This window comes from Miniopterus natalensis, chromosome 11, assembly GCF_054644295.1.
Source record: "Miniopterus natalensis isolate mMinNat1 chromosome 11, mMinNat1.hap1, whole genome shotgun sequence".
Taxonomy (NCBI): Eukaryota; Metazoa; Chordata; class Mammalia; order Chiroptera; family Miniopteridae; genus Miniopterus; species Miniopterus natalensis.
In genome coordinates this window covers 65,927,925-65,998,492 of record NC_142091.1, presented here as the reverse complement: position 1 = coordinate 65,998,492, position 70,568 = coordinate 65,927,925, and the positions used below count along the sequence as shown (strand labels likewise).

Genomic DNA, 70,568 nt, shown 5'->3' with positions numbered 1-70,568 from the left:
GGCTTTGTCTCCCAGGCGTTAGCTCCAAGTTTCTTGATGAGAGTGACACGCTTCTGTGACCTCCTTCTCAGGGAGGGCAGCAAGGAGTCAGGAACCCCCAGCTTAACCAACTTCATGTGCCCAGGGCCCGCTCAGGGTGGGCACGAGAGAGTATTGCCATCCCTGTCTGTCTGCGTGAGAGTGGGGAGGAGAAAGAAGAGAGCCCGGCTTTTAAGTTTCTCCTGGGGACCCAGAAACTTGACCTGAACAGGAAATGCCATCCTGCCTCTCCTATTTCACAGCCTCCAAGCAGTTTTCTACCCTGTGGGTCTTACAGCCTCTGGCAGGTGCAAAAAAAACAAAACAAGGCTGGCTGGAGAGGAGGCCGGCTTCCTTCCTATGGAGCCTCCGCCCACTTGGGCCTGGGGTAAGAGAAAGGCAAGGTCAGCAGTATCCACCCAGCCCTGCAGCCCCCCTCCCTTCACCCCAGGGGCTGCATACAGCCATGGTCCTGGGAAAACAGTGTCCGGGAGGCCACCTGCTGGGGGCAGGGAAGCCCAGCTCCCAGGCCAGGCCCACCATGGGGATTTCCAAAACTGCCCCTCACCCGCCTCTCAGCTGGGGTGGGGGGGGGGAGCACAAAAGGGAAGTAAAGTTCAGCAAACCTCTTATGTAATCAGCCCTTTATGTCTTGCTGATCTTCACAGCAACTCTGGGCAGGAGGCACTACCTCCCTTTTACAGATGGAAAAACTGAGGCTCAGTGAGAGTACACAGCTGGGGAGTGAGGTGCTTGGGATCTGAGCTTCAACACGTGTTGCTTCAGAGCCTGCTCACCCGGTGGGGGAGGGTGTAAGTTACTGTCTGTCATGAACCTCTTAAGTGACCCTGCTGCTTGTTTTGGGCCCAGGAGGGTCTGAGTGAATCTGTTGGACCATCTCCGAAGTTCCCTGGAGAGTGTCATGTCATGTCATGTCATGTCATGTCATGTCATGTCATGTCATGTCATGTCATTTGAGGTCTGTCACCGAAAGCTACTCTGGTCCCTGCAGGAGATGCTCCGAGTGAGGGTTTTGTGTGGGCAACATGGGTGACCTGAACAAAACTTCCTGGGATCAGCGCCTCCCGGGCCTTGTCACACGGGAGAGGACTCAGGGGGAATGTTCACTGGCATGTTCATCACCCATGGGGATGCCCGGTCCTCAGGACACACTCTGAAGGACGAGCAGGATGACTGGCACTGTCTGAAGAAATGTGTCAGGACTCAGAGGCTGAATTCAGATGTGGCTGGTAAAAGGCCGTTCAGCCATGCAGGGGATTCAGGCTGGCGTTTCTGGGAGATCTAATTGGAGTTTGGGGCTGGGGGCTCCCCACATGCTCCAGGCCCGAGTGCCACCCTCCCTGGCCTGTCTCCTTGAGGAAACACGGTATCCCATGTCCTTTGCTCAGAAGTTATTTTTTGCAGGAACCCAAGTTAGCCGTGACTTCTGATGATATCGTACCATGTGTTTGGGGAGGGCTGCGGCTCCAGCGGAGGCCTCTGTGGACCCCATGGCTCAGTCCTACCTGTGTGCCTGCACATGCTACCCACACGCCCACTCGGGAACACACAAAACACCTTCCCTCAACCATCTGTCTGTTTGAGGGCAGAAAGCACCCTCCAGCCACCGAGCTCCAGTAACCGATGGTTCCGCAGGCAGACCCCCAGGTAGGAAGGGGTACCCAGCCTGAGCCCGGAAGCAGGGGAGGGGAGAGGTGAACAGGGAAGGCAGCTCCAGATCCAGCCCAGCTGTTCAAACATCCAGGCCCCCTTCCCTCTTCCTTCCAAAGTCCCCGCTCAGCACTCAGGCCTGGCTCGTGGCCACCTGAGTCCCTGTAGTAAACACCATGCAGAGATTTCCTCCCACAGACAGGAGACCTCTCTCTAAACCTCAGAGGCCAGAGGGCCACCAGCTCTGGGGGAGCCACCAGGGCTGGATGGAGCAGGGAACTGAATGGAGGACCCTGCTGAACTTAGAGGAAAGCACAGGAGAGAGCATGGGAGGAGGAGAGACCACAGCCAACACCAACTCCTGTCCCTCTCCCACATTCCCACCTCTAGCCATTGTCCACGTTGGCCTCTCCTTCTGTGCCTTCTCTCTGAGTATCTAAATTCTGCCCACTTTCAAGGCCCCCAGTAAAGTGTTTCCAGATGGCAAGCATCTCTCTCCATCCTCAAGCCCCATGGTCCCTTGTCCCTCATGGCACTGGTCATTCCTGCCTTCTATAATAGACATTTGGGTGAGGGTCATGGCTGCCTTTCTGCCACTCTTGAGGCCAAGATGTGAGCTGAGTCCTGCCCTGTGGTCCCCAGAGGGTGCCTAACCCAGGGCCTTGGGGAAGAGCAAGAGGAACTCACCTGTACTAAGTTAGTAAGTTTGCCCTTGCTAGTACTTACCTACCTCATTAATCCTCACACAAACCTGGGGAGGCAGGCACTGCCCTGCATACTTTACAGATGAGGCAACTACTATAAACACTATCATTTTTATTATTTACATTTTCTAATCATTTGTACCGGGATGCAGAAATCTAATGGATTTTTCTGTCAATTTTGTATCCAGCAACCTTGCTAAATTCTTTTGTTAATCCCAATACTATATCTGTGAATTCCTTTAGGTTGTTCATCATTTGCAAGTAGTTATTTTTTCTTTCTTTTCAATATTTATATCCTTTAAGCTTTTAAAAATTTTATTTTACCTGATTTTCTGTCTTACTGTGCTGGCTAGGACCTCTAATACAATATTGACTGGAAGTGGCATGTTTATCTTAGGCCCAATTTTTAAATTTTCAATAATTTCTCAGGCTTTATAATGTGTGCTCAAAAAAGGTGCTACCCATAAGGCTAAAAACATGTCCTCTCCCCCCTGTTCTAAGGCATTTTCATGAGTGGATGTGGAAATGTACTGAACTCTTTTTCTGCGCCTGTTGACATTAACCGATACCTGCTGTCCTTCGACTTGTCCGATGTGGTGAATTACACTGATGTAGTTTCCGAAGTCACACTGACTGCATTCCTGGGATAAACTGAACAGGCCATGACGTGAGGTCATTTTAATTCATTAGAAGATCCTGCTCGCTAACATGTTGTCCGGAGTTTTGTCTCTACGTCCACGAGTGGAATAGTTTCCCTCTGGCTTGGCCATGAAGGTTTTACTTGTCTCATAAAAATGAGCTGGGGATTAGCCTCTCTGTTCTGATCTCTGGAGTATTTTGGGTAAGATTGGAATGATCTGAAACGACTGTTTGGTGGAACTTGCTTGTAAAGATGTCTGAGCCTGATGTTTTCAACGGTGGGAAGTCTGAAACTTTGGGTTCAGCTTCCTTTGTGGAACTGTTCAGATCAGGGGCTCCACAGGCGCGAATTTAGAGGACATGGCTTCGCTTCATATTCTGGTGCCAATTTTTAAGTTTCATTTTTCTAAGAATTTATTATGTCCTGTAATTTTTAATATGTATTTGGAGAAAGCTCATAATATCTTCTGATTATTTTAACAGCTTAATTGATGTGTAATCGACATAAAATTAATTTTACATACACAAAGCGTATGATTTGACGGATTTGATGATTTTGACATATGTATACTGTGAAACCATGACTGCTTTCACGATAGAACTTACCTATCATCCTTCAAAAGTTTTCTCATGCCCCATCCTTCGCCTTCCCGCCAGGTAACCACTGACCCTCTGTATGTCTCCATACATTTGTTTGCATTTTCTAGAATTTTATAAAATGAAATCATACAATACATACACTGTTTTGTCTGGCTTCTTTCACTCAGTATGATTATTTCGAAGTTCATTTAAGTTGCTGCATGTATCAATTAACCATGTATACGTGGGTCTAGTTACAGACTCTTTATTTTCCCCATTGATCTATTTGTCTGTTTTGATGCTAGTATCACACTGCTTTGATTACTGTAGCTTTATACTAAGGGTAGTGTAAGTCCTCCAATTTTGTTGTTGTTCTTCAAAATTGTTCTAGCTATTCTAGGTTCTATGCATGTCCAAATAAATTTTAGAATTAGCCTGTCAATTTCTACGAAAAGTAGCTTGCCAGGATTTTGATTGGGATTGAGTTGAATATGCAGATCCATCTGGGGAGAACTGACATCTTAACAACATTGAGCCTTCCAGTCCATGAACACAGTGTATCTCTTCATTTATATGGGCCTTTTTAATTTCTCTCAGCAAGGTTTTATAGTTTTCAGCATATAGGCTTTTCACATATTTTCTCAGATTTATCCTTAAGTATTTCATATTTTTTATATGATTGTAAATGCTAATTTTTAAAAATATGGTTTTTTAAAATTGATTTTAGAGAGAGAGGAAGGGAGAGGGATAGAGAGGTAGAAGCATCGATCGGCTGCCTCCTGCACGCCCCCTACTGGGGATCGAGCCTGCAACCCGGGCATGTGCCCTGCCCGGGAATCGAACTGGTGACCTCTTGGTTCATGGGCTGACACTCAACCACTGAGTCACACTGGCTTAGAGCTGGAATTTAATTTTAAATTTTGTCTGAAAATTTTGTCTTCTCACCAGAACATTTAATCCGTTTATATTGATTGTAATATTTGGGTTTATTTCCACCATCTTACTTTGTGTTTTCCATTTGTACAGCTCTTTCTGTTTCTGTTCCTTCGTGCATGCCTCACTTTGAATGAAATGAATGTGATCCTCACTGAGAAAACATATTAACAGAAGAAAAACAAACAGTGGGAACGATAAGTAGTGTCACCCACGGGCGCCCCCAAATCCAGCTCTGGAAAGGCCGTGCTCTGAGGTGGGCCCTGCCTTCTCGGTGGAGCTCTGCCGCGACCTGCCTGCCTGGGCTGCAATGAGACAAGGTCCAGATTCCTCCACGGATTGAATTTCATTTCCCCCTTGGCTAGGTAAGCAGTTTTATTTTCTTTCTTTATTCTTCCGATTGTTACCCTTAATATTTTCATAGTCTCTCTTAGCATAACAAAGCGAAGTGAGTTCTCTTTTGTTGTATTAGACTCCCCCACAGTTAGTGGCTGCCAGGGCATTATTACCGCTGTGTTCCAGTCCCTGTGTTTTGAATTCAAGCACATATTTACCATCATCTTTGCTCCCCATTCTTTCTTGCATCTCAGGCCTTCCAACTCAGAGATATTTTCCATTCTACCTAGAGTACTTTTTTTTTAAGCAGCTTTATTGAGCTGTAATTCTTATACCACGTAATTCATCATTTAAATAGTACAATTCAATGGTTTTTAGTATAGTCACAGAGTTACGCAGCCATCACCATGACCGGCTTTCCAACATTTTCATCACACCAATAAGAAATCCCCTAATCATTAGTAGTCACCTCATATTTCCCCCGAAGCCCCCCAGCCCCAGGCAACCACTAACTGATTTTATGTCTTTAGAGATTTGCCTATTTTGGACACTTCGCATAAGTTGAATCCTGCAATATGTGTTTTTTTGTGACTGGTTTCTTTCACTTAGCGTATTTCAGGTTCCTCACGATTGTACATGTATTAGTACTTCATTCCTTCTTTTTGTCAAATAAAGTTCCATTGTGTGAATATATCACTTTTTACTTATTCATCAGCCAAAGGACATCTGGGTGTGTTTTTTCACTTTTTAAATGAATAACGCTGCTATGAACATTTGTATATGATTTTTTATATGGACATGTGCTTTTATTTCTCTTGGGTATATACGTAGGAGCAGAACTGCTGGGTCGTACGGAAACCCCAGGTTTAATATTTTGAGGAACTGCCAAACTGTTTTCCAAAGCACTACACCATTTTACACTATCAGCAATGTGTGACTTCCCCATGTCCTTGCCAATAGATGACATATATATATTTTTAATCTTTTCTTCTTTTAAAAAAAGAAGTATTATAACCACCTTCGTGGGTGTGAAGTGATATTTTACTATAGTTTTGATTTTTATTTCCTTGATAGATAATTCTGTGGAGCATATACTTATGTGTTCATGTACTTATTGGCCATTTGCATGTATTCTTTAGAGAAATGTCTGTGTAAGTCCTTTGCCTATTTTTTAATTCTGCTATTTGTCTATTTAATATTGAATTGTAATAGTTTTTTATATATTCTGGACACTAGTTCTTTATCAGATAAATGATTTGCAAATATATTCTCCCATTCTGCATTTGTTTTTTACTTCCTTGCTGGTACCCTTTGAAGTAAAAAAGTTTTAAATGTTGATGAATTCTAACAACAATTTTTTCTTTTGCTGCTTATGATTTTGGTGTTGTATCTAAGAAGGTTCTGCCTAACCCAAGGTCACTAAGATTTACACATATATTTTCTTCTAAGGGTTTTATAGTTTTAGCTCTTACATTTAGGTTTATGGTCCATTTTAGGTAAATTTTCATGTGTGGTATAAGGAAGGGGTTCCATCTTCTTTATATGCATGTGGATATCCAGTTGTTCTAGCACCTTTTGTTGAAAAGACTATTTCCCCCCATTGAATTGTCTTGGCATCCTTTAGCATTAATGTACTAGTTTATTTCTGGATTCTCAATTGTGATCCATTGACTGTATGTCTATCTTTATGCCAGTACTATATTGTCTTTTAGTAAGTTTGTAGTAAGTTTTGAAATTAGGAAGTGTGAGCCCTTCAACTTTGTTCTTCTTCAAGTTTGTTTTAGCTATTCTTAGTCCCTTATATTTCCATCTGAATTTTAGGATCAATTCAATTTGAAGATCAGGGCGATTTCTGTAAAACAACCAGCTAGAATCTTAAGAGTTTGCACTGAATTTGTAAATACATTTGGGGATATCTGCCTATTTAGCTCTTCCTTAATTTAGTTAGTTAGTAATTCCTAGAGTACAATTTTTGCCTTTTTTTTGTTAAAGGTATTTTGAAGTATTTTATTCATTTTGATGTTGTTATAAATGGAATTATTTTCTTAAATCCATTTTTTATTATTCATTGCTAATATATAGAAATACAATTAATTTTTGTAATTGATCTTGCATCTGCAACCTTGCTGAATTTGTTTATTGATTCTAATAGTTTTTTAGTTGATTCCTTAGGATTTTCTCTATACAAGAGCATGTTCATCTGCAAATAAAGAGAGTTTTACTTCTTCCTTGCTGACCTGGATGCCTTTATTTTCTTTTTCTTTTTTTTTCTTTTTTTCCTGCAAAAAGCTTTCCTGCTTCCATTTGGTCCAATGCAGGGGAGAGGGCTCCAGAGTGGTTAAAAGGATGTCTGGTGGTTTTGGGGAGAGGCTCAGGCAAAAGCCAGACACCAGGAGGATGCACAGGGGCCCCTGGGAGGCCTCTGGGCTCCAAGGGCTCCTAGTCTGCTGGAGGGGGAGCCTTTCGAAGAGGTACCCGCCCCGCCCAGCCCGGGGGCGGGCCAGCTGCAGGGTGACCAGGTGTCGCCCATTTCCTGATGAGGTCCACCTGCTCGCCCAGGACGCCACAGAGCTGAGGGCCTGTGCTGGAAGAGCCAGGGCCTGCAGCTCCAAAGGGCCTGGTTCAGGTTCCTCTCCAGGGCCATGGCAGCTTCCATGGCGTCCTGAGTGTCACCCCACTCATCTTGGGGAGGCTTCAGCACGGCCTGGAAGGGAATGTGGCCTCCGCGCTGGTTTCAAGATGCTCAGCGCCCTCGCCTTCTCCGCCAGCTCACAGTGGAAGTGGCCCGGCCCTCCAGAGCCGTGTCGTCCCTGTGGAAACAGAAGCCCAGAGAGGTAGGTGTGGGAGGCCCGGGGTTGACCGCAGCCTCCACCTCTGTGGAGTCATTCTGGTGAATTGAGAGCTCATGGTTGTTCGGCAATAAGAAGTTAAGGTCGAAAAATGGTGTTGGCTCGTCTCGGAGACTGAGGATGGCTGAGATGGTTCGAGGGTGGTGACCCGAAAAGAGGCTGGAGGGTGGTTGGAGGCTGGAAGAAAGAGCGTTCCTGGGTCTGTCCCATCCAGACATGGTTGAAGCAAGGGACAGATCCAGGACCGCCGAGGGCACTGCCTATTTTCTTTTTCTTACCTAATTGCTCTGGCACAATGTTAAATAGAAGTGGTGAGAGGAGACATGTTGCTCCTGACTTTCGGGAGAATGTCCTTCAGTGAGGTCTGTTGGTGGCAAACCCGATCAGTTTTACTACATCTTTGTTCTTGAAAAATAGATTCACTCCATAGAGAATTCTAGGTTTACAGCTATTTTATTTCAGCTATATAAATTTCAAATATACCAAAAATATCCTTCTACTGTCTTCTGGATTGAATCACTGCTACTGAGAAGTCAGCCATCTGCCTAAATGCTGTTCCATTAGAGGTGACTTTTGTCTCTGGCTGCTTTCGTGATCTCTCTCCCCCCCTCTCTCACTTGGCTCTGCTGGTGTACTGTAATGGGCATAGGTGTGGATTTCTTCTCACATTTAGCGCTTAAGAATTATTGGGTTTTCTGGTGTAAGGTTTGCTGTCCTTCTACAAATTTGATAATGTCCAGTTATGATCTCTTCAAATATCTCCTCTCCCCTACACTTTGTCTCCCTTTTGTCCAGTGTTCTAATTAAACCTGTTAGATGATCATACATCTTTTTACTTGTTCTTTATACTCTCCAACTCTTTTTCTCTTTGAGCTGCATTCAGGATCATTTCTGCAGCTCTATCTCATGTTTTACTAATTATGTCTTCAGCTTTATATAATCTGTTCGGCTTTGAATTCTGCAATTTCAAGGATTATAGTTTTCATTTCTAGAAGTTGTATTTGATCAGTTTCCAGATCTATCCAATTTGTTGGGCTCTTGTTACTTGTTCATATTTTTAAGTGAGCTGAGGAGCTTCATCTCCAGCTTTATATTTGTCTCCATGGTGGCATTTTGCAGTAACCTTGTGTTAGTTTTACGATAAGAACACCTATGAAAACTCGAAGTGTTCACTGTGAAAAGCTGAGGTGGAGACGGGGATTTGGGGAAGAAGTGGGGAGGTTGTTTGCATTAGTCCCCAAATTTAGTGGACCATGCACCCTCCCTACTTGTATTTTATTTTTGGTGGTAGTGGTGCTTGTAGTTGTGTCCCTTAGGAATGAACGTTCCACAGGCCATCATGCTGGACCCAAGTTCCCCTCCCTGTCCCAGGCATGATCTTGTTTAAGCCTCATGCCGGCCCCCGAGGCAGGTCTGATTATCGCCCTCATTTTAGAGAGGAGGCCCAAGGAGATAAAGGCCCTTGCTCGGGGTACCCCGCAGGTGAGTGGAGGAGCCCCGTGTGCATTTGGATGGGTCCGGCTTGGTCTCTGGGAGCAGGACCGCTGCAGCAAGGCAGTCTGAGTGTGCTAAGCCTGGGGCTGAGGACCTTCAGCGTTTGTCCCAGGGGATGGCCCCTCCCCCACCCAGGATGTGTCATATTCTCAGGGGCAGCCAAGGGTGAAGGGTAAGCAGGGCCTGGGGCAGGGTGGGACGAGGGAGGGTGACGTCACCCCCACTCTTAGTAATGCTTTGGCAGAGCCCGAAGCTCCCACCTTGGGAGGGAGAGGAAGGAGGAGGGGCAGTGCTGAGCCCGAAGCTAGGAGGCTGCCAAGTCGGTGATCAGGAACAGGCACTGTGCCAGGAGCACCCCGGACCAGGCCTCCTGGGGAGGGGGCCTCCAGAAGAGGAGAGACATTTCAGAGGCCTGGGAGGGGACTCTAGAAAGCCGTGTCCATATCAGATTTAGTGCAGAGTGATTGTGGTCTCTCAGTCTGTCTATCTGTCTGTCTGTGTAACTGGCAAGGCTAGTGGCCAGCTGTCCCTTGATTGATGCCTGACTGTCTGATGGTTTATTTTCTTTGCTGGTTGGTGGACTGTCTTTCTTACATGACTGACACTTGGAGATGTCAGCAGGGATGGCCCCGATCTCTGTCCACTTCTATGAGACCTTCCACTGGCCTTCACAGGCGCCTGCCCGATGCTACCCCGTCTGAACAGCCAGGGTCAGGTGGAAGGAAGGGAGGAATTAACAGCTACAGGTGGCCAGGTGCCCGAGGGACAAAGCTGCATCTGACACGGGCCTGCCTTTAGGGAGCTCGAATCCTCGGAGGCGAGATAGATTCATACCCGTGGTGATTGAAACCGGTGCCTTGGACGAGCTGGACTTACTGGCTGGAAGAGGAAAGCAACTGTGTTCTTGTCCCCTGTTTTCTGTTTCTGATTCATTCACAAGAGGACGTTCTTCCCATTCCTGGAGGGAAACTATGCAGCCCCACAAGTGTTCTGATCTCAGTTAAGTGACAAAAATTCTCTGAGCTTTGCTCTAAGCCAGCATTTCTCAAGCTGCCCATGTATGGAATCAACAAAGGTGCTTGTTGAAATCCGGATTCCCAGAGCCCCTCACCGTCAAGGAGCCAGATTCTCCAGGGTGGGCCCAGGAATCTAGATTCTAAGAAGAGGCTCGGATGATTGTTAAATACAACATGGGGCACTCCTAGAAGGACCGTGGCCTAAGTTCTTTTCTGCATCACCTTATTTCATTCTGGCACTGAGAAAGAGATAATTTATATCCATGCATCCATCCATCCATCCATCCATCCATCCATCCATCCATCCATCCCTCCATCCCTCTGTTCATTCATTCAACAAATATGCCTTTAACGTGTCAGGCATTGTGTTCCAAGCTGAGGGCAGGGCAAGGAACAAGCCAGAAGCCCTCCCTGCATCCAAGCAACTTAGAGTTCAGCAGAGAAAACACAAACCCTTACCAGCAATTACAACTTACTGTCTGGAGAGCCCCGATGGGGAGACCAGTGCCTGGAATTAGGCATCGAGAGCTTGCTCTGTATCAGGCAGGGGTATTAAGCCTGCCCAGGTGCTAACTCACTTTGTCCTGTGAGGTTGGGACTATCATTGTGCCCATTTTTGAGAGGAGGAACTAAAAGGTTAACTTACTTCCTGATGGTCACATAGCCCAGGAGGGCAGAGCCTGGGTTTGAACCCATGGCCCCTGTGTGCCCACAGGAGGCAGTGCTGGAGGAGGGAGCCATGGGAGGGCATAGCAAAGCCACTGATAGTGCATGACCATGGGGGGTGTGGTCAGGGAAGCTGCCTGGAGGCTGATCTGAAGGGGGAGCAACGTCAGGCAGGAAAAGAGCAGAGGGAGATTTTTCTGGGGGCTGGAGAAACAGCACTCATTTCATTTTTTTTTTTTTAGAATATCTTTTTATTGATTACAGAGAGGAAGGAAGAAGGAGAGAAAGAAACATCAGTGATGAGAGAGTCATTGGTGGGCTGCCTCCTGCACACCCCCTGCTGGGGATCAAACCTAAACCCCCTGGCATGTGCCCTGACCAGGAATCGAACCTTGATCTCCTGGATCCTAGGTCAGTGCTCAACCACTGAGCCATGCCAACTGGGCAGCAGGACTCATTTCTGAGCGGGATATCCTGGCAGAGGAGGTCAAGGCACTAAGGGAGTTCTGGGCTGGCAACCTACTCTAAGACACCAGGCAAGCAGGTGTGGGAGAGCCACCTGGCCAGCAGCTGACGAACCCGGCAGGGTGTCGTCCAGGCATTAGAAAGTGTTGCCTCCCCCCAAGGAGGCCAGCAGCCCTGAGGCTGAGCCCCAGGGCTGGGAATCGGGGTGGCTAGATTCACAAGCCCTGTGGCCACCCACTCGCCAGCTGTGTGATCCTGGGCAGGCTGTTTAACCTCTCTAAGCCTCATCAGTTAGAAAGAGGGTGATGCTAAGAATTCTTAGATCTTTGCGTCGTTTGGGGGAATAATTGAGATAATGTGTGCAAAGTGCAGACGTGAATTGTTATTTTTTAGTGTCTGTGGTATGTGGCTCTGAGCATTCGCTCTGATTTAAAGATGAGGAAATGGAGGACCAGGGATGCAGAGTGACTTGTCTAAGATTTCTCAGCCCCAGTGCAGGGGTTTTGGCAGGTTGTCCCAGAGGATGGCAGCCATGTGTGGCTGTGGAATACAAGGTCTCCCTTTGCCGAAAAGACCCTTGGGCCTCCCAGCCTCTCACCTGGGCCCCTCTCCTGCACTCAGACACACCTGCTGCAGCTCCTGGGCCACACAAAGGCTCCTTGCAGCTGGGTTCTGATGGACCAGGGACCTGGATGGGGCCTGCTGCCAGCCTGGAGGAGGCAAGCTGGGCAGGGGCTGGGCTCTGAGAACTTTTGGGAGGCCTGTGGCTATTGCCCTACCCCAGGGGAATGACTGCCCTGGGAGAAAGAGAGAGCTCAGACTGACCCTGAATTCCCGTTTGCAAACAGTTCAGCCAGGAGGCGAGGGGCACCATGCCCAGTGCCTGGTGGTGGAAGATGGCTGTGGTCCAGCAGCTAAGCAGAGGGGTGGGGAGGGTTCATGGGGATGGAGAGTGGCTGTGACTTGTCAGCTGTGGACACTGGGGAGCAGGATGGAGCCTGTGGTTATCTCTCTGCCCCTCCAGCACATGCCACCTAATCCTTCACTGGCTGCCGCTCACAGCGTAACTCAGGGCCTGAGCATCACTGAGGCAGGGAGTGAGCCAGCTCTTCGAGTTGGGAACACTTTCCAACACCCCCACCCCTTTCTCCTCTCAGCCTCCCAGCCCCTTACCTGTCAAGCACAGAACCCAGAGGAAATTTCAAAATCTCTTTTAGAAAAGCCACTGCTGTGGTGATAGAGCAAGAAGAGGCCCTGCCTGAATTCGGCCCAACCTGGAACGGAATTCTTCCCAAGCACTAACTAGTTAGGTGGCCTCAGGGGGTCGCTTTACCTCTCTGGAGCCTCAGTTTTCCCATCTGGAAAGAGGGGATGATCCTAACTACCCCAGTGTTGCTGTAAGGATCCAGGAAATGTCACAAAAGAAAGAACACTGTGGAAATGGGCACAGGACAGGCTCCCAATAAATATTTGCTGATTAAATAGGAGGTGGAATAAAAAAGAAATAAATGATCCCAACATCTGTGCCTTTGCCTTTCTCTCTGAAAGCACATGGGAATTAGAGGCAGGGGGCTGGGGTGAGAACAGCAGGGTGAGCTGCAGCATAATTCCTGGGGCAGGGAAGGCTGAGAACACTCAATGACGTCAGCTCCTGTGTGCAGAATACATTACGCTCGCTCGAGCTCTCTCTGACATTGAGGCCTGCCCGGGAAGGAGATTCAGAACTGAGTCCATAAAGACAGACTTTAGGTTCTAATCTTGTCTCTGTCTCTTATTGTCAGGCAGCCTTAGACGAGGCCCATGTCTCCTCTAAGCCTCAATTTTTTGGTCTATAAAGTGAGGACCTGCATACCAATTCTCAGAGCTGCTCGGTGGAGGAAATGAGGTCATCTATGTTGAGAGCTTGGACCTGGGCCTGGAGCACAGTAGGCCCTCTGCAAATGGTAGCTATCATTATTACTATCTCAGGTCATCATTGTATCAGTTAGCTATTGCTGTGTAATAACTACCCCCAAATTTAGGGGCCTAAAACAACCATCATTTATTTAGCTCACAATTCTGCATGTCCAAGAGAACCAAGAGGATTGGCTGCTGGGATCACAGGGTCGTTGTCACCCTGGAAGCCACAAGCTGCGCTCACCCAGGTGTGTGATGCAGGGGCAGAGGCTAGACCCCTTCACTACTGTCAGATGACACCAGCTCCCCTTCCTGCCCCCACAGCTTCCCAGAAGGCTATTCCCACCTTCCACCCTCCTCACCCCTCCCCTCTGTGCTTTCAGCTGTTCCTGCCACCCCCCACCCCACCCCTGCATCCTGCAGGAAGCCCATTTCTATCCCCAGAGGGTACTGCTTGAAGCATCTGAGTTAACATTAGGGGGAAGGGTGAGGGGCTTGGCTCTGGGCCTGACATGCCCTAGCTCAGAAGGCAGGTGCTGGGGAAATGACTTCAGAGGGGTCCGCTGGGTGTGGGGGGACTCTCACAGGTCTGATGTCCTACAGTGTGCCACCCTACCTGGCTGCACCTTACACAGAAGCTGGGAGGCTTTGCCACACTGGGCAGGGGCTGGGCACCAATTCCTTCCTGCCCCAGCCCTAGCCTCTGGACCAGCCAGCAGGTCCTGCCCTGGAGGCACCAAAGTCCTCAGGCCTGCCTCTTCCTGTCCAGGAGAGGCCAGTGCTGAGGGAGGGGGATCCCCGCTGGAGCAGGGGAGCTGTCCTGGGACAGTCTGCGTTGGGAAGCAGTGTGTGAAGTACATCACCTCATTTAGTTCCCATAGTAACACTGGGGGGTAGGAATTATAGTCCCCATTTCACAGATGAGACTAAGAGAGGTGATGTCACTCTGCCAATCCCTGTTTTGATTTTATTTGATTTCGGCTGGGAAGGGGTTTGCCAGGAGAATGGCTGATTATGTGGAGTGGGACGAGGGGGGAAGGAGGCTGAGTGATGAGCACTTCCACCCTCTATCCTGTTTGTTCCACTCAACGTTCATTATTCTACTTCCTTCCACAGGATGCCAGAGGCCTTGGATGGGCCCCAGGGGTCCCACAGCAGCATTCAGCATGGACTGTGCTGTCAGGAGTTGGAGGGTGTGTGTATGCATGTGCTGTGTGTGCACACGTGTCTGTTGTATAGGTGTGTACAATGAGTGTGCAAGACTCCCTGCACTCACTAGAATACAGGTGAAATACAGAGTCTTCACCACTGTGCTCTCAAGAGCCCAGGACACTGGTGGCACATAGTAGTAGGTGTCCATTAAGTATTCATGGAATGAATGAGTGAGTGAATGAATGAATAAACTTTAACCCACAGGTTCCAAAGGCCCCAGGGGGTAGCTAGATGTTTGTCCTGAGGCAGCTTGGTGTCTTAGTTCTCTGTCCCTCTCCAGGGGAAGGAGGTGGTGGTAGTTCTTGCCCGTGAGATGCCCTGGTGGCTGGATACTCCAGTGTCATGAGTGACCCCCTTCACCCTGCCGCTTCTCAGCCTGGGGGATTTCTCACCTGGAAGACCCCAGAGCAGAGGCTGGAGGGGGCTCTGCTAGGAAACAGGCAGGATTGAGATGAGTGGCTGGGGTGCTCTGCCAGAGCAGGCCTAGAACATTCTAGGCTAGCAGACATTCGGCCTTTCCTCCCTACCACTCACCAGAGCAGCTTAATCTAAGAGGAGAAGAGCTGGGACCCCTCACAGCTGGAAATGGACTGAGCTCTCAGAGGGGCTCAGGGCCTGCGTGTATGTGTGCATGTGAGCGCGCTCAAGCCCATGAACAGACACACACACATACTGGACTGACACTCAGTGGTACTCACCCATAAAGCCATGCCAATTATTAAAATACTGAAGTATTTCTTTACTGATTGACTGACAGTCCCCCCAGGCCAACCCCTAGGTGACCCTGCATCTCCCACCAATCCACACAGAAGGCCCCTATTCCAGCTCAGATCTGGCTTTCATTCCCATTGGTCAGTGTCCATGCCAGATAGCACCCCTCTACACACTTCCTGGCCACTGACATCGGCTCCCCAAAGGACCAGAGAGCTCCTCAAAGGACCTATGATTCCTGCCTGGTCCCAGTGAGCTGCCTCCTCCTGCCTGCTGGTTCAGCAGCCAGGCCACCATGGGGCTCATGTGCCAGTCCTCTGAACAGCATGTCCCTTGGCCTGGATGTTGGGGGAGAGAGAGCAGCCTGGGGGTGGCCTCTACCCCCACAGGCCTGGTAGCAGCTCAGTTGACCCAGCAGCTCAGAGAGGGAGGCAAGAAGATTGGAAGCCCCAGGCAGGCTCCAGACATATGAGGAGCTCTAGGGGCCAGTTCAGGATTTAGAGAAGCTGGACTATGCTCCCTCCATATGGAACTTCAATCTGAAGTGGGGTCCTCCCCAGGAGGAAGGACTAAGGGGCCCCACAGACCAGTGCTTGGTGGCCAGGTTTCACAAGTTAGGGCCATGGTCTGATGACACAGCACAACCTTGGGGTTGTCTGAGGACACCTGGGCAGTGGGAAGCACGAGGATGCCTTGAGGCAGGTCTGTGTGGTCCTAGTCCTGGTGGCTGGGAGGCCCTAGCCCGCCCCCTTAGTAACTGTTGCATTTTCTCAGTCTTCTCTGACGTATTTGGCAAACAGTTCTGAGCCCACCCCGCTTTATGTGGCTGGTGAGGCGCCTGGAGTAACCAGAACAACTCTGGGCTCCTAGGCTGGGGCAGCACCGCCACCTGGTGGATTCTTCTGGAACACCTCCATCCATTGCCCTTCCTGCCCTACTATAGGGAGGCAAGTCCCCCCCACCTCATCCCTTCCTCCTCCTCCAGGGCCCCAAGAAGTCTCGGAGAGGGGGAGGTGGTGGGGCAAGTGCCCTCCTATGCCCCCCAGCTTCCCCTGATATGCCTTAGAGCAGCTGTGCAGGCAGAGCCTCTGCCTCCTCTGGGCTCATGAGGCTGGGTGCGGGCTGTGCTGGGCTCACCCTCTGTGCACAAGTAAGAGCTTCCTTTAGTCTCACATCGCATCGTTAAAGCTCCTGAATTCTGCACGTCTTACTCCATCACATTTCTTTAATATGAAAATGTTTCCTTCCTTTGTCAAATACAGATGCTCTAGAAAGAGGCCAGGCTTGTCCTGCAGCTTCATTGACCCCTCCCTCATAGCCCACTTGTGTGTACCATCTGGGGGCACCTGTAACCTGGTCTCAGAGGCAGGAACCTAGAGATACAATCTACACCTGTTTCAATCTACAAATCAAACTGCAGCCACGTTGGTGGCCAGGCAGATGGACCAGAGCCAGGTGCCACACTCCTCGGTAGCAGGCTGAAAAGGGGGCCAGAGATGCTGAGAAAGGGTCCCTGCCCTGGGGACAGTGGTGAAGTGCCCACCATGCTTCCCTGCAAATGCAGCCATTCCACACACACCCTCCTCCCCCCTCTGGTCCTCCCGCGGCCCAGGATGCAGCACCCCCAAGTCAGGCTAGATTCTTACAAATCTTCTTTAATAGTCAGTCTTCAAATCATAGTTATGCTTTACATAACTGTGCACAGAGCCCCTCCCTACCCCCTTACAAAGCACAGCCTCACCCACCCACTCCCCGGGAGGCAGAGGCCAAGGGACAGCATCCTTCCTGCTTCCCTGAACAGCTCAGGGTCCTGGTGAATGCAGGGCCAGCTCTGTGCCACGCCACAAGGATGTGCCCCTCTGGTCCCCTAAGCAGCCAGGGCCAGGCCAGACTGCCTTCAGCCTAGCTCATCCAGGCCTTGCTCCCATAATACGGCCCAGGCAGATCTGAGCTATCTGGGTCAGGCCTGGGAAGGGGTCCTGCCCCCAACATCAGGTAAAACCCACCCTTTCCCACAACCTTTAATGAAAATATGAAAGCCAAAGGTATAAGCATCATAGTGGAAAAATGTTGACCCACGCAGTGGGCAGTCCCCTGACAGCCCAGGGTGCCTTATCTACACCTCCCCCCCCATTTTTAATATACTTTCCCCCACACAATATATACATCCCCAAAGGCAGGCAGAAACCCAGCCCACCTGTGCAGAGATGCTGCAGGGAGTGTTTTCTTCGAGTTGCTCAGAGAACCCCGGTGGGCAGTGAGTGGAGGAGCCACAGCAGCAGGGCTCAAGGCCAGAGGCAGAAAGACAGGGAGGGGGTCCAGGCCTCAGACAGCCCCTCACTCCCAGCAGCACAGGACAGACAAGGCGCCTTGGCAGTGAGGTGGGAGGCGGGCCTGGAGGAGGGAGCCAGGGAGACCCCTAGGAGCCCTGAGGTTAGGGGACAGGCAGGGAGGTGGGGACAGCAGCTGCCTCAGTACTTGGGGACCTTGCTGTAGTCTTCGGAATGGACATGTCGGCACAAGCAGATGGACAGGAGCATCCCCAGGAGCTGTTGAGGGAAAGGGCAAGAGTCAGAGGAGGCCCCAGAGTAGCATCCTGCCGTCCAGGTCCATACATGGGGACTAAGAGGATCCTCAGCCACAGTCTCATGACCAGCCTGTGACTTGGGCAGTAGAGGGCCAGGGAGGGCCAGTTCTCAGGCCAGGCTTGCCACAGGGCCTCCCCCAGGACATGGGCAGAGCAAGGACAATCCAGGAGGACAGAGCATGGGGAGGGCTGCAGGGGAGGGAACCCAGACCTCAATGACAGCGACGCCCACACACACGCCCAGGATGATGCCCAGGTTTTCCTGCAGCCACTCCTGTACCTTCTCCATGCAGCCCTGCAAGGGGAGAACAGCCATGTCAACCCACGCCACGCTGCCTCACCCCGCCACGCAGAACCACCAAGCGGGCCAGCCCCTGCCCAGAGAGGTCTGTGGGTTTCTTGAATAGACATATTAATGACTATTGTAATGAAGGTAAAAACGACAGGGGAACAAGTAGATCAAAGGGGACAGCTAAGTGAAGGAAGGGGGTAAGGATGGAGCAGGAACCCAGGTGAGCCTGGGTGCCCCCGAGCCCAGCCCCGACCCCACAGCCCTCCACATACCTTCTTATACACGGGCCAGTTCTCGGGGATGTTGTCACTCTGGGTACTGTTGCTGGAAGCCTCGCAGAAGCCCTTCTTCAAGGGGGGGGTGTCATCCTCCCCCTTGAGCTCACAGGAACAGGGGTAGGTGAGGGTGGTGCGATTCATGAGCTCAGCGTTTTCTGTCCAGTTATAGAAGCTGACCCAGCCGCAGCACTTGCCCTGGACAAGGAGGGGACAGGCTGCTCATGCCCACTGCCCATCAGGCCATCTGACATTCTGGCAGAGGTGGGGCCTCCCCAGAAAGAGGCTCAGATCTGCCTCATCCAGGCCTCCCTGGGCCCAGCCACACCACCAGGACTCGAGTTTAGACTTTGACTTCTGTGAGCCACAAAGGATTTAAAGGGACTTTCAGGAAACATAGACCATAAACTACTCAACAGTAGGAAGGGAAAATCAGGACCAGCAAAAATATAAAGCAGAACAGAAGGGAGTTTCAAGTTGAAGGACAGAACACAGGTGTGGGGGACAAAAAGCAGGGCAGACAGCATTCGGTTAAGAGCGTGGGGCTTGGAGTCCGGCCACTGGGTTGAAATCCCAGCTCTGCTACCACCAGCTACTCAACTCTGGTCAAAGTACTGACCTCAGTTTCACCTGAAAAGTAGGGCAATGTGGTTTCTAACTCCCAAGGCTGTTAGGAGGACTAAGTGGGACGAGGCCAGCCAAGCACCCAGCGCAGGTCTGGGGAGCACGGTAATTGCATAGGAAAGGCCAGTCCCGCTTCTCGGTGCTAAGTGTGCTGGAGTTGCAATTTGCCTCTGAGCTTCCTGGTGGCCAAAGTGAAAAAGGAGACATGCCCCGTACTGTAGAGGATCACTTTGTACAGGAAAAAATGCTCCAGTTCCAGAAGGGAAGAAAACCTTTCTGGGCTCCATGTGCCAAAAGGGCCCCCATGGAGCTCATGAATGGGACCCCAAGAGGCTTTGGATCACATCTGGGCTTGAGTTCCCAACAGGACGGGGATCTCAGGGGCTGGGCCTGTGCTGGAAATGCCCCAAGAAGACAGAGCAGAGTGGCAGCAGGGGTCCTTTCAAAGCCTGGCCCTGCCCCCTGCATGGGCAAGCCGTTGCCTTTCTCTGGCCTCGTTTCCTCATTGGGGGAATGGGATGGCAATAAGCACCATGCCAGCATCCCCAGGAGGAGTACTGAGCTGCATGCCACCGTGCCCAACGCAGTCAGTTCCCCACCCGCTCCCTTCCCCTCTCAGTGACCAGTACCTGACAAGCAGCCCGGGGCCAGCAGGGGGCGCGCCAAGCATGCGCAGGAGTTCTTGGGCTCCCGGTTGTATTTTTTTATGTTGCAGTTGCCTGGCCGCCTCCCCTCTGGCAGAAAGTTTGGTACCTTGGAGGGGCACCCACAGGTCCTCCCACACCCAAGGCAAATGAGGCAGCTTTCCTTGACCTTTCTACTGCACCAGACAGAGCCCTTCTCTCCAGGGCCTCCTGCCCTGACCCGTGCCAAGGTCTGTCCCCAGCCGCCACTCACCCAGTGTCTCAGTGGTTGTGCACGGGGAATAAAACATCACCACACGGTAAGTGCTACCTAAGTGCCACAGGCTTTAAAAGTTCATCCTGCATGAGTATGGATCAGTAGCCCCATTTTATAGATGAGGAAACTGAGGCTCTGAGAAGGTCTGGCAGGAAGTGGCAGAGTTAGTATCCCAGCCCTCAGGAGCCTGACTTACAGTCTGTGTTCTTAACCACCATCCCAAGCAGCATCTGACAGACATCAGAATCCTCTAGAGGCCCTGATAGCTGCAGGGATCCCCCAGCCAGCCAACTACCTCCCATGGCGGGATGTTCTTCATCTCCCAAGGGACCCACTTCTCCCCCAGGCTCCTTGAAAGGTGGCACTTGTTCATCCTGGGATTGACTCCCTCTAATCTTAGCAAAGCATCTCAAGAATTATGGGTCAGACTAAAGGTGTGACGAAAACATCTTCCTGTGTGCGTCCAGCCCTCCTGCGACACGGGCCCTCCTACCTGGCCTCATCTGCTTCTCACCAAAAAATCTGTGAGGCAGGTAGGCCAGAAAACATCACCCTCTCCTTTTCACAGCTTGGAAAATGGATGCGCCCATACCTCCTGGACAAAGTCCCTCTTCAGTCTCTAAACTCTCCTGTCAGTCGGTGCTAGCAGGTCCTACATGATTGCTGTACCCAGCGTCCTCACAGGCGAGAGGAGGCGGCTGCAGCCCAGAGGATGGGGTCCTGGCCAAGGGCACACAGCACCTGGGACCATGAGAGAGAGGGCAGCCGGGCCCTGATCACTGATGTCTATTTGTGTGTGTGATGATTGGTTCACCTTCAAGGCAGGCTGGGAACCCAGTCAGATGGCCATTCATTCATTCATTCATTCAGCCAGTCATTCTGTCAGTTTGTGGTCTCTGGCTCTCCCATTTTAATTGAGATGGAACACACATACACTAAAGTGCACAAATTTAGCTTGTGAATTTTTACATATATAGTGCATAACCTCTTAGACTAATGAATAGAGCTTTCCTTTCACCCCAGAACTTTTCCAAGGGCTCCTCCCTAAAGGTAGCCTCCACTCAGACTTGGCACCGCATTTCTTAACCTCCAGGGTAGAGCTCCCAACACTTTCCAACCTGGCTTGAGATGAGAGGGTCGAGAGCTGACCCCCACTCTCTGGCCACAGGTTGGAGCACTGCGAGCCATGGGACATCTTCCAAGGCCTGGGGCCCCCTGAGCAAGGAGCTGTGGTGGTGGCTGAGGTGCCAGGTAGGAGGACTCCCCCCACATCACACTCACATACACACTCGATAACATTCTCTGTCAGGTGCACACAGGCACACAGACACACATAAGCCAAGAACCTCGCGCGGCCCTGCGCCCTACCCCGTCTTACCTGAGCCTGCACGTAGTCCCAGCCCTGCTGCAGGCTGTCCTCCTGACCATGCTTGTAGTCCTGAATGAGCTTGGTCACGATGTTGCCCATCTCCTGCTTCACCTGCAGAGAGGAGAGCAAGGATCGAGGTCAGATTTCTTAAAACCCATGCCCCACCTCTGGTCACATCTACTTAAACTGCCTCTCCCCACCCTAATCCCTGAGCCTGGGGACATGCTCACGGTGGGAAAGCATTTCATTGTCCATTCCAACCACTTCCCTGGCACTTCCTGTTGGTCACCATGCTAAGCCCAGTGCAGTCAGGACCAACCACTCCTGCCCTGCAGTCTATCCCGCACTCAGCTGCCGAGTAACCATTCATATGTGAATCTTTCCATGTCTGAACCTTTCCAAGGCTGGAAACCTTCCAGTCGCTTCCTGCTGCTCTCAGGAAAAATGCCAACATCCTCTCAATGCCCCACAAGGCCCTGCCTCATCTGTCCCCTGCTCTTCCTGGACCGCATTTCTTCTGTTCTTGCCTCCTCTGCTTCTGTTACCCAGGTCTCCTTGCTGTCTTTGTACTAGGCTCACTCCTGCCTCAGGGCCTTTGCGCTGGCTGTTCGCTCTGCCTAGAATCCTCTTCCCCCAAATATTAACATGACTCCCTTCTTTACTTCCTTCAGAGCTCTACTCAAATGTCACCTCCTCAGAAAGGGCTTCCTGGACCACCCTACAAAATAGCATGCCTTCCCTATCCCCTCTCCAGCCCCTCCTTATCTATCCTGCATGGGATACCCTGTATTTTCTTCATAGCTCTGTTGTGACATGTTCCATTATCTCCAGGGTTATCATCTGCCCCCCACTAGAATGTCAGCTCTGTGGGAGCAGGGCCTGTATCCGGTGAGCCTGCCCAGAGTAGGCGTGTGGTGTCCACAGTAAGGAAACAAGTAGAATCGCTGCTATCTGCACGCACCCGGCAGTCCTCACGCACACTCCCCGTTAACCCTCACGCCTGCCCCCGGCCCCAGAGAATCTAAGTCCTGACAGTGCCGGTCGCCACCATGCTCAGGAATTCAGGGGCCTGGCTGAGGAAGAGAGAAGCACAGCACAGAGAAAACGCTGATTTACAAATAAGGCAGGAATGGGTGCGGGATCAAGATGAGGGGTGCAGGGTCAAAAGGACTCAACCCAAAGGCCTTTCACTGGGGACCTGAGCAGAGGATCTCACTGCGGCAGCTTTTCAGGAACAACTCAGCTGCACAAAGAGAGGCAAACCCAAAACCAGCCTAGATTGCTGAGGACAGGGCTTCCCTCCTCCACTAGAAAGGCCCCAGGAGGGAGGGCCCTCCCTCCCCTCCCCTCCCTCCCCTCCCCTCCCTCCCCTCCCTCCTCTTCCCCCAGCCAGCCCCAGCCTGGCCCTACCGGGCCTCTCCCAAGGACCTGGCCTGAGGCCCTTCTCAGCATACATGAATGGACAGGCTGGTCACGCTGACCTGCTGTCTGTTGCTGTGGGACCCCACAGGGAGGGCCCGAGAGGGGCAGGGGCACTGAGGGACAGCTGCACACCTGGCCCCCAGTTCCTGAGAAAAGGGAATTAGGGAGCAGGGACAGGCGCTGTCAGGTAGGGGCTTTCAGAGCCTGGTTCCAAACCCTGTGAGTGGGACTTCCGCCAGCTCCCCACAGATGGCTGTGTACGCTGTGCTCAGAGAAACCACATCCTCCAGATGGACCTGTGGCCCTGGCTCCTGGGCTTCCGTCACCAACCTGAGGAAACCAGCCCGAGGACCTGTTCTTCCCCTCTCCCTCTTGATAAGACTCTTAGCATGTTGCTTTTGTTTACTACCCAGAGCTCTCTACAATTTACCAAGCTTTCCCGTCAGCAACTAGTCACAACAAGACGAGTGGCTAACGTTGACAAAATGCCTGTTCTGTGCAGGCCTATGCTAAGCCCTTTTCATGCGTCATCTCACTTCAGTCCTCAGAGCAGACCTATGGTCTGGGTACTGACCTTGTCCCCTCATTTTAGAGATGCAGAAAACGAGGCTCAGAGAGGTTCATTAACTTCCTCAAGGTCACACAGCCAACAAGTAGAAAAGCTGAGGTTTGGACTCAGGCCTGTCTGATTCTAAACCCCAAGCTTTTACCCATTCAGCTCTACCGGCATTTTAACCATATGGCTATACCTTGAAGTAAGTCATAGCACCTTTAAGAGGGCCAGGAAAAGCCAAGTGGCTTGCCCTTGTCACACAGCTGGGGCTGTCCACCTGCAGATCTTTTATCTTTCTGCTCCGACATCTCTGCTCCCCCCTCTACCCACAGTGAGCGGATGGCCTCTAAGGCGTGCAAAGAAGGGGATTCCTCAGAGGCATGTGCTTGGAAAGCTACCTTTCCCACATCCTGCTCACGGCCTTCCCCCACTGACCCAGACTCTATTTACACCCCGGTGTGGTTGCCACAGCAGCTGAGACTTCCCTGTTTCAGGTCCTCCTGAAATGAGAAGGTGGTAGAAACCGTGTGCTTTCCGCTGAGACTGGGTGGTTTCCATGGAAACACCACGCCATCCTCCAGCCCGGAGTGTGGCTGAGGGCCACAGCTGAGCCACGGGGACTGGTTCAGCGTGGAGCTGATGTCTTGGGATCCCAATGCCCACGAGGCTGTGTTGGGAGCCCAGGGAGGTCACCCTGGCAACCAGACTGTCCCTGAGCCAGGAGCAGTGAGACAGTGAGACAATGCTCACCATCCTCCATCCCTGCAGGCGGCCTCTGTGGTGTCTGACTGCACTCACTCACCCACCCTCCCTCTTTAAACAACACTTCCCTTCCTTGGGGTCAGCATCCCTCAACCCACCCACAAGCCTGGAAGCCCTGCACCCCCTCCCCCACTGCTACAGGCAGGCAAAGACCTAGGCTGCCCCTTTAATGCCTTCCCCATCCTTGGAGCAGCGAGTGCTGCAGGGATGGGTATGTGTCCCTGGCTCACGCACATACGAGCTCTCTCTGCTAATCTGATGCAAGGAAGGCCACCACCTTGGGCTCTGAGAAGGGAGCCAACGTAAAAGAGAAAGCTGAGGGTGAAGAGGATGTCCTGCTGGCAGCCTCTGGATACGTGGACCCAGCCGAGCCTGCAGCCAGCCGGCTACTTTCAGTGGGTTACTGTCACAGGCAATCAAGGGGCCTGCCCAGGAAGAACTGCAGCAGTTACAGCCCAGGGCAAGATGAAAATGCAGGGCCCTTGTTAAAAAATGATCAGGAATTTCAAAGCAGCAGCAGCAAAGCAGCAAACCAAGCACAGGACCCTCCTAAGTGTGGGACCCTGTGTGACTGCTCGGGCCACATGCCTAAAAAGCCAGCCCTGGTCCTGCCCAACACCATCCTCCTCTTATCCCAGAAGAGAAAATGGGGGCCCACAGAGTCACAACAACTTCCCAGGATCACACAGCTAGCAGGCGGCAGAGGTATGACTGTAAACCTGATATGTGCAGCTCCAGAACCCCGAGATCTTAACCACAACAAGCCACTCACTGTCTCCCCTGTCCGCTAGGATGACACCTCCCTGCCTTTCCTCGCCAATGCTGTGCTTTATGTAGGGTGAGTTTTCACAGAAAGGTTAAATTAGAAGAGAATTTTGAGTCCGGTGTATCATCTACACGTAAGAATCCTTCTCACACCTTTCCAGGTTCTGCTTAAATGCTCCCTTTGATGGGGAACTCATTACAGGATTGAGGCACCCAGCAGGTGCTACAAGTCTTTGTCCCACTTTTCTCCATGAACCCTTTCCAGGACAGCCTGGACACTTTCTTCCCTAAAGGGAAGAGAAAGGGCGCCTCTCCCTGTCCTGGCTCCAGATGCCTCCAAGCCAAGCCCATCAGGAAGTTTTCATCTTGGTGAGCAGACATCTCACAGGCTATGTTGCCCTCAGGGAACCTATTTTACTCCCTGGACCTTAGCATGTGTGCACAGTGTCTATTTGGGGCTTCTCAGGGGGGAGAGGGAAAGAGAAAGGGAGCCACAGCTCTCCCGACCACCCTCTCTGGGGAGCACATGGCAGTGGGCTCAGACACTGTCGTCACCCCCCACCCCCATCTCCCACCCAGGCCACTCGAGCCCCCCCCCCCAAAGCTCTCTCCCCCAGGCCTTCTGCTGAGCTTCTGATATAAGCCCTCGGGGCCTTAGCAGCCTCACCTGTGCAGGTTGTTGGGCGGGTTAGAAGTGTGACTGCTTGCGTACAGCCAGCCCAGTGCCCAGCAAACCATGGGAGACAGTATCAGTTCACTTCCTTCCCCCTGCCTGCCTCTCACCCTCCACTGCCTGCAGAGAACAAGTCAGAATGCCAGACCATCAGAGCCTGGGATGGCCTGAGAGGTTACCTGAGGCTCAGAGAGGCTGGGTAACCTGTCCAAGCACACACAGCAATCAATGGCAGAGCCTACCTACAATTCGGAGCCCCTGAATCCCAGAACTGCCCTTTGCCCACTGAACGGAGGCTGGATCAACAGTCAGGCAAGGCAGCAGCCAGGGGAATGGCAGCTTTATACTTCCTGGCCCCCAAAGCCCTTGCTAACACTAGTATTGATACCGACAACAGGAACGGCTGCCAGTTACTGAGCCCTTACTAAGCGTTAATGAAGTTAATGACGGTGACCATAACTACAACACTTGCAATGACACCACGAGCATCTGCTCTGGGCCAGTGCTACACTGAGCCCTCCCCACATGTCGCCACAGCGCTCCAAGGTGGCCCTTGGGACCTCTGTGCTCCGGCACTGAGATGTTCCAGTTTTACAGAGGGATCAGGGCATGTGTCACAACCCAAAACCCCTCCTTCACATTCCCAAGGGACACCTGAATGGGGCACACAAGGGCCATCAGTAGCCTCACTTCCATTCAAGTCCATTTTGCCACAAAATGAATTGCAAATAGTTTTTTGGGGGGAGAGTGATCAAAGTAGTTTTGGGTTTCAGAACTGCAGATGGCAGACAGTGGACCTGTGTGCTTACTGCCATGTGACCAAAGAGGCAACTGAGGCCCAGAGAGACTAAGTAACTTGTTAGGGGTCTCAGTGCAGAGGATCCAATAGGAGCAGTTTGATTCTGGAGTCAGGCCCTGGGCCACCACTCTGTATTTTATAAACAAGCTGCAGTTGGTGCTCCTGGGTGGGGGTGGGGGCCAGGAAGGTTTATTCTCGATTTGTAATCGAAGAACCCAAGGCTGGAGAGGCCATGTGCCTTGCCCAAGGACCCAGCGGTCCTCTGTTGCTGCCTTGGAAACGGTGGCTGCTGAAAGTGTGGAGCAGGAAAGACAGATGGCAGCCTGGAGAGCGCTTCATGGGGAGCCCACAGGCTCAGTCCCTCCCACCTGCCCAGGAACCTGGAGAGTGGGGAAGATGGGCCCACTGCCTTGAACAGGCCTCTCCTTCAGGCTCACAGTCCCCCCTCCCCAGCTGGGCCTCATCTGCAGGAGTAAACACCATCAAGGGCATGTTTAGTCTTCCACTGGGATTTACAATGTGCCAGGAAAGAAAAAATAAATCATTCATTCCAACTTAGGCAATAGGCTGGCGCCAGAACTTCCCCCAAAAAGCCAGAAAATTTCCCCTGCCTTCCAGAGAGGAGGTGGGCCAAGGGGAGGGAGTTGGGACCAGGAGAGGGAGGTGTTGAGCCTGGGGGCGGTGAGGGAGGCAAAGAAGGGGACAGTGAGTTTGAGGGACAGAGCCTAGCCTGGAGTCGGGAGAAGTGATCCTCCACACAAGCCCTGCTCCGGAGCTGGGGGACACCTCCAAGGTGCAGCTCCTGGTCACGAGCCAAGCAGAGACTGTACCATCCTGTGGGGAAGCAGTGTGGTGTAGAGGGAGGCACAGGCAAGTCAAAGGAAGTGGAGGGAAATCTCTGCTCTGACACCTCTGTCTTGTGTGTGACCGTAGCCAAAAGTCACTTTGCTTTTTGGGGCCTCAGTTTCTTAAAGTGGAAAACGATTGTAAAACTGAAACGTGTGTCAAGTTACAAAGTCAGCTCCTAGCATGTGGTTGGTGTCCACAGATGGGTACCACCTTTATTACTGTGAGATGGGGAAACACACAGGGGTGAGAAAGTAGACTGCCTGACACCCTGCAGAGTCAACCAGCCTGAGTCAGAGGAACCAGTTCATTGAGGCCCAGTTCTTGCCCACCCTGATTATAATGTAAAATTGACTGAGTCCCAGAGAAGCCCCATAGCCCTTTCTGTGGTAAAGGAGTTTCCCTGCCCTAAGTATTTGCTTCCTGTGTGATAGCTAAGCAAGCTTCCTTTCATCTACTGAAACTGTATTTCCCCTTTTGCCTTGACTGCCAGGGAGCTCAGTGTTCAAGTTAGCTCTCAGCTACATGAGAATCTCATCCTGTGGCTTCAGGAACAATGGTCTTCCTCTCTCTGTGTGCATTCTGATCTCTTTCATTTTGATTTTAGCTACCCTGTGGCTATGTTGGAAGTCAGGTCCAATTCTCCTGGGAAACAGGCCAGGTGTGGATTGTAATTAGGTAAAGCAGATTCAGGTGGGAACCACCACAGAGAAAATTTCACCAGCATGAACCCAGAAGCCAGGCTGCCATTTACTAGCTGTGTGACCTCTGGCCAAGTTGCTTAACTTCTCTGGGCCTCAGTTTCCACATCTGAAAATGAGGGTATTCATATCCACGATCTCACAGAACTGTGAGGACCAAATATTAAATGCAGTAAGTGCACGACATTCAGTTCCAGACTTGTTCTCAGTTATAAGTGTTAGTTGTTGATGGTGTAATGTTTTCTCAGCTTCCTTCTAAGAGGGATCTGAGGCAACTTGACCTTTAAGTGGTAAAATGCAGGAGCCCACCTGGCTGCAGGGTCTGCCACCTGCTGGGTGGACCAGAACTATAGCGCTAGGGAAGGCAGGCCCCCAGCTCAGCTGGCCCACAGTGAACTCCTACTGGAGCCACGGAGCCTGAGTTTTCCCTGGTCTGGCCATTGACCTGCTGGGTGCCCTCACCTGTAGGACTAGGATTCTCACACTATCTTGGGAGAGCGCGGTGGGGATTGGCAAAAGAATGAATGTAAAGTGGCCAACAGTGACTCAGCATATAGTGTGTGCTGAACCAAGGTAGGGATGGTGGAGGTTATAGTTACTATTACTGATGTTGTTATTGCTACTAATATCTCTGAGCATCTATTTCCCTGTCTGACAACACAATACTTACCATACAGAGCTGCTGTGAGGAGAGACAATGTGTGTAAAGCTTCTAAAAGATACCATGTGCACACAGTAGGTGTCCCATAAATAACTGTGATAATCACAATTGACCAGCTCATCCAGCAGCCACTCCTGGCTCATTGTGCCTCTGTCTTTAGAGTCGGAAAGCTAGATACTTTCTCAGCCACCCTCAAAGCCAGGAGTGCCTCTGTAACCCAATCTGGGGATGTTTTTAGGGGGCTTGCTCTTCTGATAAAAGGGATGGCCATGGCTGGCATTGCCCCATGCCCCTTCTTTGGGCCACAGCAGCACAAGATGGGGCGGTGGTAGCCACCTTGGGACCATGAGGTGAGTGGCATGACGTGGAAAAGCCATCATGATGGGGATGCTGAAGAGGCAGCCAGAACCATAGTCTCTGAGTTTCCAAACTAGACTTCTGGTTATTTCACAAGCATCCTTAGATTTGAAGCCACAGTAAATCTAATCTTCTGTTCCACAAAGCTGAGTCCCTCTGACACAGGACTAATGTTTTATTGACAATCTCTCCCCTGGGCCTCATCTGTGCTAAGAAGCCTTAACAGTAATGAGAACAATAAACATTTTTTTGAGTCCTTCCCGTGTCAACCACAATGCTAGATGTTTTACTAACATAATCTCACCGAACCTTCACAACAACCCAAAGAGTTAAATTTCATTATTGTCCCCAGTTTACAGAAGGTGAAACAGGCAGAGAGAGGCAAGCATTTTGGCACAGTGGCCACAGGGCTAGAAGGTGGCGGGGTGGACCCGGATCCGCCCAGGAGGGACTTTGCCCACAGGCACCGCTGTCCCATCTAACAGCCCACCGTTAGTCACCAGGGGGGTGCCCGCACCTGCTGGGCTTGTCTGGGACAACTGAGTCTTCTTGTCTACCCCCCACCCCCAAGCGATCCCCCACGTGGTGGGTCGATGCAGGCTGGGGGTCGGGAGGGAGGGGGTGCGTACCTTGTCCATGTTGAAATAGAAGAGGACACCAGAGGCCACCTGGGCGATGAGGATCAGGAGGAGGAAGACGAAGTACTGGGGACACAGAGCAGGCAGTCAGCTGAGAGCCCCCCACCAGGTCCCACTTCAGATGCTCCCCCCCAATCTGGGCCAGGGCCGGGCTCAGGGGCTGCGCGGGCAGTGGGGGGGCTACTCACCAGCCCCAGCAGGCAGCGGACCTCGTTCACAGCGCCGATGCAGCCCAGGAAGCCCATGAGCATGGTGACAGCCCCCACTCCGATGAAGATGTAGGCCCCCACGCTGAGCGAGGAGGAGGAGGTCTCTGGGGGGTGGAAAGAAGGGTGTTTGATCAGCCTGGCTGTCCACTCTCACGGAGAACAAAATCAGAGGCAGGCTTGAAGGCCCAGGGCTGCGCCCACACGCCCTCCTTGGGGTCAGGGTGCCTGGTCAGCCCCCAGCAAGGAGCCTGCTCCTCGCCCCCTTCGCAAGCTGCCTGGGTGTGCCTCCCCCAGTTTACCCTAAACCTCACCCCTGCTTTACCCTTAGCTCCTCAGCGCTGACTGTGAGGGAAAAGACTACATTTTACTAATTTATCTTACTCGTGTCTGCAGCCCCACAAGAATGAGAGGTCCGGGAGGGCAGGGACTTGGGTTTGTCCCTGCTGAACCCCCGACCCCCGAGCAGTGTCTGGCACAGCACAATAATGCATAAATAGCTGCTGAATGAATGAGCCGCAGACTGGCAGGTTCTGCTGGGGCCACAGATACCACAGGCCTGACTTCCTCCTGGTCCATATATTAATAAACTCCAACTCTGACGTAGCTCAGCCCAGCCATTTCAGGTGAGGAAACAGGCTCAGCGAGGTGCACCGGCCCAGGCCAGAGCTGGGATTGGCAAGCATGCAGACCTCCAATGCCATGCTCTTTCCACTAATGCCTGGGGCACATGTCCTGGCACAGGCATGGCACTTGTTCATTCATTCAGCCAGTAAATGTTTACCAGGTGCTCACCACGTGCTAGACACTGAGCTGGCTCTTGGGGACACCAAGACAGACTGACAAGGTTCCCATACCAAGGAGCTGACATTATGTGGGGTGGGGGGTGGGGACAATGAATAAACAATATAACCTTCTGGTTGCGTAAAGGGCCATGAAGCTGGCTAATGCAGAGAACAGGGAGTGGGCTGTGGCGTTGGGAAGGCTGGTATGAGCAGCTGACATTTGAGCCGAGATGAGAAGGGAGACGTCAGTCAAGTGAAGACCTGAGGGAAAAGCATTCCAGGGAGTGGGAACAGCAGGTGCAAAGCCGGAGGAAGAGGTCAACGATGTATATTTGAAGAAAGGAAAGAAGTCGAGAAAGAATGAACCAGCATGAGTGAGAGAGGTCTGTGACAGGCAATGTGCTCTCGGCATAGAGAAGGGGCCTGATGGCAAGAGACCCTCCCCAGGGCCATGGGCAGGCAGAGCCCACCCCTGTGGGTGGGGATCCGCAGTTCTGTTGGGCACTGGACCAGCATTTCCAAGCCCAACAGATCATAGGACAGAGCTCATGTTTACCACCAGCCTGTTGGCAGGGGGTACACTCTACCCCAAGGCTGATACACCAGGAGGGCAGGAGTGCCAGGGTGGATGTGCCCTCCACAGGCTGGGGGGGAGGAGAAGGGCGGGGGGGGGGCGATGGCGGAGGGCCGGGGGCAGGGCTGCACTGGGCTCACTCCCAAGACAGCCCAGCATGCCTGGGAGGCAGCCTAGGAGGGAGGTTCTCAGAGGCTGCAGAGGGCACATCAGCATCAGAGGAACTTTTTAGAGATACAGATTCCTGGGTGCAGCGCAAGACAGCCTAGAATCAGCACAGTCAGGGCTGGCACAGTGGACTGTTAGCAGGGAGAACACAGGGCTGCCCCCTGGAGGACCTGGGAGAGGTCACGGAGGGGGGCTTAGCACCCTTTAGAAGTAACTACAAAACTGGGGAGTGGGTGGGAGGGCCTGACCCAGCTCCCTTTCCTGGTGGAAAACAGAATATTGTGGAGCTTAGGGAGAGTCCTGGCCCGCCTGCCCCGATTTCAGGGTGCCAGGGCAGGGCTGCCTTTGCCCAGCTTCTTACAGCAGCCCCCAGGAATCTGGGCAGAGCCCGGCTGAGGGTGGGGCTTCCTTTTTGTTCCAGGCCGTCACTGCCCTGGCTCTGGGCAATCAACACGGGCAGCAGCTGACAATTTCACTTTTCCTAAATTTCCTGGGTTTGGGTTCCCACAAGTCCCCCCCAGCGACTACTCCTACAACAAAGTGACTGGCACTGCCTGGTGTGCACCAGCCCCAACAAGGCCCTTTAGTCGGATCATCTTGCTCAACTTCCACAACAGCCCCATGAGGCTGGATTCATATCCTCATTTGTCCCTTAGGGCCCAGGGGCCCAGAGAGGCTAAGAGGCTGCAGAGGTGGCCAGCAGACCAGGCCCAGGGCTGAGACCCCAACTCAGGCCCTTCGTCTGAGTCCAGCTGAGCTTTGGGGTCTTGGTTTCTCAGAACATTTCATCAACACAGTCCCTGTCCTCACCCAGGGACTCAGGCCAGCCTCCATCTGAGCAACTGATTTAGGAAGGGACCTGTGACTATTCCAGGGTGACCCATCCACTGTGCATGGCAGAAACATCTTGCTTTTACTGGGCCAAGCAGGTACTAGTAAGGGAGGGGGAAGTGGCCCAAAGTGAAAGGGACTGGGGACGAGAAAGGGTTTCTAATCCCAGCTCTGCTGCTGACAGCCTCTGGGCCCAGGCAAGCCATTCTCTGGCCTCTATTTATTTCTCTATAAAAAGGAACAAAGTCCTACTTCTTAAAGATGTTATAAGGATTAGGTGGTATATAAGTGTTATTATTTAACAATTATAATTATTATTATAAATAATATAACAATTATTATAAACATTAGTACTTAACAATCACTAATGTAGGAGTTGTTCTAAACTCTTATTGACTATTAACTCATTTAATTTCTCACAATAACCTTATAAGGTACACTCTATTATTTCCATTTTATAGACAAAGAGGCACAGAGAGGTGAAGTAACTTGCTCAGGATCACAGAGCCAACAGGGAGCAGAGCCAGGATTCGAACCATGGCAGTCTGTATGGAATCCGTGCTCTTAACCTGTGCTTGCTTCTGCTCACTGTGTGAACCTGTGGTGCAGTACAGGGGTTCGGGAAGTGGGGGCTCAGGAGCCATGCCACCTGGCTCACATCCCAGCTCTCCACCTTCTGGTTGTGTGACCTCAGATAAGTTACTTCCCTTCCCTGTGCTTCAACTTCCTCCCCTATAAAATGTGGATAGTAATGCAGTGAGGATTCTATGAGGTAACAGAATAGTTGTGTCACACAGCCTGGCACATAGCAGATTGGGAGCCCTGGGTTCCCAGCTCTGACCCTTACTTGTTACGTGACTCTTGGCAAGTCTCTTTCCCCTTGCCACGCCTCCATTTACCCAAGGATATAGTGACTGGGCCAACAGATCAGATCGGTGTTTCTGAACCCTGGCTGCCTGGGGAACCACCTGGGGAGCTTTGTAAAAACCACAATGCTCCAGGCCCCACCCACACCAATAGAGTCAGATCCCTTGGGGTGGGTCCCGGGCCCTGGTATTTGCAAAAACACATAGGGTGCATCCAGGGGGCCTCTAAAGTCTGGCCAGCCTGAGATTCTCAGACTTAAACAAGGAGGAAGCAGGAGAAGGCAAGAGGAGTAGCAGGCGGTCCCTGGAGCCCTGGGGTGGGGTGCAGAAGGCAGAAATGCGGTGGGTGGGCTGGGCCTCAAGACTTTGCCCTGTGGCGCAGTGCCCACTGGATGTGGACCATGTCCCAGGAAGTAGGGAGCCTGGGCCTAGTCAGGGTCAAGGAGGATGGGTCCCATGTTGGGAGGGCATGGGGAGTGTGTGCACACCACTGAAAAGCCAGACCGTAGCCCCAAAATAGGGGTACAGTCCATTGCCTCCCAGTAGGAGGAGAGACAGACAGCTCCAGGCTAAATCTGAGGTGGCTGAAGGGTGGATCATCCTTGCTTCCCTCACCCTCTGAGAGAAGAAGGCCTAGCCCCCTAGGGCCACAGTGACACATGTGGCCCTCCATCCCCATCCTAGTGTGGTTCTGTTTTATTCAAATAAAGCAGCTGTCATGGGCCTGAGTCCAAACTTGCTAGCTCTGGCAGCTGCTGGGAGGGGAAGTGAGCCAAGGGCGACACACTCACTGATGGGAGTGGCATTGCTGTGCTACTTGGGGCCATGTGCTCAGCTTCCCTTCCACCATAGGGTGTCCATGAGAGATCAGTGCAGCAAGCCTGGTAGGCTTCCTGGAGGAGACTGCAAGTAGACTTGGAATGGGTCTTATCATCTTGGGTTTCTTTCCTCCTGCTTCAAAATAGTGAGAGGAGGGGCTTCCATGCTGTGGTCCTCTCACCATGTGCAGCATTTAGGACCAAAGCTCTCAGTGTTCACTCAGAAGCTGTGTGAACCTGAGAAGGGATGGAAGCTCTTTGGACCTCGTTTCTCCATCTGTGAAGCAGGAATAGAACAGTTCCTACCTTGAAGAGCTGTTGTGGGATTAAGACAGCTGATATATGCAATATTCTTAGGCCTGTGAGAATGAACAAGAGGTGTATCTGGTGCCTTCCTCCTCAGTACACTTGCCCAACCCATCTAGGCAGTGCCAGGTACACAGCAGGCACCTCATCAACCCGACAACCTGTCATTCCTGGCTCTTTCCTACATCTCTCTGAACTGGGGAGGAAAGGGACTATAGCTTACATTTTGCTGAAAAGGCCAATGGAGAATGTAAGAGGCTTTCTCAAGGTCAGGGCCGAGGGAAGGGGCCTGGTTGCGATAGCAAGCCTCTCCATCCCCCAGTGTTCTCCAGACAACAGCACTTTGTTTGGGGAGGGAGAGAAAAATCCTTCTGGAACCCCCTGTAGAGGTCAGCAGCAGGACCTGGGCGGAGACTGGCGGTCAGCTGGAAAAGTGACCAGCAGCATTGGGGCTGAAGACTTGTGGGGGCAGCCCTGCCTGCAGCCTGGCCCTCCCCTCTAAAGCGGGCTGGGGCAGGGGAAGCAGAGGGTTCCTTACGCAGGACAAAAATGAAACTGCTCCTGTCGGCCAGGATCCACACCCCGAAGCCCAGGATCACTCCGCCCAGGATCTGGAAGAAGAAGGGGGCAGTTAATGGGCAGACGGAGAGCAGGTGGGAGAGAGAGCCCCGCACAGCTGCCCTATACCCCAGGCCAGGGGGATATAGGGGAGCCACCTCCCTCCTTGCCCAACCCAGGCATGTCAAAGTGGCCTCAGGCCCCGAACCCCAAGTCCCAGTGAACGCGAGCAATCCAGACAGCAGCACCATTGTGGGGAGTCCCTTCTGCCTCCACTCTCCCCACCCCATGACCATGTGTGGTCGAACTGAGCCTACTGGCCCTGAGGGGCACAGCTTCCTGCCAGGTATGCCCTCCTACTTACCTCCTAGCCCTTTCCTGTGCTCAGTGCTCATCCCCTCCGTTCCAGTCCTGCTGGGTTTTAGCTTAGAAAGCCAGTCTCAGGGGAGAGGAAAGCCACTGAGACCCTGGGGAGAGGAAGGGGGCACCCTCATCTGGGGGTTCCTCAGACTGTATACAGCCTGCTGGAAGGGGGGCTTTATAGGATCTGGCAGTTAGGTCCCCAAAGGCTGCTGAACCCCTGCCCTCCCCACTCCAAACCTCATGGCACAGCTGGGCAAGGGCCAGCGATCAGGCCCAAGGTCTGTTCCTGTCACTGCAGACCCAGGAGGCAGAGCCCCTGCCCCACCCACCTCCACGGCAGTCACAGGGCGGGGCAGGAGGCAGAGAACTACCCTTCCAAAGAGGGAATGAGAGGCAGGGCAGAAAATTCCCTCTGGGCAAATATAATCCCAGAGTAAAATCCTGGACTGCTAGGCTAAACTCCTCTGCTCTCCAGGAGAAACCCAAGGGAAGTCCCTGGTGCAGCCCTTTCAGTTTCTCTGCATGTCCTATGACTGCATCCTAACCGGCAGGTATGGCTGGATCAGCCTCGAGGTCAGCCAGAAAGGAGGCTGGGCCAGGTGGCTGACCAGAGTGGGGGAGGCACCATGGTACCCCCTTTCTCCGAGAACCAAGACTGGGGCCCTGGGACATACCCCACATTAACCACCCCCAGCCCTGCCAGAATCTCCCCCCAGGGCTCAGCCAGGAGCTGGGACCCTGACAGCTGCCTTTCTTCCCCCAGAAGCCTGGTACCAGTTGCCTCAGGATTTTTCTGCATGTGAGAAAAGCTGATGGGGTGATTTTATGAGGAGTCTGGGGTCAGGAAGGAGTGTAGGCAAAACCTACACGTGTGCACATGTGCATTTGTGAGCAAACATGGCAGACAGAGTGATTTTTCCAAACTACAAGTCCGATCAAATAACTGCTTCCTACTGTGCATGAAACAAAGATCAGAATCAGTCTGGGAAGCTTGCAGGACTGTGCCCTGGAGCGGCGCACTCCGCCCCACTCCCCCACTGGACTTAAGTTCCTGCTGCTGTGGCTCCTCTCCCCAGCCATGCAGAACTCCAGGAAGCTTTTGCTGACTGCCCTGACAAGGTCAAGTGCCTTATTATCTGGTCTCCTAGGGGCTGCATCCTTCATTCCCAGCACCTACAACTGCGATTTCACCATCCATCTGAGTGTTTGATTGGAGCCCACCACAGCCTGGACATAAGCCCCATGAGTGCAGGAGCCAAGGCTCTTCTGCTGGTAAGCGTGTACCTTCCTCCCTCCCCCTCCAGGGTCTGAATACAAAGAGGTGTCAAATGCACATATGTTGGGTGAGTGAGCAGCAAACACACACTGTCGCCTCTAACTCTCTCCTTTCCCTCTCATCCTCTGTATAAAAGCTTCCCTCCCCCAGCCGCACTCCCTACCACATCCTGAGGGGCCATTCTGAGCCCCAGCACATAAGGAGTTAATGCCTAACTCCCGCCAGCCCCCTGGAGCAGCTGGGAGGGAGCCAAGCCCCCAAGACCAGCCCCACGAGCTCTGGCCAGAGAGAAGATTTTCCAGTCTCTGGCTCTACCGGGCAGCCTAATAGAACAGGAAAGGACACCTTGGCCAAAACCACCAACCCCGCTGCTTTTCTCCACAAGTCTCTATGCCTCCCTCCCACTGCATGGGGGCAGAGGGGGTTTCTACAAGCCCTGTCACCATCTAGGACATAGCTAGACCCCTCTCCCCTGTCCCTAGAGCCCCTAGAGACAGAGCCACAGCACTCCCATCCCATGTCCCCTACTGGCCCTGGAAGCCAGGCCTCAGCCTGGGAGCCTCCTGCCTGCCAGGGAAGGCTTGGCTCTGGCTGCTTGGGCAGCTGTGCTCCAGAGACCCGGGCCAGCCAAGAGGGACCTGACTGCCAAAGTGGGGAAGCCCAGGTGCCCAGGCCCTGCCTGGGGTGGCTTCCAGGCCTGGCTGCCATCAGTGGAGAGCCAGAGCCACAGCAGGGACTCAGCATGATCCTCCAGGAGGGAGGTGGGGCCAGAGCTAGGGTGGATGAACAGCAGGGTGGGTAGCACCAGGGTGGTCCATGTGCATCTGTGTGTGCATGTGTGCACATGTGTGTGCTTGCATGCACCAGGAACTCACTTGTAAGTTCACTTGTAAGTATCTGTGTGGTGGGTTAAACCTATGAGGAGGGATTTAGAATGATTCTTTACTTTCTAAACTTTCCGTTATCCTGTGTCATTTGTAATGTAAAACAATTTTTTCCCCACAAGTAATTCATGTCTATTGTAGAAAATTTGAAACATGCAGAGGCATAAAGAATAAACCCCAAATTCCCAGGAATCCCAACATTAACATTTGGAGGTATTTTTTTCTCCTCTTAAAAATATTCAGGTATGGCCCAGCCAGTATTGCTCAGTGGTTGAACATCGAACCTATGATCGAGGAGATCTCAGTTCGATTCCTGGTCAGGGCACACGCCCCGGTTTCAGTCTCGATCCCCAGCAGGGGGCGTATAGGAGGCAGCTGATCAATGACTTTTTTTTTTTTTTAAATATATCTTTATTGATTTCAGAGAGAGGAAAGGAGAGGGAGAGAGAGAGACAGAAACATCAATGATGAGAGAGTCATTGATCAAGCCCACAACCTGGGCATGTGCCCTGACCGGGAATCGAACCCGGATCGCCTGGATCCTAGGTCGATGCTCAACCACTGAGCCACGCCTGGCCGGGCATCAATGACTTTCATCATTGATGTTTCCATCTCTCTTTCCCTTTCTCTTCCTCTCTCTGAAATCAATAAAGACTTATTTAAAAATATATATTCATGTATGTGTACAATTTTTAAAAATAAAATTGGATCATAATAAACATCCCATTGCAGAACCTGTTTCTTTTAACAGCATCGGGTGAACCAACATGGAGAGGCTATAAGCCCCAGCACCACTCTGGGGCTATGAAGGCCCCTCTAGGCCACCCTCACCCTCACCCCACCAGAGACACACTCTCACACATGCACACTCACACATTCTCTTCCTTGCACACACACCTACTCATACACTCTCACACACGTGCACACACTCACACACACACACATTCCATCATCCTGGCAACTCCAAGGCAGGAGGAGTCAGTGAGCACCAGGCCAGTGAGAAGAGTCAAGGCCCCCAGGAAAACCAGGTCCGATGTGCATAGAGCTTACATCTGGGTGTCCCCCTGGCTCAGGGCACATCCTCCACAATGCAGGTGGGAGTGTGGCAGGGGCAGTTGAGACCCAGAACTGTAGCAGGCAAGTTCTCAGAGGGGCAAAGGAAGGTAGGAGGGGGCAGGGTCAGGACAGGACAAGAAAGATTCCAGAGACTCCCCACCAGCAAATCCCCAATGACAAGAGTTTAAGAGATGCCTAGAGGGCTTTCCTTCCCCCACACCGGCTCTAGCCCTGGCAGCCTGGCCTCAGTGCTCCAGGAGAGGGGAAGGCTGGGCAAGGAGTCCAGTGCTCTATGTGGAGCAGCTGGGAATGCCAGGAATCTCCTCACCACCTGACCAGGTTCCATTTGAAATGGTTTGCCCTCAGCCCCCATCAACCAACCACACCCCACAACCGTTCCCAGGCCTGGCATCTCTGGAGATCTCAGGCTGGGATGCACCAGGCACAAGAGTCTCTCTGTTGGAGACAGTCAAGTAGCGCTGGCCATACTTACAAAGAAGAGCAAGTTGAAGAGGAAGAGGAAGTATTTGGTGACTTTGATACAGGCTGACCCCATCCTGCTGGCCCTGGAGCTCCCTGTGGAGAAAAAAGGCAGGTAGGTCAGTGTAGGATGGGCTGGGCAGGGCAGGGGAGGAGAGAGAACCAATGCTGATGGGCACCCACCATCTGCTGGCCCCAAATCCTCACAACAAGCCCATGAAGTAGGTACTAATATGAGGTCCCACTTTACAGCACCTTGAGGCCCAGAGAGGTTAGATGACTGGCCCAAAGCCACACAGATGGAAAGTGTGGTCTTATGGGTAGTCTCGGGTTCTTGCTGCTTGGCAGTCAGGGTCTGGGTGAGCTACTCTACTGGGGCCAGGCCTGGAGGGAAATTATACAGGAGAACTTCAGGGTCCAAGACTTGCCCAGACAGGCTCATGGAAGTCAGGAGACCAGGAAGTTAGTGAGTGACTGCTGGAGACCCAGAGGTAAGACCTGTGACTTGTTCCACACATTTTCAGATCCCCTCTGGGGCTAGGGGGCTGGGGTGATGGGGGCTGCTGTGAGGAGGAAGAGAGTTTTCTGGCTTCTCAGAAAATGAACTTAGTGCTCCCTCCACCTTCTCATTACAAAGGAAACAAATATGCATTGTGAAACATCCAACAAAAACAGAAAAACACAAATTCAACAGAAATGTTTATCTCGCCCCAGAGATAAAAACTGTTATCATTTTAGCAGCTATACCTCCAGCTCAGGGGTGTATGACAAGTGGTTTTACACAGAATGGTGCTCATGCTATACAGAGTGAATTCCTGACTGCTTTTTTCATTCTACAATATACCATCTCTTTATGTGGATAAAATGTTCCTCTACAGCATAATTTTACACGTTGCATAGGTATTCATCAATACTTATTAACATTTTGGGGGGGGTCATAGACTCTCCCAGAAAACTCATGTTTCTGAACAACACAAACCACACTTGAGAATGCCGTGACCCTTTACACAGAAGGACCCCAGGCCAGGGCAGGACTGGGGAGGAAGAGGGAATCTGGGAGCTGGCTGCCCTTTGCGCCCTCCCCAAGGCCAGACAACCCAGGAGTGGCAACAGTCAGCTCTCAGGCCCTGAGGGGAAAGGGAACCAGCGCCAGGCAGCTAGGTCCAGGACAGCTGGCCAGGGACAGCTGCGAGGGTAGAGCCAGGCTGGGGGCGGGGAAAGCAGGCACCAGATGCAGTCATGTTCCCACTGCCCTATGAAGGGTGGGGGGAAAACACAGAACAGAGAGAATGGGGGCCCTGAGGACCCAGGTGTGGGGTTCACCCCCTCCTATCCCTTGCAGGGTAAAGGGCAGTGCTCAGTCATGGGAATCTCCCCTGTCCCTCACCCTTCTTTGGACATAATAACAATCTTCTATTATCCTTGCCAAGTGGAGGCTCAGCTTCAACTTTATATACTTCCATTGACAGGGGAAGGGGAGGGAGTGCTCAGAGCCTCCCAAGGGGTCCAGTTCAGTTTTCTAACATCCCTGTCATATATGTTTTTATTGATTTTAGAGAGAGAAGAAGGGAGAGGGAGAGAAAGATAGAAACATCAATGAGAGAGAAACATCAATCGGCTGCCTCCTGCACATCCCCTACAGGGGATCGACCCCGCAACCCTGACCAGAATCAAACCTGTGACCTCCTGGTATACATGGGTCAATGCTCAACCACTGAGCCACACCGGCTAGGCCTAACATTCCTGTCTTTAGCTGCCTTTCTGTGGGTCAGATTTGGGCACATGAAGCAAAGCCACCCAAAGAAGAAAAAAGGCTACCTGGTTGGTAGTGAGCACCCCATCACAAGTGTCATGGAAGCAAAGTCTGAATAAAGATTTATAGGGGGATTCAAATGCTACCTGGGAAAATTAGACTAACTGGCTCTTCCAAGCCACCAGGGTCCCAGGTCTGGGTCCGAGAAATGCAAAGAGAGCGGTAACTCAGGAACCATGAAAGTCCAGACTCAGCAACTCTGCCTGGGACCTCACCCCACCCCCTGATCCAGAGGGGAGAAAACAGGCACTGCCACCCCCATGTCAGGAGATCCAGAGATCTGAGAGTAAGGCCTGCAGGGGGCTGGACCACATACAGGAGAGCTACTGTTTTCCTCTGTCCCCTCCCAGCACAGCGCCTGACACACCACAGGCACTTCATAAACTCGCAGGGAACAAACAGCCAGAGAGGAAAGATCCTCCCAGGGAGGGAGGCATGCTTTTCTCTCGTCCCAAGATCCTGCCTGCCTGCCTGTGTTTCCTCCCAGTAAATGACACGTGTTGCCCACCCCAAGGGCTGACACAGTCGGCATTTCACCAGAACTTTCCAGTAACCGCGTCCCAGCGCTGAGGGGCCCAGAGGCCCGAGCGGCGGTGCCAGTTGGTTCTTGTGAAACTGGAGAAGTGTGGAAACAGCCCGTTCGTTGGCAACTGCAGCGGCCTCAACAGCCTGGGAAGGGAGTTTGTACACTTTCCGGCTCCCAGATCCTCCCCTAGGGCCAGGTGTCCAGGGCAGCCTCGCAGGGTCGGGGTGTCCAGGATGGGGCGGCCTTTAGACAGTGAATACCAGGCCTGCCGAGTAAGGAGGGGAGCTGCCTGGGAACAGCCATGGGCCTTGGTCATCCCTTTTAACCCTCACAACCCGCCCGGAAGGTGGGGAGGCTATTCCTATGGGAGGGGGGCGGTGCTCAGGCAGGTGCAGTAACTTGCCCAAGTCCCACAGCTCCTTAAGCAGCCCAAGATCTTTCCCCGTGAAATGCCGTCTGCAGGGAGTGGCTGTGACTGTATCTGGGGACAGCTGGGATTCCGTTGACCAAGCAGTGGTGAAGACCAAGGTGACTGCTCAAAGGACCTCTGGTTTGGCGGGCAAAGAGGCAGGACTGCTGGGCTGGCATCCCCGATACTCCAGCCCCTGGGCCCTTCACTGGTCTCTTAGTCACTCGCACAAATTGTACCAGGCGCTGGACAAAGCCTTTCAACATTCTATGAGCAAACTAAGGCGAAGAGGGGTAAGGGCGCTTGTCTGGGCACCAGCGTGTGGACGGCCAAGGACAGAAACCAGGCCGCTGAGCCCTTGGGCCGCCCCCTCCTCTCCAGGGGGCAGCTGGATGGGCTCAAATGCTGGAGCAGGAGCCCAGCAGCCCCACGACTGGCAGGCAGCTTGGCCAGTGAGGGGCCAGCCCCAAGACTACCTGGGAATCACCTGAGGGAGGAAAAGGTGCTGAGAACCAGAGCCTGGGGTGGTGGCTCCTGGGCTTGTGGGCTAAGATCCAGAACACAGTCTTCCTGCCCTGGGAGCACAGACATTCCCCTTGGCAGCCACGGGGAGCGGGGGATGAATGCATTCTCCACACCTACACAAGATGGGCGGTTCCATGAAGGGCAGGGGGTCGGCCGAAGGTGGGGTGTGGCATCAACTTTAGGGAGCCATCACCACCATCAGGCCCCAAGGAGACCCCAAAGCTGGAGTCAGAGGGCTTGGGTTCCATTCTAGCTGTGCCTGCCCATGCTGAGGGGTCTGAGCCTCAGCCCCCTTATCTGCAAGACAGGCCTAAGGACTCAGGTAGGACAGGGCGTGGCCATCTAGGCAGCTAGTCCTGTGGATCAAATCCAACCCACCACCTATTTTTTATATGGCTTACCAGCTGAGAACAGATTTTACATTTTTAAATAGTTGGAAAAAAATAAAAGAAGAGTGTTTGTAACACTTGAAATTGAAATGTCAGTGTCCATACATAAAGCTGCGTTGGCACACAGCCACACGCCCTGGAGTATGTCTTGCCCGTGGCTGCTATGGCACAGCAAGCAGCTGCGCACACCACTGGCCCACAGAGCCTAAAACATTTACCGCGTGGCCCCTCGTGGAAAAAGTTTGCCGGCCCCGGTGTAGAGGAACAAATGGTGGTGGCACACGATCCCCAGACAAGGGTCCAAATCCTGGCTCTGCCAATGCATGGCCACAGGGAAGGGACTTCTGGGGCCTCATGCTCCTCACCTGTAGAGCGGGGCTCCCAACTGAACCCCCTGTTATAAAGACCACGGGGCCAGCACCTGGCAGTCAGGACTCCATGAGCAGGGCTGGGCTAAACATCTTTATAAGGACTTCTGGAAGAACTGGGGGTGAGCGTGTCATTAACGGACGAAATGAAACAGAGAACGCCTCCCAGTGCTATGCTCCCTGGTATATGCTTTCCGTAGACACTGGAGGGTCTGCCTATGCTTTCCTGGGAGGATGTCATGACAGCCACAGAACAAGCACATTTTATTTGGAAAATTCCAGAACAGTCACTGACAGCTGTGTGAGCAGTAGGAGAAAGAAGGTACCGATTTTATGTTATACTTTATAGCAGGCAAATTGACCATTTCTAAGCACCTATAATTTAAATTGACCAAATATATAATTTTATGCCAAATCAGTTTGTACAGTGAAATTATTACACTAATATATTATTAACTCCTACTCATCCTTCAGCACTCACCTCAGACATCCACCTCCTCCAGGAAACCTCCCACTCCAGCCAGCCCTGTCACCACTGCCACAGCCACCTGCTCCCCGGGGGCCAGCACACGTGTTGGCTAGGGGCACTTCCTCTCAGCTTCCTTCCAATAGCACTGGATTCTGAAGTCATTCCCAGAACAGGCTCTGGCATCAGACTGCCTAAGTTTGAATGTGACTCTATCACTTCCTAGCTGTGTGACTTTGGACAAAGAAATTAACCTCTCTGAGCCTCACCTTACTCATCTGTGAAAAGAGGAAAATGAAATCTATTGGACAGATTTGCCCAAAGATTAAATCAGATGATGTAGGTAAAGTGTCTGGCATGAGGTAGGCTTTCAATGAATGGGGGTTACTATTCTAACTCATAATGCTGTACAGTAATTTTCTGCTCACTTTTCTATCTCCCCTATGGGTTGTGGTACCTTGAGGGGAAAGACTATGTATTATTTATGAGAACAAAGTAGGCTCCCAGAAAATGTTGCCAACTGGAGCATGGGTGGAGAGAGGGCTGGAAGGATGGAGGAAGGGATGGGTGGATGGAGGGAGGGAGGGAGAGGTGAAGGGGAGGGGGAAAACTTCCACACAGAATACCAGGACTTTCAAGTACTCAGCCACCTGAAGGGGGCCTGAGATCCACTGCCCCTGGGTCAACTGAGACTGTTTTCAGACCTCTTTGGTCCTCACTCAAGGGATGAGGTGGAGTTCGTGTAGGGTGAGCACCCAGAGCCAGCTCTGAATGTCACCCACGGCCAAGGCTCCCTCAACCTTTCCCAGAGCCCCTGACACAGGGAAGGAGCTTCTGTCTCCCAGAGAACCCCTTCTATGTTGGCCCCTGTGAATTTGCTCCTGTAGAGTAGGAGGTTTGGTCTGTCCCTCAGCTGAGGATGGGGGAGGAGCTTTCCAGCCTGACCCTAGAGCCTAGATGTCCCGACCAAGCCTTGGGGAGACTGACTGGGGACTGCAGCACGGTACCTCAAGGCCCAGAGTTAGGAGGTGAAGGCTGAGGCCTGCTCTAATGGGTCACTCAGTAGGAAATCTAGCACAGGTGACTGTCCCCACCCTCCCACCCTTCCCTGCCCACCCCCACCTCCTCACCTGTCAAATGACAGGACCAGAGCAGCGTTTCCAGAGGGGTTCCTTAGAATCCAAGTCTTAGAAGACCTGCTGTTAAGAACAAAAAATTTTGCTGTTACCAAGTGTGTGAAGCAACATTTCTCCTCTCCGAGAGTCACCGTACATTAATTAGGCTGTTAAGGACTCAGCACAGTGGATAAACACCACTGACTTAAAATGATTGTACACTTAATAGCCCTTAATACCACGTGGAACAGATCTTAGGAAACACTCTTGAGGTCCTTTGGGGGCCGTTGCTCCAGGATTCTAAGTACTGCAGGATTCAGAGGAGGGGACGAGATGGCCTTTTGATGCACCAGCTGGCTTGGACTAGAGCACCTAAGAGCGCCAGTCAGGTCTCCCTCTGCCTCCTCCCCCTCCTCCCATAGCCCAATCCAGAGCCTGTCCTGGCCCCACGCCTCACCTCCCACCAGTACATTTCCCTGGCTGGTCACAGGTCACACTCCTGCCCTCCCCAGTCTGTTATCCACACCTCAGGAAGGGCTTTGAAAAATGCAAACCAGATCTTGGCGCTCCCCAATCCCGCAACCCTGCAATGGTGATGGAGCCGAGATGTTTCCTATAACATTCATGCTCTTAGGTGGCTGTCAGAGCCCTGCCTGGTGCACCCTGCCCCTCCTCTGTCCTCAGCACCTCCCCCTTCCCATATACACATTCATTCTTTAGGCCACAAAGGCCATTCTTTCCTGTTGTTCCAGTAGAGCAGGTCCTTGCACACCAAGACCTTTGACCTGCTGCTTCTTCCAAGATCACTCCTCCCCCAAAGCCCCAGGCTGGCTCCTTCCCTCCTTGCAGGCTGAGCTCCCTCCTCCCAGAAGCCTTCCCTGAAAGCCTGGTCTACTCAGCAGGCCTCCCTCCAGCTGCACATTAGAATCAAAATATGCCAATGCCCAGTCCCCATCAATGACCCACGAAGTCATCAGAATCTTGGGGAGGCTCCCCAGTGACCCTAAGGAGCAGCAGCTTTACACCTGGGCCTGTCGATGTCCTGCTCACTGCATTTATCCTATTGGCTCACTACTGCGTCCACAGTCCCCATGAGAGTATGGCTCCCTGAGGGGGAGCCTGAGTCTGTCTTATTCGCCAATGTCCCAGAGCAGTGCCCAGTACACAGCAAGTACTTGGTAAGTATCTGCAGGAAGCAGGAAAGGAAAGGGGACGGGGACAGTCTGGAGAGGTAAGGAAAGGTTTCTTAGAAAAGACAAGACAAACCAACTTTGATCCTGCAACTGGAGGTTTCTGGTCCTTAGAAATGACATTGCTGGTTTGGGGGGACGGGGTTGCTTCCCCCTAAGAGTGGATTTTAATCTCCTTTGGGTCAGAAAAGCCAATGGAAGCTGTGAACTCTCTCCCAAGAAAGATGCACACAGCTGGGCAGGCACATTCTGTCATCTGGTCGGGGGGAGGGGGGTCACTAGGCGCGGAAAGCCAGGGGATTCTTACTTCCCCACCTCCCATTGGTTTGGAGTAGTGGTCCCCGATCATGGCTGCACACTGGAATTACCCAGAGGGCTCTAAAACTTGCCGGTGCCTGGGCCCCCTCTCAGAGATGCTGATTTAATTGGTCCGGGGAACAGCTGGGGCATCAGGATTTTTTAAAGCTCTCCTGAGGACTCTAATGTGTGAGACCCACTGCCGAAGGCCCCATCCCCGGCATGGCCTGTTCCCTCTGCTGGGAGTGGGATGCAGGCCGGCCTGGGTCCCTTGTGCAGCAGGGCCCTGCAAGGGAGAATTCCCATGAAGCTCCTGGTGCCTCTGCTCCATCCTTGACTTCCTGGAGGCACATCCCTTCCCACCAAGTCATGAACCCCAGAGCAATGTCTGCTCTGCAGGTGAAGACCTTTGAGATCAGTGCATTTTTCAGAGGGGCCAGAGGGAGCAAGAGCCTGCAGGTCACATAGTAAAATCAGGGTTGAGCACGCAGTGGAGGACTTGGAGACTCTGGGTTCAGAGCTCCTCCCTCTCCACCTGCTCCCTGTACCAGCTCACAGAGTCACATAATGACCCTTGCTTCCCTCCCCTGGATCTGCCACATATCTGCCACATAACCTCAGGAGACACTACAGAGCTTCCTCCTTATCAGTGAATGGGAATACCAAACCTGCCCATGCCACACTGGTGTGAAGGTGACCTGCAATCATGCTAGCACCCAGGAGGGCTTAGTCTGGGCTGGCACCCTAGCCCACTCCTCCTCTCCCTGCCTCGAATGCCAAATCTGCCACATCTTACCAGCTATGTGGCCTTGGGCAACCACTTCACCACTGTGCCTCAGCTTTCCCACTTATAAAATGGGCTTAATAATGGGTCATGGTAAGACTTACATGAGTTCGTTCTGTCAAGTGCCTGACACCCAGTAAATTTCAAATAAATGCTACCAGTTATGATGATGATGATTACTATCCCAAAGTTGTTAGTTTCCACCAACAGTCTGAAGCCCTCTGAGGGCCTTGATCCAGGCTCCAGAATATGCCCAGCCTGGAGGGCTCCATGCCAGAGGGTGACCACCACTGCTCCGGGGCAAAGGGTTGGCAGTTCAGTTGAACAGGGCCAGGCTGAGCCTCCTAAGGAAGGAAGGCCTCTGCCCTCGGCAGGGGAGGGGCCTCTGTCTCTGAACCTCTGGGCTGTGCCTAGGGGCCTGTCTGAGGCCTGGAGGCCCAGCCAGTCTGGTGAGTTGGACAACTGATCCCATGGGAGCTCAGTCTGTGTCCTTGGGCAGAAAGTGGAGAGAGAGAGCCCGGCCTGGCCGCTCTGCTCTGGAAGCTCACCTGTCCACGGGCACGCCACCCAGCTCTCCATGCTCTGGACTTTGTCCTGATTGCCCATGAAAAGAGGCTGGTCACAGGTGGCTGTATTTGTTTTGCGTGTGACAGGTGATGTGTTTCCTTGAAAACACGGCTCACCCCAGGGCTGGCTTTTTCAGCTCTTCACTATCTTGGTTTTCAGTCTCTGGTTTTACTTTTTCTGTTATTTTTGTTAAAACAAAAAAGAAAAACAAAAGTAAAAAGCTGCTACTCTGGGTAACAGGAAACTCGTGAGGCCACAGGCACGATTAAGATCTCAAGTTTCCTCCAAGACCTGGGTTTGAATCCCAGCTCTGCTTCCTACTCGCTGTGCTGTGACCTTGAGCAAGGGAGCTATTAAACCTCTCTGAGCTCAGTATCTCATCTCTAACACAGTGGGGACTGAGATAAGGTGCATAGAGAGCTTTGGGGAAACTGTCAGTTGCTCAATACAAGTAAGCAAATCCCATACCACCGCCGTCGTTGTGGTTTGGAAGAAACATGTCCAGATCAGACCCTCCCAGGAATCATGGGATTTCAGAGCCCCAACGCCTCCTTTCTGTCTTAAGGATGCTGAACCCAAGGCTCCATGAGGAACGGCTCCTGCCTCACGATTTCACCAGCAGGGATAACAGGTTCCAATTCTCTTGAGGACTTAACAGGCTGAGCTGGGACTGACTCCTGGCATTTGGGGGAAGGAGGCCAAGGGTACCAGAGGAACGCAGGCAGCAGCCACCCCTGGCTAGACTGGCAGAGGAGGGACAGCACTTTATAGTTTGTATCATGCCATTCCCACTGTCCCTCTTTTTATCTCTCTAATACCCCACCCTTGAGATATTATTATCCCCATTTAACAGAGGAAAACACTGAGACTCAGAGGTTCAGTGGCTTGCCTAAGGCCACACAAGTAAGTGGCTACGCCTTGATTAAAGTTCAGGTCTGATTTCAGACCAGAGCTCCCTCCTCCTCACCTGCTGCCTAAGGGAATGGGGGAGATGGTGGAGATGGTGGAGCCTTCCCCTCCCCCTTCCATACCCCTGTTTGCCTGCCTGACCTCCCACCCTCCCCCAGCTCTGAGGCCTATTGCCTTCCTGTCAGGAAGGAAAAGATCAGTCCCACCAAATCTGGCCAGGTTGTTTGTTCCTCCAGTGTGCCTGATGGGGCTCACAGATGTGGCCCTTCCCGGGAGGCTTTCCTCTGAAACCCAAGCAATGAGACTGAAGGGGGCCACTCTGATGGAGGACGCAGCATGGGGAAGAGCAGATACCTGGAGCCTTCCAGCCTCCCCAAGCAGACAGACTCAGGTTGAGGCAGAGTCTTTGGCCTCTCATAGTCTCTGACCTCTCCTCCACAGCTCCCTTTCTTGACTGTTTTTGGCCTTCTTAGCAGGCTGCTTGGGCCCTATGCAGACCCTGCTCCCTCCCAAAGCTGGGTTCTAAGGCTCACACTCAGATTCACAGTGGTAGAAAGGCCTTTGACATCACCTACATCAGTCCCCATTCCTCAGATGAAGAGCCTATGGCCCGGAGAGGACCACGAATCCTCACCCTTATGGAAAAGTGTGTTCAGTGTGTATGGTGGGGGTGGGAAGGGGATTGGTTAGAGCCATCAGTGTTTCCCAGCCTGTTTCACATCATGATATACATAGAGGAGTATACATATTTATTCAGCACACTGGGGTGGAGACAGAACTGTGCCTGGTCTTAGATGACCGGCCCAGGGCTGTCCCCAAGGGCTAAGGAGATATCTCAACACATCTGCAACCCATTTGGACATATCAGTTGGGAAGCTCTAACTTAGAGGGAAGTTTAGGAAGATGAGAGGCTGTCCAGGAGTCTCAGATTCCAGGGGACCTAACAAGAGGACCTAGATTCCCAGGTGGGCTCTCAAGAGTCAGCCACCTTCCAAGGACCCCTCTACAACCCCACGCAGGGAGGTAGCACAATGAAGCAGGTCAGAGTATGGACTTGGAACTGAGAGAGACCTAATCCCAATACATCTGGTAGAGCTGTGTGACCTTTGACAAGTTGTCTACCCACTCTGAGCCTCATCTGTAAAATGGGGCTATCCAGGCGTGTCCAGGAAGACAGCAGAATCAGCTTGCCAACCCCAAGAATGTGAGCATGACAGAGACAGAAGGCTGGGAAGAGGTAATGTTAGACAGAGTCCCCTCCTCATATGTCAGGAGGAGAATATGCATAAAGGCTAGACTGTCCCTTAAGATGTAGGATACACTCAGGCTCCTATAAACTGTCCTATAAAGGTTACCATCACTCAAGAACTTGAAATGAAAGTTGAACAGAGGGAGGACTGGTGAATGAAAGGAACATATATGAAAGCACCTCCATGGGAGTGTGTTCCACTCATCTTGTCTCATTTAGCCCCACATCCCCCTGGCAGGTAGAGAGCAAGGCTCCATCCCTGTTTATAAGTGGGATCTCTGAGGCACAGGAGGGTGGTGGCATGTGTCCTAGGCACATGGAGAACAGCGGCACAGCTGAGCTTTGCTCTCCAGACCCTCTGATTTTGGAGCTCAAGGTCCTCCCTACTTTGTAATACTGCTTCCTACCACAGATGGCCTCAGCTCAGAGTTTCGGTCCTGAGCCACTGCCACTTCAGTTCATCGAATCCCCACTCCTGGTGGGCCTGGAGCTGGACACAGGAAACGGATGAACAAGACCCATCTCTGCCCCAGGGGGTACCCAGTCTGGAGGAGCACAGACATGAAAACGAGCAATTATACACCAACATAAGCATGAAGCAGCACGGCGATTCCACCCAGCCTCCAGCTCGGCCTTTAAGAGACAAGATAAAGCTCTTAAGAACGTAGTCTCCAATATTCAACAACAAAGGCATTCAACAACACTTGCAGTTACGTGCCGGAGATTGTGCTAAGTGCTTCATGTGGCTCAGTTTCTCCTTGTAATGATCCTATAAGGTACACATTGCTTTTAATCCCATTTTACAGTTGAAGACACCGAAACTCAGGTTTAAGGCCCTAAGGCCCAAGGTTACAGCTGATGGAGCTGAGAGTTGAACCCCAACAGCCCCTGTGCTTGACTGTCATGCTATGCTGCCTGCAGAAACAGTTCTAAATGATAGGGAACTAAAATAACCTAACCAAGGCCCAGCCTGCGTTAGGTTTCACAGTCCAGCCTCCAGACCCACCAACTAAAGACATCCTGTGGCTGCACTATGCACCCGAGGCCAGCTTGCACGCCCATCTGAGAGCCTGGCCAGCTGGGAGCAGGTAGCTAACAAAGGGTTAACATCTGGGCCAGAACTGGGGTTCCTAAGAGGCTGAGGCTAGAGGCTGGGTGCTCGGTGTGGGCCCTCAGCAGGGTGATTAGGAAGGAGGGGAACTCTAATCAGGGACACCACATGGCAGCAGGCTGGCACAACATACCCTCCCAAGGCACTGGGCTCAGGAAGGAAGACAGGACTGCTGAGATGCCACCTCTTCCAAGCAGCCTTCCCAGAATATTCTCCTGCATAGAACCTCACAGAGCCCTATGTGGCAGCACTTATCATTTCGGCATGGGTAGTTAGGGTGGGCATCAGATGGACATGGGTTCAAATGCTGGCTCTCTCCTCCCCTAATTGTCACATAACTTTTCTAAGCCAAAGAGGTAAGGAAAGAGAGGCAGAGAATGACAGGGAGAGAGGCACAGAGAGAGACAGGTATCAGGTGAAGGGAGCCTCCTATGCATCCAGGGCCCAAACCCAGCAAATTGCAGGCCCTCTGGTCTCCATGGAAAGTCCCCAGGGAAGGCCGAGGCAACACCTGCTCAGGAATGCAGCCCTGCTGACCAAGGCAGAGTCCCATCCTGGGAGCCAGCCCAGACCCACCTTCCAGACCACCCCAAATGCTCACTTTCACCCTCTTCTCTAGCCAAGAGAAGTGGCCTCCTTGAGGGACCAGGGCCCTCTGATTCTTACCCATACCCCCCCTCCCCCCACCATCAACAATGGCCCTGCCCCTCCCCATCCCATTCTTCTCAGCCTTGGCCTCCCTCAGATTCTGGGAGCACTGGGCGGTGCCTTGGACAGAACCCCAGAGATTCCTGAGCAGGCTGGGTCTTTCCCACTAGAAGGGCTACTGGAGTCACTCAAAGGCCCCTAAGGGAGCTGAAGCCGGGGCAGGGACAACATCAGCCAGCAGCAGCTATGCCAAAATGATCACCAATGTCCTAAGCAGCCCCATGAAATCTTCCCCAACCGGAGCCCTCAGGGCCCTAGGGAGGAAAGAAGAAAGAGACCATATGCAGACAGCTCTACCCTGTCATCACTCCCCTTCCCTAACCCTCAGCTTCCCTGTCTGTACAACGTGGATGGTCCCTATGCCAGCCCCTAAAGTAAGGTTAACATCTAGGACCCTCCACCCTAGAGACCTAGGTCTCTGCCACCCTCACCTCCTCTCAACCTACTTCCTACAGGGAATTGGAGGGCCATGGCCCTGGAAGACATCATGTAGCCAAGAATGGGAGCACCTGCTGAGGGTTGGGGACTGGGGGCTGGTGGAGAGGTCATGAGTCCCAGCTGTGGGCCTTGGATGCCTCCCCTACATCCCAGCTCCTTCAGTCCAAGACCCCCCACTGCCATTCTGGATCAGGGGACTTAGCCCTGGAGTTTGGGATGGAAAGCCTAGTTCTGCCCCTTTCAGCTGTGACCTTGGGCAAGTAGTCTCAGCTCCAGGACCTCCCCTCTCTTGCATAACAAGAGTTCATTCCTACCTTACAGGGAGGTGTGTGGTTTGAGGATGGGAAAATGCTCCAGTTCAACAAAGGGAAGTGAGGTGGTTATTATCACTGAGAGGCTCTGGGCCTCAGTGAGCTGGGAGGAGGGGGTTGTACAGAGAGACAGAAATGGAAAAAAATGTGCCTGATGCTATATAGAAAGTGGTCTGGTATGGGGTTTCAGGGGTTCCAAGAGCTATCAGTGCAGGGGCCTGCGGTGACACCACCTTGGTCCCCAGTCAGGCAGGGCCTCAGCCCTGGGTCCCCAGGTTGCACAGGATAAAGAAGCTCAGATAAGCTGCTTGCCCAGGGAGAGGGCCCAGTACACCAGCCCAAAGCCAAGAGCACAAAAGCCTGGTGAGTCTCTGAGCGTCCAGAGGGAAAGTAGACTGTTTACTTTGCAGTAGGAAAATAGATATGCAAGTGAACCACTACTGGCTGGGACTCCAGGCTCCTGGGAGGAGCACTCAGAGCTTTAGGTCACCTGGATTCCCACCAGTACTCACCCAACTCTACCAGGAAGCCTGTGTGATCCTGACAACACAGGAGATGTACAATCCCCTTCCACAGATCTGAAAACTGAGGCTCAGGGAGGTCCTGTGTCCAAGGTCACAGCTTGGAACTGGCAGAGCCTCCTTGGAGCTGATTCTGTCCCTCTGCCCAGTCTTTCCCCCATTACCGTCCTAGAACACCCCTAGCTAGAGCAGACAGAGTTCAGGCCTTAGACCGAGGCCCAACCAGATATCCCACTCAAGGGGGTTGGGTGGATAGAGGTGGAATGAAGCCCAAGCTGATTGCAGGGAAGGGGAGGGATTGGCATTTCCTGAGCTCCTGGGATCCACCAAATGTCAGCGTCAGCGGTAGGTGTTTTGCTCGCTTTATCTCATGTAAGCCTCATAAGAGGTCAGTGAGGAACACAGTATTCTCATTTTCAGGACAAGGAAGCCAGGAGTCAGGGAAGATGAGTGACTCACTCAGGGTCACAATGTATGGGAGCCCAAGGTCTGAGGCTGACCCTGAAGTCATCAGCTGTCCCCAGCCCATGCAGACCCAGTGCCCCGAGCCCTGGCAGCCTGGGAAACCCACAGTAGCCACAGCCCTTGCACTCATGGCCTCACTGGGGAGCTTTAACCTGGTTAGCCAGTTCGCACTGGGCAGATGAGAGCATGGAGTTAGCTTGGCCTGAGTACCAAGGCTTTCCCGAGGGAAGAAGGGCTAGAGCTGGGCCTGCAGAATGGGGAAGACTCAGGTCAAGAGACGGGGAGGAGGGGAGGGCATTCAGGCAGAACCATGGGGCCTGGGCACCGAGGTCTAAGAGTCCAGAAAATTCTGTACTGTGCATCTGGAGGGCAGGCACAGTTAACAGGGAAAGCTAGGGGCTGAGGTGGGAGGGGGAGAGGGGTTCCTGGCCCAGAGCAAGGATCTCAGGTCACCCTTGGGTGCAAGGGGCCCTGGAGTTCTGGGCCCCTTGCACCCAAGTCCAAACGCCCTCCCTGCCCAACTAAGAGCCCTGGGATCCCTAATTCTGAGGCTGAGAATAGAGAGGAGCCCAGAGTTCTCCCTCTTTGCTTAGGAGGCACAGTGGGGTAAGGAACTAATCTCAGATGGGGAGCAAAGAAAACACAGGTTTCAATCCTGGCTCCAGCATCTCTTTAGCTGTAGGATCCTGGGCATCTCACACAGCCTCTGTCATCATCTATTAAATGGGCTCAGTAATAATACCCTCCCTGCCTATTTCATAAGATGCTGGGAGGCTTGCAGGACTAAGAATGTGAGAAAATGTGCACTGTTAAAAGCTATAAAGTACAAGGTATCATTATGAGAAATGAGGACTTGGATGCCTCAAGCATGGGAGTGACTTGCCCAAGGTCACACAGCCAGGTGGCAGCAGAGCTTGATTTTAACTGGGTATCCTGATGGTAGGCTAGGGCCCTACCACTGCAAGCCCCCCAAGCCCCAGGGAAGCCCTGCCCCTGGGGCTGACCCTCTTTGCATGGGTGGTGGGCAGAGCATGGGTTGCCTCCCTGACATCCCAGCTCCTTTGGTCCAAGACTCACTGCCCCGCTGGACCAGAAGACCCAGCCTTGGAGTTTGGGGTGGAAATCCCTGCTCTGTCCCCTTTTAGCTATGACCTTGGCCAAGTAGTTTCAGCTCCAGGACCCTGTTTCCTCATCAGTAAATGGGGGCTGAAAATAACCTCTACTTGGGGGTCTGTAGGACAGTGACCTACATCACGGCTGTAAAGTGCCCAGGGCAGGGTCTGGCACACATTAGATACTCAACAGATAAGGGTTCTCTCCTGGCCCTCAGCTGTGCCTGCCAGGAAGCTCTCAGGCTCCATGGAGCTCAGCAGGGGGAAGTTTCCATCCTCTAGGAAAACCTGGCCAGAATAATAACTAGAAACATTAACTGGCTGGAGGACACTAGATCTTGGGAGAAGATCATGTTACTGAATGGCTAGTGGGGCCTGGGGGAGGCAAAAAGTAGAGCAAGACCCAGGCTCAGAGACACTGTGGGGGAACCTGCCTTCCCAGCCCCCTCAGTTGGGGTCCCCTGGGGCAGCACAGTTTTCAAGGAAGGTACCCCTGCTCCTCCATGGGACCCACAGGGAGAAGCCCAGAATTGGGGAGGGGAGGGCAGGGGAGGGGAAAGACTAGGCCAGGGTTCCTGTAAGTGTTCCTGCTGGCTTTTAGGGCACACCCTCAGACATACCAGGTCCCCTGCCAAAGCCTCAGTTTTCCCTTCTGTAAAAATGGGGTGGTGATAATCATCTTACCCTCCTGCACATAAACATATACATAGCACACACAGGAGGAGGGTAATGAGGTGGGGACAGGGCTCACTTGAGGCTTTACCGAACAGGGCAAGGTGCCCACCATCAGCAGCACCGGGAGCTGGAATTCACCACACAGCCCCCACCCCGCCCCACTCCCTACTCCACTGGTTCTCAGCGTGGTCCCCAGACCAACAGCAGCAGCAGCTCTTGGGAACATGTTAGCAATGCACACTCTCGGGCTGCCCCCCAGACCAACACCACCGGAAGCCCTGGGGGTACAATCTGTGCTTTAACAAACCCTCCAGGAGGCTGGCATTTGTCAAAGTTTGAGAAGCACTGCACCACCCATGATCCACCTCCTACTCCTGAGAAACTCCCTCCCACAGACTCATCTCCCCACTCCCTGGCTCCCAGAAGGCTGCTGGGGAAGGAGTCACCATGGAGAGGGGTCATTAAACAGTAAAGAGGTCCCATAATTAGTTAATGACACCACTGGCTCCTGGAGAGGAGGGTCAAAAGTCAGACTAGAGTGGAAGAGTAAAAGCTCCCCCATATCTGCCTGTCTTTCTTTTTCTGTCTCTTTCACACACACCCCAAGAACCTGTCCTTCCTTCTATGGGTCTGCTAACTAGCACTGAGGGGCACTGTCTCTCCCTCCCCTCAGGGGCCCTGGAGCTAAATGTGGGGTATGTTCTGGGGGGTGTCAGGAAAAGGGCTTTTCCCTGAGATTCTGGCCCGCAGACCTTGAGTTTAAAGACCACCTGACTGGAAAGCCACTTCTAGGAATTCACTCTGTGGAGAGTTGAGCACAAAGCATATGTCTGGACAAGGTGATCACTGTAGCAATGTGGATACTAATAAAAAATTCAAACCGGCCTCAATGTGCAACAGCAGGGGAGCACTTAACTGGGTCACAGCAGATCCACGTGGCACAGTGCTGTGGACAGAGAAGCCGCTGTGGAAGAGGGTTGAATAACGTGGAAAAATCCTCCCTTACAAAGTTAACTGAAATGCGGCGGCACAGGAAGTGGTTCATATGGTATGATCCCAATCGTGTGTGTGTGTGTGTGTGTGTGTGTGTGTGTGTGTGTGTGTTCACAGTACTTATTTCTGAACGGTTATTTCCTCCTTTGCATCTGTCTGTTCTCTACCCAGCAAATTTTTCCACAAAAACTATTTCTTCAATAATTTAGAAAGTTATTTTTTAAGTGCCCATTTGGTTCAGATGGGGATGAAGTTTTTTTTTAAAGTTGACAGAAGTATCTCTTTACTACATCAGTCACTGGCCTGGGGCATCCCTGGCTACAAGGGAGACTTGGTCCTTTCAGAGTATCACACATTCCATATGGTCCCAACAAGCATGATTAGGACCAACAAGTGGAAGCTAAGGGAGGGTAGGTTTGCTCAAATTCTATACCATATTTTTGAAGAGTTAGATCTGTCCCGAGAGGAAAGGTAGTGAACTCTCCAAGCCTTGAGGTATGTAAGCAAAAGCTGGATGTTTTCCATGGGATCAGACTTGGTAGGTGGGTTGACTCGATGAACTATAGAGCCACTCACGAAACCATGATCCTGTGAATCTAGTCACAAGCACCCAATTTAATCCTCAACTCTAAGCCAAGAGCACTCAGGTTGAGGCTGGGCTCACACAGTCTGATCAAGGACTAAGCCCACAGAGACCTAAGGCCCTCCTGACCCCCAGAGCTCCCAGCAGACCTGGAAGTCTCCTTCACTACAGATCAGGGACCTTACTCTTTGTCATTTCCCCAAAGGAGTGGCAGGAGCAACCTTTGTTCACCATTACCATCCTTATCAGCCTCTGGCTTGTATGGAGGACGCATTCTGAGCTGGGCCCACCACTAAGCATTTTACCTACACTAACTCTCACTTAATCCTCACGCAAGCCCACGGAGTGGTACCATTACCTATCATTCTCCATTTCACAGATGAGGAAACCAAGGCTCTGAGGGGTTGCAAACCTTGCCCAAAGGTGAGCAGATAGTGGGAGGAACAGCTGGCCCATACCTAGGTCTGGCCATCACCAAGTCCTAAGAAGCCTGAAGAAGCTGGAGCTGTAAGTACAACCCCAGTGGTCCCCTACATGCAGCTTGTCCCCCCACCTCCTGGGGGGAGGGATTTTTGATATGCACAAAGTCTGAGAAGCATGACACCATGCTATATAGTCTCCTGGCAAAAACAACAACAAAATAAAACAAACAAAAGAAAACTTTTGCTGGACCCTGCCAGGACAGGGTGTAGGGCAGAGAGAAAGGGAATCTGAGAAGCTTTGGGGGGAAAAAAAAGTAGACGACATATCCTTCCAGTCTCAGTTACATCTCTGCTGCATATTCAGAGAGGTCGGAGGTCAGGGAGGGCAGTTTCCTACATGACCAACAGTAACCTAAGGCCTCCCCACTCATTCACTTGCCACGGAACCTCATATAAACCAACCCTCCTCACTCCCCATGAGTTTCCATTTCCCCTATTCAGGATGATGTCTCATACGGTCCCATTGCAACGACATTCTAATATTCCATCTCCTAAGACCGTGAGTGGGAGAGTGGTTTTCCAACCATAGTAGAATTACTCATTGTTACCATGATCAACAATGACAAATTCACACTTATTGAGCGCCAACGGCATGCCTGGCATCAAAGCGCCTTATATTTGAGAGGGGGAACACATATTCCCCTCCCCACGGTTTTTCCTTGACAAGGGACCTCTACTGGGAGAACACCTCCGGCCTCGCTCCGCCCCCTTCCCGCTGGGACCCGCAGCGGCTCATCTGATTGGCCGTCTGGGAGACGCACTGGGCATGCTCAGGGGCCCCCGCGGCAGGGCCCGGCCGCCCGCCCGCGCTCCTCCGAGCGCCTCTCCGCCGCCACCTGCTCGGGCAGCGAGGCGGGCACCTGCCCAGCGCCGCCTGGGACCGGACGGACGAGCCACACTGCCCGTGCCAGGGAAGACGGTTAGCAAGCCCGCCGGGTCCCGGATCTAATGCCACGTTCTCCGGCTGCCCGCTCAGTAATGACGCTGACGTTTGGCACTCCGTCTTTGTCAACTGTTTTCTTGCCACTTGCTTCCAAATTCAGGATGAAAAAGGGGGGTCCTTCTAAAACCACCAACACGTTTCAACCTTCACAGCACCCCCCTGAATTAGGTTTTATTATTTTCCATCATTTTGACACGAGGAAATGAAGTCTGTGGGTGTCGATGACTGTTGAAAAGCCTGTTGAAAAGTTTTCTAAACACCATGCGGCCCTCGGGGCGTGTCCAGCACGCGGGAAGCCGGTGAAACTCCCATCCTACCGGGCTCTTGTCTCCCCGGACTGAGGCCCGTGGCCAGCGCCACTCCTTCCATAAACATTCCCTCAGTCCTTTGCAGCTTGACAAATGGATATTCATTTCAAACCAACACCCCACCCCCTTTTGAAAAAAATATGCTTTATTAACAACAACAAAAAGCTCAATATGACCCCAGGATCATAAAATACATTTTTGTTTAAATATGTATAATAAGTTTTTTAATAGCTTTACTGTGTGTTCTTTCTTAAGCATAAAAATAATAATGGGCTTGCTACAGAAGATTCAGAAAATAGGGGAAAGTTAAAAAAAAAAAAAGCCTGTAATCTGATCTATATAATCTCACTGTTATGTGTACATTTAAACGGATTCATCTACTTTCTGGCCTTGTTGAGTACAGTCGTGGGGGTTGGGCAGCTCTGCCATTCTGTGTCCGTAGTGTCTCCATGCCAGTGCCAGGGCCTGCCCGCTGACAGTGGCTCTCTCAGTGCAGGAGAATGAGCCAAGCACCCAGAAGTCCTTTCGATGAATAAAACCCTGCAGATGCCCACTGTGACATCATATGGGCCTCGCTTACAAACACCAAGTGCAGCAAATGCAGGATAATAGCTACAGTTTTGCAGCCCAAGAAGGTCTGTAACTTATCTGAGGCCACAAAGCAAGTGAAGGATGAACTGGGATGAGAACCCAGGACTCCTGATCCCCAGACTCAAGCTATTCGCCAAGTTTTTCTGCCCCCAAAGACTTAACTCCTGCTTCCAATTAATAATAGCCACACTACGCAAACCACCTCACACATACATAACACTTACTTTGTGCCAGGCACACTTCGTAAATACTTCACATACATTAATTCATACCATTCTCAAACAGCTCTATGAGGTAAATACTTTTATCATCTCCATTTTAGATGCTGAGACTGATGCACAGAAAGGTAAAAGCATTTGCTGAAAGTCACACCCAGCAGCTAAATATCAGAGGCGGGAATCATTTACAGGCCGTTTGGTTCCAGAGTCCGTGACATAGCCTATGGTTTCTTCCCCACTCTCCTGGGCCAAGGCCAGCTGGACCCCAGGCAGGCTTCTGGAGCACTTACTGCCTGAAGAGCAAGAAAACCAGCCTAGAGGGTCACCTCCCTGAGAAAGGTCATTGCAACTTCCCAGCAGAGGCAGGATCTGAAGCCAGGCTTCCTAAAGCCCAGCCTCCAGCACTTGGTCTACTTTTCCGCATTGGCTCTGTGAGCCTATGTCTAGATTCTCAACAACTTCCATCCCAGATCACCCTTCAACACATCAGGGAAATCCAGGGGTGGGGCCCAAAGAAGGAGCAGAAGTTCCCACTTCAGGGAAAGAAGACAGGGGAGAGTGGAGATGCCTCCCAGATTCCCACTTGGTGGTCTGGAGGGATAATATCTGGGGTGGGCTTCCTGGAGAAATGGGCCTACCATTCCCCAGCCCTGAGGCCATGCTCTCATAGGACAGTAGCACTTTCTGTAAATAACTGCTGAGCTGAAGGTGCCTTTTCTGGCTGAGTCAGGGTTCACTAAGGGCCAGTGTGGCCTCTCAACAGGCTGGGGCTGGAGGAAGTCTGGTTGTTCCCCTCTCAGGAGGGGAAAGGCCAGGCCTCACATGGGAAACCAAAACCCTGACTGAAGCAATCCCAGGCCAGCAACTATTCCTACCTCCCTGGACCCAGGTTCCAGGAGCTGGGCGGGCAGGCCTGAAGGGCAAGGCAGGGGCATCCAGACTTCGCCTTTGCCAAGGAGTTGCCAAGGATCTGGCACAGAACTGGGCTGCCCCAAGGAGAATCATGTATTCATTCAACCATCATTTCCCAAGTGCCTGCTGTGTGCCAGGCCTTGAGCCAGAAGTCAAGGATACAGAGACGGACAGGGCAGTCCCAGCCTGGGGGGTTCACAGAAACACTCAGCATGCCACAGAACAGCAACAAAGAGGAAAGTACTCGGTGTACATAAGCACAGAGGACAGGGTTGGGCAAAGTCTGCCACTGACGTTCAGACCTACTTCCCCTCAGGAAGCTTAGAGTCATGTTGGGGAGACCCAGCCACCCCCAGGAAGAGCAGGGCAGCACCACACAGCCAGAAATGACTAGCATCTTGGGCACGTACAACCTTGTGTTGGAGAGGCCCAGAGGGCCGTGCAGGAGGCAGGTGCTCTAGGCAATGTTCCTGGAGGCCGGAGAAGCAACCTGGTACAAGCTTTGAAAGATGGGCCAGAGGCAGAAAAGAACAGCTCTCATTTATGGAGCACTCGCTGTGTGCAGGTATGAAATCGCTAAGCTATACACATACACACTTTTGCTTTATCTCATGTCCCCCTGTGAGGTAGTTACCAATATTATCCCCAATTTTCAGATTCAGAAACTGAGGCTCAGGAAGGGTCACATAGCTAAGAATGAGCAGGGCAAAGATTCCAGCTCCAAGTCCAACTCTTCACCACTGCGTTGCACCATGTGCCTAACTGCAGACAGGCAGAAGGAAGCTGAGGATGCTCCGGTGGAGGGTAAGCAAGGGTGAGGCGGTGGGACCGCTTACGGTATGTTTGAGAGGAGTCACCCACTGCCACTCTGTACTGAGAGCCTGTGTTGTGTGTGTGTGTCCGCGCATACACACCTGCAAACGCATGCATGTGGGCTCACATGTACCTACTTTACAAATGACAGATCCTGGTTATAGAACCCCCTGATAGCCAAGTGGAGAATAGGCCATTAGCAGGGCAGGGAAGGGAAGCCCAGACAAGGAGATGGAACTTATGGAGGGTCACACTGCCTGTAAACAGAGGAATTGGAAAGAACCTCAAGAACCAGAGTCGGCCTCTCCCTCCGCTCAGCTGCTTCACCATGCCAGTGCAGAGTGAATCAGCTGCTGACAGGAAAGCCACGGCAGAGGGAGAATCCCAGGGTTGAGTCAGGAACCAGCCAGATCCCAGACACCAACTGGGTCTGTGGCTGGCCTCCTGCTCACAGGCAGCATCAAGGGGGAAGGGAAGGGGGAAGCAACACACGTACAACACCACTGATGTTTACCTCTGGACTTCCCTCTGGGCTCCTTGGATCAAGGCTTAGAGGAGGGGAAGCGGTGGGCAGGGCAGTTCCTGCTGAGATGAAACCAGCCCTTCACCCCTCACCCCACCTCATCCCACAGAGGGGCCCAGACCTTTCCTTCCCTCCTGCCTCTCCCAGAGCCAACTCCTGAGGGTTTAATGCTCTTGATTACATCATAACCACCCCCTCCGATCTTCCCATGGGGTGGAAGAAGTGGGTATAACAGTTTGGAGCAAGCGGTCAAGCCAAAACAAGGGGGTGCCAGCTGGCCCCAGAAGTTCCAAATCCAAAGGAATGCTCAAGGCTTGGGTCTGGTCAGCCCTGTGCCAGGAGGGACTGTCTGGTCCTCAAGGAAAGCAGGTTGGGTCCCAGGGTTGGGGGTGGAGGGGAAGTGGGGAGGAGAAGCTTTCAGTGGCTTAAAAGTCTGAGGCCTCAAGAGAGAAGGGACTGCCCCACATGGCAGAAACTTCAGAGGAGCCTGGGGGAATAAAAATCCACCCCCACATGTGGGAAATTTGTGCCTCTCTGGCTAACCTCTGACCCAGGCCCTCCCTGGGCTGGGGCTAGGAGGAAGAGAGCCACAGACATTTCTCCCCATCTACCCTGCTCCCAAACCCACTGCTGACTGGCTAAAGGTCTGCCACTTGGCCCACATGCCCCGTCATGGCAAACACGGGGCCTCCTTGGGTGGCTCCCTCTCTGTTACTCTGTAGCAGCACTCATCACCCTCCCCAGCACCCCTGCCCACCCAATCCAGCACCTTCCTGAGCCCCTGCTATGCACCATGATCTAGCCTGGGTGGGGAACAGAAAGAAACACGGGGCATACACTGGGACACTCTCACCTCTCCTATGTCACCTGGGTCCCTCCCACCCCTCTGATGGTACCTTTTCTATCCCCCAGCTGCAGATATCCTGAAAGCTCCCAAAGGGGGGCCTCCTTCCTCATCACCACAGCCTCAGTTCATCATCTCTTGACCACTGGGTCACCTACTCCAGCATATCTGGCAGACTGCCTCTCCTTAAGTGCCACTCTGATTGTCACTCCCATGCTCAAATACCTTCAGTGGCTCTTACTTTCTACAAATCCAAACATCTCACCTTGGCATTCAAGGCCCTCCATGAGTTGATCCAACCTACCATTCCTTTACATCCCTGCACAGTCCCAACTCTTCAGCTGGCCTGATCAACCAGGAAGTTTCTTTAACTCTCCCTGAACACTCTGACCTCCTTGCCTTTGCCTATTTTCCTCTGCCCAAAACACTGTCTTCCTTGTAGCTGCTGAAACCTTCCTAATCCACCTAAACTCCATCTCTTCCAGGAAGCTTTCCTGAAGATCCTGCTAATCCTTTCTTCATTTATCTCCTATCAGAGTCACTAGTACCCTTGTCTTAGCTCCTTCCTAGGTAGTAAGCAACTAAGGATGGGATCAATGTGTCACCGTTTGTCATTCATCATGTGGAGAAGAGTGGGGGGTAGGACTTTCCAGGAGATGCTTACTAAGCACTGTTTGAAATGACCAACCAGGACTTGGAAGCCCAGGCAGAAAGTCCTGCTCAAGTCTTACCAACTCTAAGAAATGCCCTCACTCCCTGCCCTGCTTTCTCTAGTGTTTCACTTCTTCTAAGTACCACCTCCATCCTATTCTCTCCCTCTCTCTTATTTACTGTAGCCTTCAATCAGACTCTGTCCCATAGTACTTTCCAGTTGGCTTCAGAGTGTAGGGCTCACCTCCCCAGGAGGTGCAGGGAGCCAGCATGCAGCATTCCCAGTCTCCTCCAGTGCCCATCTCTGATCAAACAGATAACAGGTGCCCACATTGCCCTCAACTCCACCCCATGCCAAGTGTGCAATAGAAGAGCTGGATTCCAGCCACCAGAGCAGTACAGACCCATGAAATCTCATGTGACCTGGAGCCCTGGGTCTGAGTTATCCTCTCCAGTAGGGGCCTGGTGGGGATGGGGAGTCCTTACTGTCAGCAACTCAAAAATCAGGGCAGAGACCAGGTCTAGCTAGTTGACCTCTGAAACAATACTTAATATATGGTAGGTGCTCAGTACACATTTTTGTGTTTATTAATTGAACACCCACCAACCTCAAGCAATATTATAGAAAACTCACCTACCCTTTGGTCCAGATGACAATCTGAACCTCAGTCTTGAAATGAACAAAGTGATGCTGGTGGCAGGTGGCAATTTCTGGCCCTCACAAGGCAGAAGGGGATGCAGCCAGTCTCTGACCCTCCAAAAACAGGCTCATTCCCAGGCAGGAAGCCAGCCCACCACCTGCCCATCCACATCAGGGCAGCTGGCATGTAGTGAAGCCTCACTGAGTGCCTGGCGCCTCGCTAAGCCCTGTATACACACTATTCCATTAAGTCCTCACTACTGCCATTGGGTACTATCATTACCCCCATTTTACAGATGAGGAAACTGAAGTTTAGGGGGGGAGTGGAAGCCAAGTCAGTTTGGTCCCAAAGCCCAAGCCCTTGACCACTGATCTAGGCTGCCCAACCACCAAGGCCCTGGCACAGACCACCCACAACCACCAAGGACAGAAACCTCCAGGCCCAGGAATAACCCTGGGCATTCAGCAAGAGCCCCAGGGGCCTGGGCTTGACTCTGGGTCCAAAGTTTGGCCGTTTTTTCCCTTCCCTTCCCCACTCACCGAATGAGAACTTGTCCCCTGCTTTTTGCCCTGGGCCCCCCCAGGCCAACTCACCTGGAAAAGCCCTTGAAGGGGCACAAAAGCCCCCTTGAGTTTCCTACCCAAAGTCATACTGGGCTCTCAGAGTTGGGGGGAAGGGAGATGAAAACTCCCTGCCTTGGGCTCCACTCCCCCTGGGCTTGTGGGTTCAGATAGTTACCCCATCTGAGTAACTAGTGTAACCTTTAAAGCAATTCGCTCACGCTGGCGGAGACTGGGCTTTGCTCCTTGCACTCAGCAGGCAGGGAAACTGCGGTCTGACAGCGCGACCTGAATATCCGTAGCTGAACTGCAGGTTCTCACCTGCCAGCCTCACCTTCCGGGGTTTTAGCGAGAAAGGGCAACGGGACCGTGAAGTTCACCTGGTTCGACCTCCTTGTACTGGAACCCGTGAGGTCTGGAGCCCAGGGTCACACAGCTGGTGCATGCGGAGCTGGAGAACCGGGGTTCAAGGCTCCGGAACTTAAGCTCCTCACCCACCAGCTGCCTCCGTGGCCCGACCTGTCACTTGTTCCGAGAAAGCTGCCCAAGCGCGCTCTGGAAGCGGTGGCGAAAACTCACTTCGCCACCGGCTGTCCGGCCGGCCTCCCCGCGGCCCCCGCTCACCTGCCCGCTGTGCTTTCCGCTCGGCGCCGCCGGCCTGGCCTCGCTCGCTCGCGCCCCGCTCGGATCCGACTGCGCAGCCCCGGGCTCAGCCCCTCGACCCCCTCCCGCAGGACCTCAGAGAAAGCGGCGGCCTCGGCCAAGCCCCGCCCCCGCCTGAAAGCCCGCCCCGCCCCCGCCCCCTGGTCCCGGCCCAAGTCCACCAGCCCCGCCCCCGGCGCCGCGGGACCGTAGCCAGGCCCCAGGCTCGCTCAGGCTCCGCCCACCGCGGAGGTCGGCCAGCCCCGCCTTGGGCACTGCCGGGTTGGCCACGCCCCTTGCCACGCCCCCTAAGCCGCCCAGCCTATCCGCAGCCCCGCCCCCAGGCGAGCAGAGGGGGGAGGCCCGCCCCTGGCCCCGCCTCCTCGCTCTGGCTTCGGCGCGCCTCCGGCCGCCCCGCGCGGGTGAAGCCCGACTCCCCGCCTGGGGGTCCGCGCTCGAGCCCTGCTCGGCGGAAAGCCGGCTCAGAGAGCTGCCGACGGTCCTCTCCCTCCTCGGCCGTCCCTTTCCTTCCCGTCGCCCCGCCTCCGGCACACTTTCCTCCGCACCCACCCGGGCCCCCGGCCTGTAGGATGAGGCCACGCCCCAGGCGCGCCCCTTCCCCCCCAGCGCCCACCTAATCCTGTCCGGCCCCGCCGAGCCCGGCCCGGGCCGGGGGGCCCGCCGCCCCCCACGCCCGCATTCCAGGGCGGGTGTATCCGGGTGCAACGGGCGAACGGCGTGGGAGCGGCTCGCGTTCCAAGTCCGAACCTCGGTCGGGAGGCGGCTTGGGCCCCGGCACACTTTGCAGATACTAACAGCGACCCCTGACTGAACTCTCGCCAGGGGCCGGGCTCTGTGCCAAGCGCTGCAACAACGACTAGCTCTTGAATTTGCACAAGGCTATGCAAGTGTCGCACCCGTTTTACCCAAGAGCAACCTGAGGCTGAGAGAAGGGCACTCGTGGCCTCCGAGCCTCACGCTGGAGGCGTGAGAGGGATCCAGCTCCCGGCCCTGAATCACAGGCTTGATGCTGCCCCAGCTTGCCTGGACTGGCTGGCCCCCTGGAGAAGTGGCCGGGCCAGCCAGCTGTTGGGGCAGTGCCCAGCAGGCTGCCTGAGGTGAGGGCGGAGCCGTGGGTTGATGAGGGGGGTGGCGGGAGGGCTGTTGCCCAGAGCCCTCAGGTGACTTCCTCCCTAGAGAAGAAATGGCCCAGAATTAAGATGGGCTGCAAAAGATCTCCAGGTGGCTGTGGTGCCCCCACCTGCATTCCTGCCCTCTGCATTCCCAGACCCCAGGGGCCAGCCTCTGGAAGGTTACCTGCCGGGTTACGGACCAGGACCATTTACCCGTGCGGTTGACAAAGCTCTTTCATTCCCATTATCTCACTGGCATCTCCCAAGGACGTCATTCTGCGTGGGTGGAGTAGGGTGGAAACTGGATCTCAGCCCAGCATGGCCTTTCCCAAAGCTCCGTCCTTGGACCCGCAGCAGCAGCAGCACCTGGGAACTTGCTGGCAATGTGTATTTTGGGGCCCAATCCCAGACCTACTGAATGAGAAACTGTGGCGGAGGAGCCTGGCAATTTGTTTTAACAAGGCCTCAAAGTCATTCTGGGCCTTGATTCTGAATCCCACTCAAGCTTGAGAAGTTAGGGTGGTCTGACAGTCACACTGACCGGATGGACTTCTGGGAAGCCTTGTGGCCCAAGGCAGGGTAAGAATTGTCCAAACCCATAGAGAATTTTTCTGAGTTTCTCTGAGCCAAAACTGACGACAATTTCGGGGAAGCGAGATCTTAAATGCTTCGGAGGACAGTTTTGCAGCTTCTTTTATGCACTTGAAATTACGTGGGAAGTAAGGAAGATTACCTGAAGGTGAGATGAAAGCAAGGTGGGGATTGGATTACAGGATAGTTTAAAAGATTATGTGCTCTCTTGAGGGTGATTATAATTATTTCAAAGACGCGTTCACGTAGATGCACAAGAACAATGGACAAGGCTTGCTTGAGGCAAATATAAACCTTTTACTAAAAAAAAGTTATATGCCTGGGGGGTGACTACCCACCATGACCTGCCAGTTAGGAATTTATGATCAGATCACATTGGGAAGTTACTTTCTGTAGAGCCCCCTTTTCATCCACAGTACTTCGATTTTCTGTGATAAGCCGTTAAAAGGGTAGCAATACCAATCTTGAGAGTGTCTGTTGAGGATTAAATCTGATAGGGTTCATGAATTGTTAGCCACACTTTGACACTGTGCATGCTCAATAAATGTTCTTTTTCCAGGAAAAATTCTTCTTCAGAGAATCTCCACACCAAATTGTTGTTCCCATGGAGGGACACCATCTATCCTGCAAGAGGCCAAGAACCTAACAAGCTCCCAGATGATGTTGATGCTGCTGGTTCAGGGACCATACTTTGAGAACCACTGTGCTATTCTGCCTTGGGCTGGGGCCCTAGCCAACCCACGCAAAATGGGCATAAAATACCCTCTTTTTCTACTGTGACCCGTGGCCCCTCCCCTCAAGCTGGAGGTGTTTGTGATGGTGATTGGCAGTTGGCAAAACAGCTGGATCCCATTGGCCCCTCCTCCAGACAGACATCTGATCACACTAGTCCCATCTGCTACCCTTTCCTGTCTCTGTCACTCCAGATTAGAGATGGGAGCAGATGTGGCAACATGGAAGGCAGTCTGCAGGCAGTTTCTGGAATTTCTGCCATACACCCCTTCCCAGCCCCCACTGGGGCACTGGTCCTATTCCACAGAACTACCGAAACAAGTTAGTAGTGTAAATGAAGGCCCACATACCTTTAACAGACTGGAAAATAAAATGTTTATTCCCTTGCATTGAGAAATATTCTTTATAATGACCAAGAAGGCCATGTTCATATTTAGAATTCTTGGACTCTGGAATTCTATGCAGGAACATGACAGTGTGGGGTAGGTCAGCTCTAGCCCCAGCCCTTAGCCCACCCACCCTGATTCCCTTCCTAGCCCCATGTCTGTCCTATGTTACAAGTGGCCTAGGACCCAGGCATATAAATACCCCAGCCCATGTGACCAAGCTGTTCACACATCTTGCCTATAGTTACCACTTGGTCACCTTTCTAGGGGTGCATACGGAGCCACATTGCACCCTCAGAAGGATGGGCCTGGGGAATGTGCTAGTGTAAGCCCTAAGCCTGGTCTTGGGTCCTTTTGGCAGAGATTTCCAGGATTTTAGATACCTAAAGCATGATCAAGGAGGGGGGTGGGTCTGAGTAGACACAGGTGACCTCTCTTGCCCAGGTCTACGGGTGACACTGCCATTTGTCTTTGTCTCCCCAGCACCTGACAGAATGCTCACACACATTGGAAGCTTAAAGGACAGTCACTGAGTAGAGGGGTATCTGAGTTCTTTACTGACATCAAATTGAGTTGGCTGTCCCAACACTTACTCTTTCCAGCAGGAGCCAGGCTTTGTCATGGCTCACCTGGGCATTTTGCCAGGTGGAGAGCAGGCCCTCCTCTAGTAAGAGACTACTTCCATCTTTTGTGAAATTCTCCGGTCAATCTAGAGGTGAAGTTGGGAGTTCTGGAGGTGGGAAAGGGGGCAAGAAGAACCACTCTAGAAAGCCTTGAGAGAAGGTATCAAATGGCCAACTTGTGGGCAGGGGCGATGGTGGGATGGCAAGACCTTAGAAGGCTATGGCCATGAGGTTCCTAGCTTCTCAGAGAACCCCCCACCCCAAATGTGGCACAGGAGCTGCAGAGCAGGAGATCTGAAGGTTTTCATGGGCAAGAACATGGGTGTCAGGGTCTCACTGGCACCTGGGCCAAGGTAAGGCCCCAAGACTTTTACACAACTGCAGAGAGGGAGGGAGGGAGGAAGAGTGCTGCATCTGTTTCCTATTGCTCTGTAACAAGCCACCCAATCATTTAGCCCATAAATCTGCAGTTTAGGGTGGATTCAGTGGAGAAGGCTTATCTCTGCTTTGTGCAATGTCAGCTGGTTTAGCTGGAGCTTGAGGATCCATTTCCAAGATGGTGAAGTCACATGGCTAGCAAGCTGGTGCTCAGCCAGAGCCGTGGGCCAAGGCCTCAGCTCCTCTCCAGGAGGCCTCTGCACACTGCGTGGGCTTCCTCGTTGCAAGGCAGCTGGGTTTCAAGAGCAAACAGAACAATAGAAGCACATGGCATTTTCTGACCTAGGCTTTCATCACGTAGCATTGCTTCTTTTGTATTCTATTAGCGGAGGCAATCACAAAGGCGAGCCCAGTTCAAGGGGAGGGGACATAGTCTCCCTCTCTTGATGGGGGGGGCGGTAGGAGGTGATAGGGGGTGGGGGTAGGGGGATGGCAAAGTTCAAGAAGACTTCGCGGGAATTAAGATATTGTTGCACATATTCTTGCTGGCCGGGCCCTCTGTCTGGAAAATACACCCTGCCCCAAGTAGGCAGTCAGGAAGACGAGTAGAAATTCCTTTGATGGGAACTGAGAGTCTGAATTAAGCTGATTTAGACCCAATGATTCAACTTCTGGGGATTTATCTGAAGAAACTCAAAACACTAATTCAAAGAAGATACGCACCCGTATGTTCATTGCAGCGCTATTTACAACAGCCTCGATATGGAAGCAGCCCAAGGGTCCATCGATAGACAAATGGGTAAAAAGCTGTGGAACATATGAATTAAGCTGATTTAAAGAAGGAAGTAGACAGTATTTCTCACATAACCATTTGTGCGTGGATGAATAAGCCCCAGAGCAGACAATTAGTCTTCAGTACTTGGGTTATTTAGGATCTTCCTTCCTCAGAGTCCTCAGAATAGAGTTAGCATCTCCCTCCCCTCAACCTAAACTGTTAAAGTTATACATTTAAATAGCACTCATTTGGTCCTCATAACAATGACCCCAGGAGGCACACACGATTATGATTCCTGTTTCCAAGATGTGGAAATGGAGGCACTGAGAAGGTATGTAACTTGCCCAAGGTCATACAACTAGTAAGTGATGGAGGAAAGAGAAATGAAAGTTGATAGCCACCCCAATTTTTGTTGCAGAAACTGAGCCCCAAGGGAAAGGCCCAAGCTGGGCAGGACAAAGGTACTTAGATTCTGAGCACTCAACGGAGAGCCACATGGTCTGTCCCTAAAGATTACCATTGGTTAAAGAGCTGCGCCCTCACTCAGGGCCTTGAATGGATCCTGCTCCTGCTGAAGAGGCAGAAAGAATGCTGAGCCCTTTAGCAAAGTCTGCCCCACACTTTGTCCTTTAGCTGAGTCTCTGGCCAGGAAGTGGTTAATAGCAGTCCCTCAAGCTTGAGTCTATTTCTAATCAGGCTAATTTCTGCATTTGAATGGGCTCAGCAGGACCATGGCTTTTACTTTCTCCTCAGAAGTACTGAATGAGGCTCTGAACTCTGAACCCATTACGGCTGGGTTGTAGCTGGGGCAGGACCCGAGTTCCCATCTGAAGGCCTCGGGTTAATCCCACCCTCCCACCCGCCCTGGCCTCAGAGGGCTATTGGCGCAGTGGGGAAGCTGACCCATAGCCAGTGCCCTGGTGCCCAGCGATGTACCAGTAACAGTAGCAATGACAGCAATGATAACAGAAGTTTTCACTTTTAAAGAAAGCTGTTTCCATGCACCAGATATTTTTTTAATGCCTTTGAGTATTTTTAACAAATTAGATAACTAGCATTTGTGTAGCACTTTACATATTATGAAGCATTTAAAAAAAATAACTGGCACTTGGGTGACTATTTGAAACTTAAATATTACCCCATCCACAATTTCCAGTTACATCTGCTGGTTTCCCCTTTTGAGTATCAGCTCAACCCTTGTGAGCCCACACCCCAGTGTGTTAGTTTGTCTTCTTATAATTAAGATGCACGCACTAATTTGCTACCCATTTTGCACATTCTGAACCATACACAAAAACAAAATTTCAAAAATACAAAATTTTAAAAATTACTTAAAATATTCAATGAATTTTTTAAAATTAAGAAATTCTATTATTTTCTCATTGAACCCTAGTAGACCACGTTAGAGGCCATCTACCTCGGCCTCCATTCCCATAGGGAAGAATTGTTGGAGCAGAAAACAGAAGAGCCTCCTCTGGGCAACGCTCTTTTCAGCGAATCAAGATACTCCTAAGTTCCTGAGATGGATGGGGAGATGCTGCAGAAAGGGGATCAGAGATGGGAGCTCTTGCACCTGCCATTGGGTGGAGCTGCACAAAACCAGACTGAAATCCTTCCCTGATTAGGCCAAGGTTAAAAAGAACATTTCTGGGGCCCCAGAAGCCCATGTTGAGGACATTCTCCCCATTGTACAGGTGAGAACACCAAGACTCAG

The 70,568-nt window shown here is 52.3% G+C and overlaps 1 protein-coding gene across 2 annotated transcripts; it reads right to left on the bottom strand.

The window, feature by feature from the left end:
* Positions 1-16,824: 16,824 nt before the first annotated feature.
* On the bottom strand, positions 16,825-64,278 carry CD82 (CD82 molecule). 2 transcript variants are annotated; one of them, XM_016197662.2, is made up of 10 exons: positions 64,219-64,278; positions 44,211-44,279; positions 38,598-38,680; positions 34,506-34,578; positions 29,602-29,726; positions 29,405-29,479; positions 21,246-21,347; positions 18,341-18,541; positions 17,988-18,071; positions 16,825-17,738 (listed from the first exon to the last, which is right to left on the bottom strand). In XM_016197662.2, exons 3-10 carry the CDS (start codon positions 38,658-38,660, stop codon positions 17,661-17,663), a joined length of 801 nt encoding a protein of 266 aa, XP_016053148.2. In that variant the 5' UTR covers positions 38,661-38,680; positions 44,211-44,279; positions 64,219-64,278; the 3' UTR covers positions 16,825-17,660. The 2 variants fall into 2 exon arrangements, with proteins under 2 accessions (XP_016053148.2, XP_016053149.2); XM_016197663.2 differs by having other exon boundaries at positions 44,211-44,276; positions 64,219-64,240.
* Between the last annotated feature and the right edge of the window lie 6,290 nt (positions 64,279-70,568).

Coding starts and splice junctions, on each gene's coding strand:
- CD82 (XM_016197662.2), bottom strand. CDS start 38,660: ATGGGGTCAGCCTGTATCAAAGTCACCAAATACTTCCTCTTCCTCTTC. Junction 34,579..38,597: donor TCTTCAACTTGCTCTTCTTT/GTAAGTATGGCC, acceptor TTCTTCTTCCAG/ATCCTGGGCGGAGTGATCCT. Junction 18,542..21,245: donor GGGACTACGTGCAGGCTCAG/GTAAGACGGGGT, acceptor CTCCTTGTCCAG/GGCAAGTGCTGCGGCTGGGT.